The following is a 72,089-nucleotide window of genomic DNA, read 5'->3' as shown; positions in this document are numbered from 1 at the left end:
TAAGTACAAAAATTGTCCTATCTGGTAGGTGGTATGCTACATGGCCAATAAGAGAATCTTTATAAAATGAGGTTTTAAAAAAATGCAGAATGTCTGATAATTATCTCAAAGGCTAAAATGAGAAAAATGCCAAACACGGTCATTGGTTAACATGTGGCTTTGAGAAATGATTCTATTCCAAGAAATAAGCAATAATGATAAAAGATGTCAATAATATACTATATGCCTTTTTAGGCCAAAGCATACTTTTCACCTCAGGACAGTTTTGATTTTTACATTCTCACTTCCCTTCGTCCAGAACAGGACCCCATTCTAAGCCACTATTTGAATAGAGTTCATGAAGTATTGTCATTTTTCTCCATAGGATGTTTTCATTTCAGAACATTAGCTGCAAAATGGCAAATGACTAAGTCAACTATAAAGAATTTATAGCCTAATAAATGCCAATTTACAGTAACTGTCAACAGACTTTTACACCAAAATCTAAAAGTCGCTGCAGTAGAGGTCACAACTAACATGATTCTTACATGTGCTCAGACTTTGTTTACAACAAATTGCTGCCATAAAAACCAGAAAAGGGACCTTAGTGGGTCCTTTCAACACTAATCTTCCAAATTAGTCCTTTCAAGCATAGGACGTAGTCCCTTAGGTCCTTTCAAGCATAATTTTCCAAATGATGTTCCTCTCGTCACGGAGCCTTTCATTCCTTCAGTCCTTTTTTAGTCGTTTAGCTTTTGCAATATTTTCTTGATGTTTTTGTTTCTTCTTTTGCTCCTTTTCCCTGGCCTCAATCATCTTGGCCAATTTCCAGGACAGTATTGCACTTGCTAGAATAGAAACAATGAAGTAAGGGCCAGGATGACAGCTGTAAGGAAGCCATACGGGTCCTTTGCAGCCCATTCCACAACACAGTCAGCCCAAGCCTTGCTATCAAATCAAACATCTTTGCAGCCGTCTTAGGCTTGAGTACTTCTTTCCAACTTTGTCCTGGGACTATTAGCGAGCCAATTACAATTTCAGATGACCCTTGCTTGATTGTCTTCTTTTTTAGTTCTACCATACACTTGTGAGAGAAGGTTTAAATTCTATACATTCCACACTTGGAGGAATCAGTATTATTCTTCTTTCCATAAGGGGTTGACTGGGCTTGATCTCCAAACCAGACCTGCACTGCTCCTGAAGCTGCAGCTGACGGTACCTCACAGCCATCAGCACGTCCTGCCATAACTATTTTCTCCCTTGCTCATTCTTACTCTCCTATCCCATCCAGCCACCTGCCCCAGAGGGCCACGTTCAGGCGCCCCTTGGCCTTGGGTGGGCAATCGGAGAGCAGGTGGTTCCCGGGATTCCGGGCTTGGTCCCACCCCAACTTGGTCCCCTGGCTCCGCCGTAGCCACCTCCTCTGGGCAGGTGGGCAAAACCACCCCAGCGGCCGCCACCAGCCCACCCTACATCACAGCTGGAACCCATTTTGAGTGGATTCTTGTATATGGTGTAAGCTAACAGTCCAAGTTCATTCATTTGCATGTAGATATTGAGTTTTACCACACCGTTTATTAAAGAGACTATCCTATTCCTATTATGTATTTCCTCACCTTTGTTAAAAATTAATTGATCCTATATGGATGGGTATATTTCTGGACTCTATTCTGTTCATTGATCTATGTCTGTTTTTATGCCAATCCTAGTTTTTGATTACTGTAGCTTTGTAGTGTAGCTTGAAATCAGTAAGCGTGATGCCTCTGCCTTGTTCTTCTTTCCCAAGATTGCTTGGATATTTGGGGCCTTTTGTGTTTCCATACGAATTTTAGGATTTTTTCCCTATTTCTGTGAAAAATATCATTGGAACTTTGATAGGGATTGCACTCAATCTGCAGATCACTTTGGATACTACAGACATTTTAACAATATAAATTCTTATAATCCATAAGTAGGGAATGTTTATCCATTTATCTGTGTCTTCAACTTCTTTCATCAATGTTTCATAGTTTTCAGTGTACAGATATTTAATCTCCTTGGTTAAATTTATTCCTAAGTATTTTATTTTGATGCTATTGTACATGGGATTATTTTCTTAATTTCTCTTTCCAATAGTTCATTGTTAGTATATAGAAATGCAACTGATTTTTGTATATTAATTTTGTATCTTGCAACTTTACTGAATTTATTACTTCTAACTATAATATATATAACACTATAAGAATAGTGTTTTGGTGTAGTCTCCAGGGTTCTCAATTTATAACATCATGTCATCCGCAAATAGAAACAATTTTATTTCCTCCTTTCTGATTTGGGTTCCTTATTTCTTTTTCTTGCTGAATTGCCCTGACCAGCACTACAAGTGCTATTTTGAATAAAAGAAGGAAGAGTGGGCATGCTTCTCTTGTTCCTAATCTTGTTCCACTGAATATGAATGATGTTTAGCTCTGGGTTTGCCAGATATGGTCTTTTTACGTTGAGGTGTATTTCTTCTATACATTACTTGTTGAGAGTTTTTATCGTGAAAAGATGATGAATTTTATTAAAAGTTTTGACTACGTCTACTGAAATGATATAACAACATGGATTCACTTTGTTAATGTGGTATATCACACTTATTGAATGCACACATTGAAATATCTTTGCATCCCAAGGATAAATCCCACTTGATCATGGTGTTTGATCTTTATACTGTGTTGTCAAATTCAGTTTGCTAATATTTTGTTGAGGAATTTTGCATCTATATTCATCAGGGATATTGGGTCGTAATTTTCTTTTTTGGCGTATCTTTGTCTGGCTTCGGTATGAGGGCTCATACTGACTTTGGTATGGGCTCATAAAATGAGTTTGGGAGAGTATCATCCGTTTAATTTTTTTGTAGGAGTTTGAAAAGGATTGATATTAATTCTTCCTTAAATGTTTGGTAGAATTCACCCATGAAGCCATCTGGCCCTGGGCTTCCTTTTGTTGGGAGGTTTTTGATTACTTCAATTTCCTTACTCATTATTGTTCTGCTCAGATTTTCTATTTCTTCATGATTCATTCTTGGTAAGTTATATGTTCCCAGGAATGTGTTAATTTCTTCTGGGTTATCCTAGAAGAAATTTGTTGGTGCACAATTGTTCAAAACAGTTTCTTACAATTCTTAGTATATCTGTGGTATCAGTTGTAATGTGTCTTCTTTCATTTCTGATGTTATATTTCAGTCTTACTTCTTTTTCTCTTAATTTAGCTAACGTGTCAATTTTGTTTACCTTTTCAAAAAATCAGCTCTTAGTTTCATTGATCTTTTCTATTGTCCTTCTAGCCTATATTTTATTTATTTCCACTTTGTTTTGTTATTTCCTTCCTTATACTAACTTTAGGCTTAGTTATTCTTTTTCTAGTTCTTTAGCTGTAGTGTTAACTTTTTTTGAGATCTTTCTTTTTTCTTAATGTAGGCATTTATCGATATAAACTTCCGTCTTTGAACTACTTTTGCTGCATCTTTTAAGTTTTGGTATGTTTCCTCATAAGTTTGGTATTTTTTTTGGTTGTGTTTCCATTTTCATTTGCCTCAAAATATTTTTTTTATTTCCCATTTGATTTCTTCATTGGTTCATGGGCTGTTCAGGAGCGTGCTGTTTAATCTCCACGTGTGCATGAATTTTTCTTTCTTGTAACTGATTCTTTATTTCATGCCATTATGCTTGGAAAAAGTGCTAGATGTGATTCTGGCTTTCTTAAATTTATGAAGACTTTTTTCTTTAACATTTGACAATACAGTTACAGTATGTCTTGGCATGGGTCTCTTTTGGATTCATTTTCTTTGGTAATGCTTAAACTTCCTTCATCTGGATGTCTGTTTCTCTCCTAAGGTTTGGGAAGTCTTCAGCCATTGTTTCTTTGAGTTGTCTTCCTGTCCCTTTCTCTCTCTTCTCCTTCTCGGATACCTACAATGCATACATTGGCCCACTTGATGGTGTCCTATGAGTACCTTAAGCTCTCATTGGGTGATAGTCACTGTCTTCACTTTGAGTTCACTAATCCTTTCTTCCACTTGATCCAGTATATTGTTGAACCCCTCTATTGAATTCTTTACTTGAGTTATTGTATTCTTTAGCTCTATGATTTCTACTTGGTACTTTTTAATATTTTCCATCTCTTTGTTGAAATTCTCAGTTTATTCCTGCATTGCTCTCCTGATTGCCTTGAGCATTTTTATCATTATCTTGAAGTCTCTGTAAGGTGAATCACTTATCTCTATTTCATGAAGGTTGGTCTCTAAAAGTTTATCTTGTTCTTTTGTTTGGAACACATTTCCCTGTTTCTTCATTTTCCTTGGCTCTTTGCACTGTTTTCTATCCATTAGGTGAAACAGTCACCTCTCCCAGTCTTGACTGACTAGACTGGAGCCTCCTTGATCAGCCTAGCCTGAGGTCTTAGTTGCTTCTCAAACCTTTGTGATTATCCATTCTGCTGTCTTCGTTCTCATGGGCCCCAGTAGACTGGGGTGTGCCAAGACCCGTTAATGTCCCAAAGATGTGGGAATGCCCACATGCCTGTTCAGTTTCATGAATTCTAATTGTCTACTCCATCATCTCACCAATGCAGGCTAACTGGAAGCCTGACCTTCAGGCAGTAGCTGGAAAAGTCAGGATATCAGCTGTACAGTCCAGTCCCCATCAGGGAGAAACTGGGAGCCGGGCGGTTTTGCATACTCTGTTCCGAACCAGGGACAATAGTTACTGCAGGTGCTTGTGCATCCACATAGAGTCGTCTCTCGGTATCGTGTGGTCCTGGCGGATTCGTGAATGCTGAGCCCTGTCAGCACCAACTGCTGGGTGACTTGGGAGCCAGTCCCTTATGTGGCAGCTATAACATTTGGGGTGCTAGATGTGTGGACGTGCTTCTTCCAGGGAGAAGCTGGAGATTTGGTTTTACTGCTGGATGAGTTGTGGGGAGATGGTAGGGGACATGCCCACCAGCTCCTTCAGGCTCCTGAGAGGATCCCAGTCTGCTCCCTCATGCAGTCTAACTGGAAGCCAGAACCTCAAACAGCAGTTAGGAAAGTACACAGTCAAGTGCCTTCTAGGGAGAAACTGGGAGATGAGTGTTCTTGCCTCTTGCTTCTGTTCTGAGCTGAGAAGGAAGAGCTGCAAGAAGTGCTTGTGTGCCCATCTGGAAACTGCTTTTTTTGTTGTTGTTTAATGTGGTCCTATGGGACTTGTAGATGCCAAGCCCTGGTGGCTATTAGAGTTAGGTGACTTGGGAACCTGTTCCTTGAGTGGCAAAACTTGGAGCACTTTATGTGTGGACAATTTCCTTCCAGGAAAAAGCTGACAATTTGGATTTTTGTTGTTGTTGAAGTGAGCCAGGGAGAGAATATGGGACAAGTGCCCTCCAGCTTTTTAGTGCTCCTAGGAAGATCCTAGTCAGCACCCAGATGCAAACTCATTAGAAGCCAGACCCTCAGGCAACAGCTGGGAAATTCTGCACTCAAACGCCTTCCAGGAAAAGACTGGGAGATGGGCACCTTTGCCTGCTCCATTGGCACTGAGCCCTGGGGAAGAGCTGGGGGCGTGTTCATGCACCTGCTTGACAGTTGCTTCTTTGTTTGGTATGATCCCATGAGACTTGTGAATGCCAAACCCTGTTGGCTTTCTGAGCTAGGAGATTTGGGGACCCATCCCTCACATAGTAGCCTTAAAAGTTGAGCCCCAGATGTGTGGTCCAAACCCTTCACTCACAGGAAGAAGCTGGGAGTTGGGAGTTCCCTCCCAATTGTAAGGCACTGTGCCAGGGGTGGGGTTTATGGTGTGTGTCTCAGCGTTTCCTGCCCATTTCGATATGAGTGTCTTCTCAGTAGGCTAATGTGGAGGAGTTAGTTGGTTTTTAGATATCTTTCAGAGGGAAATGATCCATGTGTAGCTGTATATTTGGCAAATCTGGGAGGAGAGAAAGTCAGGACCCTCCTGTTTTGTCATTGTGATCGATCTAAAACATTGGCTTTCTAATACTGTATTCTCATTATTTCTTTCCTTTAATGATTCATGTCACTGTTCCACCAAGATTTCTCTGATGTTTATTCTGTTAAGAACAAAAGAGAGTGTCTGAATGTAAAGAAAAAATTCCTTTCGTTTCTCCAGGGCCAGCCTCATGGATGTGGGATCTGTTCAGTCACAAAGAGTCCCCACGGTCAGAGGGGCCCCATGCTCAGTTTAACGTTCTGTTGTCCCCCTCTTGAAATAGTAATTTTTAACCAGGAGCTTGACATTTTTATTTTGCAATGGGCCCCACAACTTATGTAGCTACTCATGGGCCCTTCTACTGAAGAAGTGGGCAGTATCTCTCCTGATCTAGAATCTACTAAGATATAATAGGGACAAGAAAATAATGTGGAGTGATAGGTAAGGGATGAGATAAGGATGGAACATGAGCTCCAACTTTGTTATCTTATAAGTGAAAAAATAAGTCCCCAAAGTGTAAACAACTTGCCTGAAACACAACTTGTTTGTGTCAGAGCTGAAGCCAAAAGCCAGATGATCAGACTCCCAGCCTCTTTTTCAGTCTGGTTTCTCTTCCACAGAATGGATATTGTAACATTTATAATTCACCCCCCCCAAACAGGTAGACATGAATTGTTAATTATTAATATACAAATATGAATTAAGAATGCCTATTAATTGGGGGCACCTGGGTGGCACAGCGGTTAAGCATCTGCCTTCGGCTCAGGGCGTGATCCTGGCATTATGGGATCGAGCCCCACATCAGGCTCCTCTGTTGTGAGCCTGCTTCTTCNCTGCTTCTTCCTCTCCCACTCCCCCTGCTTGTGTTCCCTCTCTCGCTGGCTGTCTCTATCTCTGTCAAATAAATAAATAAAATCTTTAAAAAAAAAAAAAAGAATGCCTATTAATTGATCTGAAAAATACTTGTTTGGGGATCAAAAAGATGTTTAGTTATATTTGATGCTATGTGGGAATACTAAAACCTCTCTTTTTTTAAATAAAAAGGCATTTCTATATTTTTATTCCTCTCTTTGAAGTCATTTGGATGAAACTACAACTTTTGTTACATAGTTTATCCTCCACTGACATATCATTGCCCACTGTTTGTTATATCATAATTGGTTGCTACGCAAAGGAGCTAAGTTAGTCACAGTACAATCATGACTTGAAGAAACTAAACATTTTGATAAGATAAAATCCTAAACATTACTCATAATTCTAGTTGAGAATTAGAAAATGGTCTGTGAGTGTACCACAAATACGAAAAGGTCAGAGGAAACATAGAATTACTGCTCCAGGATTTTTTTTCAAGTTGTTAAAAGAAATTATAGACCTCATCGTTTTTAGGAAGAATTTTGAATAATCACACCATTATTTGAGTTCAGAACCACTTTGGCAAATGCAGGGAAAAAGTATTAACCAAAAGACTGAATCCTCTAGCCATAAATGTTTTACCATTTACTTCTCAGATAGGCCAAGAAAGAGCTATTCATGGGTCAGCGGATTTGGGTTCTATAACTGGCACACTCCCTAAGATAGTGAGCCTAATACACGCTTAAAAAATCTGAGATTTCCAAGCTACCATTTTTCTTGGCATTTTTTCCTAATAAAAAGTGATTTTATCAAAAACTCTCAATGCCTAATTCTCCTGAATTCTTATGTTATCAGAGACTAGAGATGGAGCAAGCAGTAAGACACAGGCAGATAAAATGACTCTGTGTGGAGTGAAATTTACATTGTCAATGCCCAGGTAATAAGAGCATTTTTCATATCTGGGTACTGTGCTGTAAGTTCTAAGATTTGCTATCACTTGGTTGTATGAAATGTCCCCACCAAAGATATTTATGTATTTTGTATTTGAAATATGAAAAGAAAAAATTATATTAACATCCCTAGTTGTATCACCATGTTAATTTGTTTTTAAAGACCATTTATTTAGCTCATCCTATCTATACAACAAAGCACAATGATAGGCATTTTAGGGGACAGTATATTAAAAAATGAAAGACACTGCTCTGGCTCTTTTAACGTTTATTATCTTGTTGGATAGAGAAGACAAACGTAAGAAGCAAATAAAACACCAAAAGGAAAAGCTTTTGCACAGCAAAGAAAACCATCAACAAAACAAAAAGGCAACTACTGAATGCAAGGAGATATTTGAAAATGATATAACCAATAAGGAATTAACATCCAAAATATATAAATAACTTACACAACTCAACAACAAAAAATTCTGATTAAAAATGGGCAGAGGACCTGAATAGACATTTTTCCAAAGAAGACATACAGATGGACAAAAGACACACGAAAAAAAACTCAACATCACAAATCATCAGGGAAATGCAAATCAAAAACCACAATGAGATATCACCTCACACCTATTAGAATGGCTAGACCAAAAAGACAACAAATAACAAGTGTTGGCAAGGCCATGGAGAAAAGGGAACACTTGTGCAACTCTTAGTGGGCATGTAAATTGGTGCAGCCACTGTCGCAAACAGTATGGGATTTCCTTAAAAAGTTAAAAATAGAAATACCATATGATCCACTAATTTCATTACTGGATATTTACCCAAAGAAAATGAAAACACTAATCTGAGAAGAGATACACAGCCATGTGTTTGTTGCAGTATCATTTACGATAGCCAAGATATGGAGCAAACCAAGCATCCATCCATTCATGAATGGATAAAGGAGATGTGGTATATATAGACAACGGAATATTACTCGTCCTTAAAAAGGAACGAGATCTTGCCATTTGTGACAACATGGATGGACCTAAAGAGCATAAGTGAACTAAGTCACACAGAGGAAAACAGATATCCTATGATTTTACCTGCATTTGAAATCTAGAAAATAAAACAAAAAGCACAGCAGAATTAGGCCCATAAGTACAGAGAACAAACTGGTGGTTGCCAGAGAAGAGAGGGGTGGGGAGGATAAGCAAAATGGGTGAAGAAAAGTGGGAGATACAGACTTCCAGTTACGGAAGGATTAAGTCACAGGGATGAAAGGTAGAGCGCAGGGAATATAGTCAATGGTGTTGTGACACATGGCAGCTGTGCTGTGGTGTGTACAGTTGTTGAATCACTACGTTGTCCACCTGAAACCAGTGTGACATTGTAGTCAACTGTACTTCACCAACAACAACTAAAGAGGCAAACAGAGCCTATGGACAGATGACACTCTGAGTAGTAAAAAACCAATCAAAGGAGTACCCATTAAATGGAGTCCCACTGTGAAAGCTTTTGAAGAAGGTCGTTTGACTCAGATGTGAATCAAGGCAATCTATGCAGCATGACAAAGCAGGGGATTGGGATAACGGTCAGCGAAAACCAGGGTAGTCTAAGAGCTTTATGCTTAAGTTCAGGGTCCTGTAAGCTTTCCTCAGCCTGCCCAACCCATTCCCTACTTCCTCTGTACAAGGTCTGATGACGCCTTACCCATCTGTCTCCCTCCATCCCCTGCTCCGTGCCCATAAATCTAGTGCGTCTGCAAAGTCAAAAAAATAAAAACAGCAGCTACCCGGGAGGGCCCGACTATCTGAGGGTGGGGTAAGAAACACACACACATACGAAATACATCCCTGATCTGCAAACTGTGAATGATGGATGGTGGTAACCAGAATAAAAGTAAGTTACCTTTAGAGATGGGACAGAGAGGATGCTGACCTTGGACAGGATTCTGGCTGGGCTTGCTGAGCGGACGGGGCATCCTGGTCAGAAGGAATGGCACTGGAGTGGGGCGCCAGGTGGGCAAAAGGGTGTCATATGTGGGACGCTGACCCACTGAGAGATGAGGCAATCACACGGGTCTATTTGGATAATGACAAGAGTTCTCAATGCTGAGGGGATAGCTGCCTCATTGTCTCAGCCCTAGCCCACAGCAGAGCCTCCCTCAGTTCATGGGCACGTCCATGCTTTACATTCAGGCACAACCTCTCTATGGTTCAGATAAGTTCATATACCCACCTGCTTCTGGGGGCATGAAGTTTGGTGATGGGTTTACCGTTCTGTTTGTCCCAACTGCCTTCTATCGAAGTCCTTCTTGCAGACCAAGGAGGCTTCCTGAAAGTCCGGAACGTGGCAAGCCTGTTTTCAGATGGGACAGATAAGAATGCAAAACTTTTCTTTTCTCAGTAGTCTTAGGGAAATAGCGACAAAGACTGTACTTCTATGTAAAGTGCTCAGAATAGTACTTGGCACATATGAAGCACTATACAGGCAATGATTATGACTAATAACACTGACATTATAAATATGATAAACTATAATATCAATATAGTGGTATTGTTATGAGCAACTGTTACTGATTTCTGTTGTGTCGAGCACCTTGTTTGATACCACTCACTACTTTTTTAAAAAATCGTGGTAAAATACACATAAAAGAAAATGGTTGACGGGTACACCGTAGAAGGGCACAGCACAGCGGCATTGGGAGCGACCACAGGGCTGAGCCAGCCATCCCTACTGGGCATTGCGGCTCTATTCTCTGCAAGCCCGCGTTTCCCCAGTAGGTGGCGTCTGGTTCGACTGCCAGAGTTCTGCAAGTCTCACCCAAAGGTGGAGCCTTCATTATTATTATTGGGGCTAAAAGACTTGAACAGCTGGCACTGACTTTCTTCAGTGGGTTTAAGTGGACTCATTCTGTTTTCCTCAGGGTTAGGGACTATATAACATTCGTTTATGTCCGGAGTCCACAGAGCTAATATGGGATTCAGAAATTATTGTAAATTATCTAGAGACAAATTGGATAATTTTAAACGGAAGTTAAGTAAAAATTTTATGAGTGTACAGTTCATTGGTTGCCAATGATGGAGGCATGAAACAGGGAGATGTAAATCAGCTGCGCCAGAGACCAGACGAGGAAGAACGGTCACCATGCTATATTGTAGTCTGTACAGTGAAGACTGTACTTGTCTGCAGTGCGCCATAAAGGTCTTTACAAACTCTTGGCTGGTGAGGATAGTGTGGTTTGCTATCGGCCAGGCATCATAAAGAATCTTCTCTGCCCTCCTAGCAGCTACCCTCCTAAATCGAAAAGTCTCGTACTTCTTCCGAAGCAAAGTAATTGAGAGCACCACACTCTCAGCAAAAAAATAAACTCAAATGACACAATATAATTTTATGTATATATGAATGAATATATTTAGTTCTCAACCTGTTCCCCTAAAAGATTGAAGGTTGCTTATAAGAAAACAGAAACTACCCCTAGATAAGTTATGTTAGAAGTAGGAGAGGAAGCAAAAACAGAGGTGGGACCATAAACGGGACACAAGAAAGAGAAGGACGTGGGAATACCAACCAAAAACCCCTGCATCTTGCTTTGAGTGGGCTTGGGTTTAGCAGGAAGTTTTAAAATAGCAGATGCAAAAAGTCAAATCTTATCAGTTGTACAGTAGAGTGTCCCCCAAAAAATGTTCAAAGGAAGCACCTTTCTTGATCCTGAAATTAAAAATAAGTTTCTCCCAAAGGATCACAGAAAGAGGCCATCATGTAGTGTGCAGAGTATCTCTAAGCAGATATTTTCGGGCTGTTTCCTGTGCATGCCTCAGGAATGGCCGATGGGTCCCCACTGAAGCACAGGTCAGTGAAGGGTCAGTGCTACGTGATGCAAGTGCATGGCTCCCTGATGATCCAGCTTAAGCCAAACACAGATTTCACAGTCTCTAAAGGAAAATAGTCTTCCTTTAGACAACAGCTCATCTCATAAATAATGTTTTTCATAAGTCATTATTCTGATGGTCATTGGGTAGTAATGAGCTCCAGATTGTACATGAAAGTTTTGCAGAGTCCTTGCACCAGATTCTATTATAAGCAAATGGTAGTAGACACCCAATGTTTCAGAACAATTAATGAGAAAGAAAATGTAAACTGAGAAAAGTATTTCCATTAATCTAATTTTTGCCTGTAATCTTGGAATAGAGCACCATTCTGCTTTGGTAGTAAAACACCTTACTCCAGCTCACAGAAGGTTACCTGTGGTAAACACATCAACAATCAAACGTTATATGTATAGACATAATCTGATTCTTATTTTTAATTTCATTTAGTACAGGTTAATCATTCCTAATAATCACCTTTCCTGAAAATGAATATAACATTTTTGGCATTGCCAATTCCAATAAACAAATATTTATTGTTCATCATTTATAGAAAACAAAATTTTAGTTACTGCAGAAAAATGCCTAGCAGATGAACAGCCCTCAAGAAACTAACAGACTTGTTTATAAATTTCTAGCTATTAAAGTCTGGTTTGTGTAATCACATATTAATATTTTTCTTAGTAACTAACTTAATATTTTATGGTGTGTTGTCATATTCACACTCAGTCTAACACACCCTAAACAAATTGTTTCCCCCCAGAATTTGGAATCTATGGCCTAGATTTTGACAGAGCAATGTTAATGAGCTCCCTAGATTAGGTATTTGCTTTAAGAAGGTGCCATTTATCAAGATTAAAGCTTTGTAAATAAAACCAGGTTTATATTTAACTACCGTCCCCCACTCTTCCCCCCTCCCAACCCCCAGTGGTATTTCCCTAACACTTGACTCTGTACTTTCAGTGCTCACAAGATGCCACTTTCTCCTGCTTTCATGTAAAGAGAACTTCTTTCAAAGTAACCGTTTTTTATTGCCTAGTTTACCAAGGCATTTCTTGTCCTGTGTTTAACCCCCTTAAAGTACTGGCCTATATAAACCCAAGGCCACACTTCAAAAAACACCCTTTCTCATGCTGGGGGGCAGTTTCTTGCAACCTGTACCTGTATGGATATGGAGGGATGTTAGATTTCCTGATCCTTATTCCAACACTTTGTGTTCTGTCTCTGACCTTTGATCTGTCCCAGTCCTTGGACTATAAAGGATCTGTTAGAAAACATTAGTCGCTTGTTAATTTTTTCTTTCTTCTGTCTTTTTTCATTTTCTCTTTCCTCTTTCCAGAGAAAATGACCTGTTTTATCATGTCTTTTTCCTTTTTTGTCTGTACTGAAGCTTGTATTCCATTAAAACTTCACCTTATAGTCATGAACAAGTTTCTCTTAAGTCATTTCACTGATTGATTATTTTGCAAGTGCCAGGCACCTTTGTAAGTACTGAAGAGAACAAAGCAGACAAAATCCGTCATCTAAAGGCATTTACCCCCAAGTTGAAAAAGAAAGGCAATACACAATAAGGAAAGCATATAGGACATCAGACATTAGGTCCTAAGGCAAAAATAAACCAGAGAAGGAAACAAAGTGTTTGTGGAAGGAAGAAAGGCAATGTTAACTAGGATAGTCTGGGGGTAACATTTAAGCAAAGACCAGAAGGAGGTGCAATGGGGAAATAATCAACACAGATACATGGAAGAAAAAACTGGCTGTCAGAAAGAACAGTGAGTGCAAACATCCTGCAATAAACTCATGTTCCCTGGGGCTGATCCGGAAACAGCAAGGAGACCAAGGAGGCTGAAGCTGACTGACCCGGGAGCATGCAGAAGATGAGATCAGTCGAAGGTAAGATGGGGCAGTAAAGTGGGGGGAAGTGGGCAGAAGTGGCTTTTGCGGGGGGGGGGGGGTTTGGGGTGGGATGGCAGTGAGCTCTAGAAAGCCCTGGGGGTTTTGCTGAATGAGAATGGGAAGTACATTCAGCAGTTTTGAACAGAAAATTTATGACCTGAGTTATGCTTTCAATGACTCTTTCGGGCTGCTGTATGCTATAAAGGAGCAAGGATATTCACAGGATGACCAATTCAGATGCACTCGCAGATACCGCTGTGAGTGGGAAGCAGCAATAAAGGTAGAAAGGGTGGTGGGACTCTGAGCAGATTTTAAACCCCCGGGATTTGCTGATGCACTGGACAGTGTACAATGTAACAGCTGTCCTCCCACAGATTATGGGTAAACATCCACCCCAGTGAAACATTAGCACTGCTTTTAAAAAGCCTAGCGTTGGTCTAAACGATCCTTTGTGTTTTCTATCAATTGTGAACAGATCGCTTGGCCTTCCACTCTATTTCACCAGCCAATTCCTGTGAGCACCGCCTGAACCTCCTCGTCTCTCAAGATGAGTCCACGTGGGCCACGTGGAACCCAAGCAGCCTGAAACGCCTTGTGCATCTCCTCAACTTGGAGCCCGCCCACTTGTAGATTTCCCTCGCGTTCTCTCAGCCCCCGCGTCCCGTCCTGTGGGCTCCCGCCTGGCTTCAGTTCCTTCTCCAACATTCCTTACAGAACCCTCCTAATGCGCTTGTGTGTGTCCCTCTGTCCTTCCTCCCCGTGCCCCACAAGTCTCCAGCCTTGGGGGGGTCCAGCCCCCACATTCTGCCAGCCCACAGCCGGTCCGTGACCCACGATCCAGAGTGCTTACCTGGGCAACCACTCCGCACCTGCGTCGTAGTCTCTTCCACGTAAAGCTACTGTCCGCTTTCTGTGCGGCCTGGTAGCTCCTGTCCCATTGCTGTTTACCTTTTCCCAGCACGCACCTAGCTGCCTACCGCACCCGGCAAATCAACATTAGGAAATGCTTTCAGAGTCACTCCCACCTCTCCCCAGCGCTATTTCTCTACGTTTCCACCCACCTTACCTCCCTCCCTGCAGGGGGGAAAAAAGCCTTCTCTTTCTTAGGCCAAAGCTTACATTTCAGGTCTGAATCTCAGATTGGTCATTCTATGACTGTCTATATTTGTCATAGCTTATTGAACTATACATATTAAATGGATGATTTTTTTGGATAAAAATTATATCTCAACAAAATTAAAATTAAAAACCAACCTGGATCTCTTCTGTCCTTTTCTCCTCTGCTCATAAATATATTCTAGCCTTTCACAAAACAAACAAAAGTAAATTCGAAAAGGCAATCTGCATTTGCTGGCTGCACAAGCAATTAAAGAGCGCCAACTGTGTGCCAGTACTCTCCTAAGTACTTGGAAGCTGATTTACCATAGTTCTTAGCTAATAATAGATCTCGGTCTTTTAGATCAGTTTTGTGCCTGGCACTGTGCAAAGCATTTAATATACCTAACCATATTTAATCCTCGCAACTACCCTAAGTAGATATTATGATCTCCATTTTACGTAAGAAAGCTGAGACTTAGAAGGGGTTGGTAACTGGCTCGAGTTTGCTCCGGGGGGGCACAGTGGGCACTGGACCCCAAACCCAGGTCTGTCCAACATACCTCACCACCAAGCCCTTTGTGTGTGTGTGTATATATATATATATATATATATATATATATTAAAGATTTTATTTATTTGACAGAGAGAGAGAGACAGCCATTGAGAAAGGGAACACAGGCAGGGGGAGTGGGAGAGGAAGAAGCAGGCTCCCAGCGGAGGAACCTGATGTGGGGCTCGAGCCCAGGACTCTGGGATCACACCCTGAGCCGAAGGCAGACGCTTAACCGCTGTGCCACCCAGGCACCCCAAGCCCTTTGTATATTAAGCTGCGCGATGAGGTTTTAGGTTGGGTGGGAGCAGAGAGGTAAGAAATCTGAACAGTTGGCTGCTCCCAGGTTTCATACACTTCCCTATCCGTGTGAGCTCCCTGTCGTTATTGCTGGGGGCACATCTAAGTGCTACCAACCGAACTATCCTTGCTAGAATAAGGAACTGAGGCACAGAGGTTTGGGGGAACCATCAGACACAGGATCCTGAACCTGTAGGTCCTCTTTTATATTTCAAAGCAGGAGGAGCATCTGCCCTGGAACACGGGTGGAGAGCTAGAGAAAGTGAGATTAGAAATAAATCTGTATGCGTGACAGGCAAAAGCATGAATGAATAGCTCTCCTTAAAGGGTCTTCCTACTCTAATACAGAGATAGGCTTTTTCTCACCCTGTAGTTCTTCTTTTTTTTTCCCCCCTGTAGTTCTTAACATACTCTAAAGTTGGTTTCATCTTCATCTGAAGATCTTTACATCGCATTGGCCGGGGTGAGTGCGTGGAGTTTCAGATGCTTCTCGGTGTTCAATGCTAGCACCCTTACAGACTGGAGAAGCTCAATTTTCTTCCTATTTACTCTCAAGAGCAAGAAAAGTGCTGGGCTCCCACTTACTTTCTCCCTGCGGTGTTCCGGAGTTCTGCTCCACATCCACCAAACACCAGCGGCCCCCGCTTTGGTGCATCCATGGCGACAATGGTGCCCTTCCCGCCCCAGAGGTATCGTTACTTTTTAGTGCTAGACTTTGAGGTCACGTGTGACAAGCCACAGACGCATCCTCGGGAGGTCACTGAGTTCGCCATCCTGAAGCTCGGAAACCCCCGTTCCCTCACCAGAGTGTCCCGAGCCCGCCCTGTAGGCTTATGCCCTGGGTGAGGGCTTGGCCGCTTGGCCCCTCTGGAGCAGACACTTTGTGCCCTCCACCACAACCCCTCAGCCTCAGCCCAGTATTAGCCCCTCCTGTTGTGGGCCTGAGCTAGGCCTCCTCCCTGGTATGCAGGCTTCTGCTGGGGCCCCTGAGCTCCCCTGTGGCCCCCTCCATCTATAGCGCATGGCATTATAGGGCCCCAGGACAGATCAGGTCCCACCTCATGTCTACCTTCATCCCCGCTGTGAATGTATCACTGGATTAAGTCAGGGAAACGAGAAAACAATGCAAGAACCAGGCTATGAGCATAGAATATTTCATTACAGCTAAATGTGATGTCGTAATACTTGTAAATAAGCAGAGAAAAGGGATTAATGAAGTTGGAAGTGTAACGCATGAGGTGGGGGAAATGTGTGTACCCACAAACATTTACTGTTCCACACCCATGCTCAAAATGGCAGAGTAGACAGAGGGAATGCAAAAATAAAGACCACACTCTGTTTCTGATCACATAAAGGCCACAGTTAGTGGGAGAGAGGTTATGTATACAAACCTCAGAAATCACTTACAGGCACATGCAACAAGGACTCAGCACGTAAATGTGGCTTGAATAGTCACATCCCCCAATACCTGAATACCTTACTAAAAACTAGGGACAAATTCCAGCCGGGAACCCTCACTGTCAGAACTGGGAGGAGAGGAAAGCTGAACATCTGATGGGAGTTTGGATTATGAAAGTCTGGACGGGAGGTCCTGGATTAGAATTCGGATTAAGAGCTGAGAAGAGCATTTCCTTCATAATCTCTTCTCTCTGAGTGGACTTCACGTCAAATGTTTTCAACCTTCAATTTCAGAGGGTGTTTTAAGATACCTCACTAAATCACATGGTGAATACATAACTAAATGAGGGGAGAGGAAATGAGTGTGTGATTAAGCATTTGGATGTGTTTATGCATTGTTGAGAAGGAGGGGAGGACAGTGACACATCAGGAACATTTTAATAGAGCTGACTCTGTGGCCGTGAGCATCTTATAAAGCCCTTAATCTATTCCTTGTGTCAATTATGGTGCCACAAATGACTATTCGATGAGAGGAATCCGCATGCCCTATTTCAGTTCATTCAGGATTTCCTAATTTATGACTCATTTGCCTTTGACTGTGAGTGCTGTTTTTGGAGGTTGCCATAAAATGTTACACATGTTTATAAAACAGGGCAGTTTTCCAAAGAGTTACATGCATTCTTTAAAGAAGATAAAGTATGGACAGTCCCCAATTTATGATGGTTGGACTTAGGACTTTTCGACTTCATGGTGGTACGAAAGTGACACACGTAGAGTAGAAACTGTACTTTGAAATTTGAATTTGGATCTCTCCCCAGCTAGGCAAATGTGGGACAATCCTCTCTCGTGATGCTGAGCGGAGGAAGGGAGGCACAGCTCCCAGTCAGCCCTGTGATCCGGGGGGTAAACAATCGACACGCAGCCATTCTGTACACACACGACCATGCGTTCCTCACTTTTAGTGCAGTAGTCAACAAATTGCATGAGATACTCAACACTTGATTGTCAATCAGGCTTTGTGTGAGATGATTTTGCCCAACTGAAGTCTGATGTAAGTGCTCTGAGCATGCTTAACAGAGGCTAAGCTAAGTCATGATGTCCGATAGTATAGGCGTATTAAATATTTTCAATTTATGATGGTTTGTTGGGACATAACCCCGTCTTATGTAAAGGAACATCTGTGTATTAGGAAATAAATTATCTCACCACTTGGCTTGGCCGAATTATCTCGTCTGTTCTGGCCTCCGATGGAATTCATTCTGTGTGACTTGAGGAGGCTCAAAGCTGAGTCACAGACAGGACGTGGAGGACTGCAACGTCCCAAGTGACTGTCTGCTCCCAGTGCGCCTCTGACAAACTCCAGAACCTCCCAGGACCTGCGCAAGGGCACACCCTCATCCCTGGGCCATGCGCGGTCTAGTTCTCATGTGGTAGCTCAGAGAACGGGCGAAGGTGGTTGTGGTGGGGGAGGTCAGACTTCTGAACAGCATCTCGAGGAATTGGGGAGCAGCTTGTAGGTAAACATCATGAGCGTACAGGTGAGCAGTGGAGGTTGGGAATGGAGGGCTTAGCCAAAGTCAGAAGTAACAAGTTCTGGCTTTATTCCAGAAGCACCAAAATTCTTGTACAACCAGAAAGGACAAGGGTAATACTCAATGTTAGAAAGATTATTCAGGGGCGCCTGGGTGGCACAGTGGTTAAGCGTCTGCCTTCGGCTCAGGGCGTGATCCCGGCATTATGGGATCGAGCCCCACATCAGGCTCCTCCGCTATGAGCCTGCTTCTTCCTCTCCCACTCCCCCTGCTTGTGTTCCCTCTCTCACTGGCTGTCTCTATCTCTGTCGAATAAATAAATAAAAAATCTTAAAAAAAAAAAAAAGAAAGATTATTCAGACTGTAGTATGGAGGAAGACACTAGAGGCAAACAAGACAACAACAATCCTACAATTAATAAATGCAAGTCAGAGGATTAAGGTAATTGTTCATTGATACCTGAACTAAGATTAACAACAGGTTTGTTCGCATAGGGTGTGCTCCCTTTTCACACAGCATGGGATGTTTTAAGACTGGTGAGTGATGGTGGCATGCCAATTTAGATGTCAAAGGATGGCAGCAGGCTGGGAGAGGCAGGAGGGAGGAATGCTTCCACGAAGTGTGTACTGAGCAACCTCGGAGGCACTTTCCCAAAGGGCCCTGTTGGTGTGGCAATGCCTCGCCTGTCTGGAACAGCATTCCCAGCCCACACAGGCTGAGCAGGCCCTTTAGATGGGCTGCTTCGTGACTTGGCTCAGCTGTGGGATGAAGCCTTGATGACTACATATGAAATCTTGGACCAAGTATTTAAGAAACGGAGGAGAATTACTTGTGAACTGAGTTGGCGTTTTACTAGATAGCACAGCACAGTCATTTACTTGCTTCTGTGTGACAGAGGTCACCAGTTTTGGGGCCATTCAGGGGCACAGGGTTGTGTAGGATTTGGATGACTGATTCACCATTGATTCCTCATATGAGCAGCCCAAAGTTGGGGACAGTCTTGTCATTGTTTCTCAATGGCACCAAGTTCAATGCCTTGGACAACGGGCTCTCAATAAATTCTTGTTGAGGGAACAAAGGTGACCTCGATGGACTGAGATTTCCTGTCCCTCAGTCTCTATCCATAAACTGACAAAAATGTCTCTTTGTACCTATTTGCACTTACCATACTTCTGAGAATGAAGTAAAAATATAAGTTCTAGTAAATATATTTGGAAATCATTTCAGTACTCTGCTTTCCAGGATAACTGCTTTGTGGTATACATTATATTGAAAAGTAAAAAGAAAATGTAATAACTAGAAGAAAGCATAAAAGGCTGCATGGTATGGAGGGTTAGGCCTGGACTTCAAGTCTCTACAACCAAAGACTATTTTGAGTCGGCTTCTAACTCTTGGTGATCTTGGTAAATTGATTTACATTTCTTGGCCTTAGCTTCAATATTATTTTCAAAATTAATAGTATAGATTACAATTATGTTTTACTGAATTCCATCATTATTTCTACTGTAGAACAAAGCTCACACTGGGCCAACAGGCATGTTTCCAATTTCATCATATCACACCACATGTCCCTTAAATTCTCTGTCACTTAGAGTCTTCTTCTGGAAAGTGATGCAATAGACAAGCTGAGCTTAATTCTTACCTTTGCTCTAAAATTCTATATGCCACACAATGGGTGAGAATCAATGTTCCTTTCCTAACTGCACTACACCCTAGGTAAAAAAAGTGTTGGACTCCTGAATGCTCTGTAGGTCACTGCTTGCTGGTGCAGCTGTCCTTGAGGTTTTGTAATGGGTCATTTAAGGGATTAGAATCAGTGATCTATAGAGGGCCATTCATTCACCAAGATTCATTAAGTTCCTTCAACTTGCCAGCTACTATGCCAGAAGAACAAGAGATTAAGACAGGATCTCTGCTCTCCGATTCCTCAATAAGATAGATCAAGTAAATAAATATGATCATTTTATCATTCACTTTATATTACTTTGATTTTATTTTATATTAGTATGTTTCCATTCTTAAAGGATTTCCTTGTCTCCCGGAATATAGATGTAGTTTCTGAGATTGTTTTTGGAATATTAGTATCATTTAAATTTAAGTAATTTCCAAATCTAGAATTTGTTTTTATATATGGCATAAGATTTTTCCTAATTTAATTTCCTTTGTGTGGATCAACAGTTTTGCTGGTAACATTTATTAAATTATCCATCCTTTTTTCACTTAATTGAACAAAATAGTTGTCATTTATTAAATGTTCATAGATAGTGATTCTCTGGTCTATTTCACTTACATAGCTGTCTATTCCAGTAACATTACCAAATTTTTTTTTTATTCCAGCACCTTTAAAGTATGTTCTGATATCTAGTGATGTAAGTATATCTTGCTAGTCTTTCTTTGCAAAATTTTATTGGCCATTCTTGTACATTTAGTATTCTATAAAATTTTAAGATAATTTTGGAACCTTAAATGGATAGTGTTTATATTCCAGTTGGAACTGCATTAAAGTTATAAATTAACTTTGGGGAAAGGAACATTTTTAGGATGTTTTCCTATCTAAGGGCATAGTGTGTCTGACCATTTTTTCAAACTTTGTTTTATGTTCTTCAATAAGATTTGACTATTTGGCAAAAGATACTACAAATGAGTCAATCAAAAGTATATTTTAAAAAATTATATTTTCAATGAAGAGGACAAAGGGTTATAAAATATAAAATGTTCTTATTAGTTGATAATTTAGGGATAAACAACCAAAAGAAAAATGAGCAAAGGACAAGAATAGATAACATACAGGAAAGTAAATCCAAACAGCTTACAAACACATGGAAAGATGTTCAAACTCACCCATAAAGACTTTCAAACTGAAGATAAAAGGGGTAGCTCTTCATACCAGGGTTTCTCAACCTTGGCGCTGTTGGCATTTTGGCCTGGATAACTCTCTGTTGTGGGGGCTGCCGTATGGTAGGATGTTTGGCAGAATCCCTGGCTCTGCCCACTAGAAGCTGGTAGCACCTACCCCCAACCGTGACTAACAAGCATGACAATAAAAAATAGCTCCAGGCTTCGCCAAACGTCTCCGGGGGAGGGGAGGCAAAAATCATTACAAGTTGAGAACCACTGATTTTCCACCTACCCAGCTAACAAAAATTAAACAAACAAACAAAAAAACACAAAAAACTTGATTACACTTATTATTGGCAAGGATGCAGCATAAAACAAATACTGTCATGTTGCTGGTTTATGAAAAACAACTGAACAATGCCTATTAAAATAAAATAAATACATAAAATTAAAAAATGCTTAAACTCTTCAACCAGCTATCCCACTCCCAGAAATAAATTTCATAAAAATGAAGCAAACGATACATAGACATATATTGTACAAGGATGTTAATTGTAGCATTGTGGGCAGTGAATAAAAACCTAGAAACAGAGTTAGCGGCCGTAAATAAATTACAGTGCACCCACGCAACGGGACATTAGAGAGAATTAGAGCTTAATCTTATCACAGTGGACGGTTTTCTACAAATTAGTCCTGAGGAAAGCAAGATCTGAAAGTACATAATATAATTATTCTTGAAAAACACACATCCCCACATGCTTTTATATATTAATAGAGACAAAATTGTCCCTCAATAATTTATTTACACCTACCGAATAGGCAAAAATATTTGCATGTCATCTCTCTGACAAGGGTCTAATGTCCAGATTATATAAAGAATTCTTGCAACTTCACAACGAAAAGAAAAACAATCCAATCAAAAGAGGGCAAAAGAGGGCGCCTGGGTGGCACAGCGGTTAAGCGTCTTCCTTCGGCTCAGGGCGTGATCCCAGAGTCTTGGGATCTAGCCCCGCATCAGGCTCCTCTGCTGGGAGCCTGCTTCTTCCTCTCCCACTCCCCCTGCTTGTGTTCCCTCTCTCGCTGTCTCTCTCTCTCTGTCAAATAAATAAAAATAAAATCTTTAAAAAAAAAAAAAAGAGGGCAAAAGACCTGAATGGATATTTCTCCACAAAAGAGAACATACATGAGAAAGGTGCTCAACAGCATTAGTCATCAGGGAAATGCAAATGCAAATCACAATGGGATATCACTTCACACCCCTTAGGATAGATATTAAAAAAAGAAAAGAAAAGAAAACAACAAGTATTGGCAAGGATGTGGAGAAACTGGAGGTGGGAATGTTAACTGGTGCAGGCTCATGGAAAACAGTTCAGCAGTTCCTCAAACAGTTAGCCAGAATTATAAAGTGATCTGGCAATCCCACTCCTTCGTACCCAAAATAATTGAAAGCCAGTATTCAAACACTTGCACACTCATGTTCATAGCAGCACTACCCACAATAGCCAAAAAGTAGAAACAACCCAAAATGTCCACCAATTGAAGAATGGATCAACTGTGTTACACACATAAGGTGGGATATGTTTCAGCCATAAAAAGAAATGAAGTACTGATACATGCTACACTGTGGATGAACCTTAAAATTGTTATGCTAAATTAAAGAAACCAGATAGAAAATGTCACATACTGTATGATTCCTTTTGTAGGAAACATCCAGAGTAGGGGCACCTGAGTGGCTCAGTCGTTAAGCATCTGCTTTCAGCTCAGGGCCTGATCCCAGGGTGCTGGGATCGAGCCCTGCATTGAGCCCTGCATTGGGCTCCCTGTCCTGCTGGGAGCCTGCTTCTTCCTCTCCCACTCCCCCTGCTTGTGTTCCCTCTCTCTCTGGCTGTCTCTCTCTGTCAAAAAAATAAATAAAATCTTAAAAGAAAAGAAAAGAAAGAAACATCCAGAATAAGTAAGTCCATAGAAACAGAAAGCAAAGAAGAGTGAGACGGATTTGATGTGCTGCTGCTGGAGGGGGCTACGTGCTAAGGACGTGGGCTCCCCGTAGCCGTTGAGCCTGACTCTTGGTTGACAGCCAGCAAGAATTGGGGATTTCAGCCTCCATCAGTGCTCCCCCCGGGGCTGGGGGAAGGGAAGAAGAGAGAGCAATTTCTAAATGACTACAAGTTTCCTTTTGGAGTGGCGAAATGTCTTAGAAGTAGGTGGCAGTGCTGGTTGCACAACAATGCGAAATGTACTAATGCCACTGAGTTGTACATGCAGACAATGAATGGCAACCTTGTATTATGTGACTATTACCCCAATTAACAAATATATTCTATTTGCCTCTGTAGTCCTTTCCTATTGCTGCATGACAAATTACTGCAAATTTAGCAGCTTAAAAATTATAATTTTTATTTTTTTTTAAAGATTTTATTTATTTATTTGACAGACAAAGACAGCCAGCGAGAGAGGGAACACAAGCAGGGGGAGTGGGAGAGGAAGAAGCAGGCTCCCAGCAGAGGAGCCTGATGTGGGGCTCGATCCCAGAACGCTGGGATCACGCCCTGAGCCGAAGGCAGACGCCTAACGACTGCACGACCCAGGCGCCCCAGAAATTACAATTTTTAAAATTTTTATTATTTTCCAAAAACTACAACAATTTAGCTCATGGTTCTATACATCAGAAGTCCAGGTGGACTTGGGTGGGTTTCCTACCCAGAGTTTCACAGGCAGGAATGAAGGTGTTGGACAGGCTGTAGACTGGGCGGTAGAATCTATTTCCCAGCTCTTTTAGGTTGTTGGCAGAACTCAGGTACTTGCGATTGAAGGACTGAAATCCCCAATTCTTGCTGGCTGTCAACCAAGAGTCAGGCTCAACGGCTACGGGGAGCCCACGTCCTTGGCACGTAGACCCCTCCAGCAGCAGCACATCAAATCCTTCTCACTCTTCAAATATCTCTTTCTCTTCTGCTACCATCTGGAGAAAATTCTCTGCTTTGAAAGGGCTCTCGTGATTATATTGGGTCCACCTGGATAATCTCATGTTGCCGTCTAACGTATCACAGGTGCATTATCTCATCAAATTCACGGGTTCTACCCCACACTCAAAGGGGTGGGGATTACACGAGGGCAAGCGTCACTGGGGGTCATTCTTAGAATTCCGCCTAGTGTAACCTCTTAGAGAAAAATAATAAAAACATTTTCTGCCCAATTCAAGAAGAATTATTTGTTAATGCCCAACATTGCAAAGAGGATTTGAGGTGCCTAAGTGATTTATACCAGGGAAATTTTTCAGAACCGGTGATTTACAGATTAACATAGTTCAGGTCTCTAAGCCTCAGGGAAGGGACAGAAAGCTGTTGTTAACAGGTAGACTTCTCTTTCTGAGGCCTCTCCTGTGTTTCTTTCTCTTTCCTTCTTCTCTTCTGCTAAAGTACAGAATGTACAAAGCAATTGCCAAGAGGACCACTGATGTTCTCTCTGGAGTCATGATGAGAGGTAAATACTATGGCTATAGTTTAGGAACTAGATAATCGTATTATGTAGATTACATGTTCTTACTTTTTGGTCTCAAGATTCCTGTTATTTAGGATCCTAAAGACTTTTCGTTTCTGTGGCTTATTCCTCCTGATCGTTACCATATCAGAAATTAAATCTGAAAAGTTTATTTAACACAAAAACATACAAGTCCACATTCTCTTAGCCTTTAGAATGATGATGTTATCTGGATCACACTTTGAGGCCCACTGGTAGACGTAAATACCACCAACTGAATTTCTTTAGATTAATCAGCACACATATATTGGTGCATTCACTTGTGCAGCCTTAAAAACAAATCTTTTCCTTTACTAGCAGGTTGTTCCCTCCGGTAGACTCATTTTTGTGGCTGATGTATCTGCTTGCAAAAAAAAAAAAAATTACTTGCTGTCACAGGAGGAAAATTGAGCTAGATGTGTGGTAACATAGTAAAACAAAACAGAGAGTTCAAATGCGTGTTCTGTGAGCTTCTGACAGAATCTGCTACTTTGCAAATACTACACAGGGAAAAAAATTGCTTTAAATGGTGCAGCTCGGTCTGCAGTGGAATGATTGCGATAGAGTCAGGCTGAGTCAGGCAGAAAGAGGCTTAGAGAGATGAGAGAAAGCACTGGATATTCTTGTCATGCTTTGCCCTTGAAAACTATGCCAAGACCTCTTTGTTTTTAATAAAGAGATCAATATTTCTTGATTGCTTTAGTGACTCAGGATTTGCCACTTTCCTTTTAAACACAGGCTGTCGCTACCGTTATGTTTGCTTTCTTGGTATCCTGCTTGCAAAAAGTCACGACAGAAAGCTAAAGCCCTTTCATTCGGACTCCATTGCGCTCGTGCATTCTGTCCGTGTTTTATCCACTTTCTTCTGTTCAGGCCCTTGGTAAACGCCCCGGGTGCTTAGATCCCGGGCTTCTGGTGTCCTTCTATTGGCAAATGAATGCAACTTAAAACAGGACAGCTGCCGGAGGAAAGGTCTGGCATTCCCCCTGCCCCAAGGTTAAATCTTGGCCGGGCCTGGGCAGCCAAGTGTCTCGGGAGTAGTCTGAATCAACTCCGGGGGGATGTGACTAAGAGCGGGGGAGTGAGTGTGTAAACAGCGCGTTCTTTTCAGCGGGGACTAGGCCCTCAGGGAGGCACACCGAGGCGACCGCCAGCGGGGGCCGAGCGCGCTCCGCCTGACCAGCGCGCACCGCCGCGACAAACGCGCCTTCCGCGCCAGAGTCCTCCATGTCTCCCTGCCCAACCGCTGCAGTTCGGCGGGCGTCAGCCGACTCGCGCTCAGCCCGCGCGGATTCGCATCTTCGGAGTCAGCGACCAATGGGAGAGAAGGCAAATTCTAAGCGTCCGCTGCGATTGGCTGCGCGCTTGGGGGCGGTGGCGAGGGGGCGGCCCCGGAGGGCGGGTCTCGCATGCAGGCTCGGGCAGTAACATGTGAGGCGTCCGCAGCAGGGGAAGACTGGAGGGCTGCCCGTGGAGGCGGCGGTGAGCCCCGTGCGACCTGGCGCCGCCGCGAAGGGCGCAGCTCGCGAGTCCAGGTTTCCCCGCCGCGGCAGCGCTAGAGCCTCACTGCGGCTGGCGGAGGACGAGAGGGCGAAGAGAGGGGCCGGGCCGGGTCCCCGCCCTCCGCATCCCGAATGGATGTGCCCGGCCCGGTGTCCCGGCGGGCGGCGGCGGCGGCGGCCACGGTGCTCCTGCGCACGGCCCGCGTGCCCCGCGAGTGCTGGTTCCTGCCCACCGCGCTGCTTTGCGCCTACGGCTTCTTCGCCAGCCTCAGGCCGTCCGAGCCCTTCCTGACCCCCTACCTGCTGGGGCCCGACAAGAATCTGACCGAGAAGGAGGTAGGCGCGGCGGCGGACCGGGGGCCGGCGCGGCAGAGAGCGGGCGCTGGGGAGGCGGTTCGGGAGAGGAGGAGCGAGGGGAAAAGGCGCTGGAGCCTCCGGACGCTTTCTGGGCAAAGAGCTCTGCCTTTTCGCAGTCGGAAGCCGGCTCGGTGCTGGCGCTGCGCTACTCTGCAGTTTTTCGGGAGTCCTTCGGATTTATGGGGCACGTCTTCTGTGAAGGGGGGCTCGGAACTCGCGGCGGGAGCCCCAGCACGGGTGTGCTTCAGGCGGTGTGCCGATGCTGCCGCCCTACAGCGTGCTCACGTTGGTCCGGCAGTTCCTGCTGCGCGGCGGGAGGGGGCGCAGCGGGGGATGTGGAGAAAAAAGTGAAAACAGCAAGTTGTACTTGGGGCACCGGGAAGGTTTAGTAAATGTTTGTTGATTGAAAGCTGGGAGCCAAGTGCTAAGTAACCGATGCTTTTTGAAAGACTCTTCCCTCTCCCTGCTGCTCCCTCTTTTTTCCCCATACCTTACTTTGTTTGCCTTCGACAGGATGGATGTACTCAAATAAGGACAGAACAGAACAAACAAAAATCCATCATCTTAATTTGTTTTGATTATTAATTAGGTGAGGCTTTATTCAAGGACGTTCTGTGCCTTTTCATCCCCTACCTCCTGGGATAAAAGCAGATACTGAGATGGTATCACGTAATTGGCACTTAATTAGTTTTTCTTGCATGGTGAGTTGTTGGTTCACAGATGTTAGTTTTGGTTCTCCACTACAGGCGTGAAGGCCAAGGCCTGGTGTTCCTTTCTAGAACACTACAAAGGCTGAAAGCTGACTGGGCACATAATAGCTGTTTTTTCCTATGCCTACCTTTCCTCCCATCCCTTCCCTCCCATTTAAACTTTACTCTTCTTCCTGTGGTTAGTAATCACCTCTTTGAGGAGCAACTCACTATCCCTGCATAACAGGTCAGAGCAGGATCGAATTACTCACAGTCCAGTCTGCTGTTGCTTTGCCCCTAGGACACTTAGCACAGAACTGAAAGTCAGTGTTGAGTCCAAATTGAGGGCTGCATTTGAATTTCTTATGTTGTCTTACTTGAGCAAATATCATTGGCCTTTACCCAACTTCAGATCTTTTATTTCTCAGTCTTAAGGACCACCCCACAAAGGACTGTCACAGTTACTCGTTACCTATTTGAATTTTAACACTGGTTACATTTTAACATTGGGAACAGGATGCTTTTATAAGAAGACAATTACTGCAGTAAATATGAGAGAGTGATTCTGGAGACAGCTGCTGACTGAGGTGCAGTCACTGAAGCAGAAATGATACTTCTTGAGCTGCTTTCAATGAAAGTTTCATGGGAACTGCCATGTGATCTGCACAGTGAGTGCACCTTGCCTGAGAGAGGGGTACGGGGGTAGAAACATGCTCCGAACGTTGATATTTGAAACCCGATCTGTTTTGTCATGTGCCCTGGGCAGAGGAATTTCATGTCATGTGTCATCACGTGCCCTGTTTAATTGGAGAGCTTTCTAGGGTGAGTGAAATACGTTCAGTGGCATTGGAGTAAAAACAAGGGTGCTAGACCCGGTAAATATTTGCTGATTATGTAACAAACACGTAGCACAATTTCCGTTATTGCAAATTGGAGGAGGATGAGGGCAGAGTTTGGAAAGAAATCTAGTGGTCTAGAAAGGAGGTCGTTTGTCTAGGACGACGTTGGATCTTGGCTGATTTTGGTGTTCCTGTACAGTATGGCTCTGTTCACCCTCTCTCCAGAACCCTGGGTTTTTAAAATGTCTAATAAGTGAAATAAATAGAACAACTTGTTCTCCTTCCTGACCTAATGCTTGCTTTCACCAGTGGACAGTTAATAAAAAATATTACATGAGTTTTAGGCAAAGTGAACGTCAGGTCATGGTCAGTGATGTTTGTGTTGAAGTTTGTATTTACTTGTAGGACTTTAGAAGGGCCAACGTAGATCATCTTAAATGGAGCTGTTGTTAACCAAGTCCAAAGGCAGAAGAAGGAAAAGAAGGACAGAATTTCCTCTATCTTTGTACTCTCAAAGGATTTTTTTCCTTAGATTTCAGGAAAAATGTTTCCCTGTTTCAGGTACCACTTTCTAAGTTTTTTTTTTTGTTTGTTTGTTGTTTTTTTTTTTTTTAAGATTTTATTTACTTATTTGGGAGAGGGAGAGCACAAGCGGTCCGTGGATGGAGAGGGGCAAAGGGAGAGGGCAGACTCCCGCTGAGCAGCAAGCCCAATGTGGGGCTCATCCCAGGACCCTGAGATCATGACCTGAGCCGAAGGCAGATGCTTAACCAACTGAACCACCCAGGTGCCCCCCCCACACTTTCTAAATTTTAAGCAGGTTAAAAATGGACTATGTTCTGATAGATGAAGCCAAACTTTTAATAAAATAGAGCTCTATATCTCCAACAGTTTTTTATTCTTTCATCTTTTTTAGCATGTGATTTGACAGTCATTCACTACCTTTTTGATTAAAAAAAAAAAAACTGTCTACCGATTCTGTCTGATATTCTGAGTCCTACAGAATTTGGCTCTTGACCTCCTTAACAGCCTTATCTCCTGCTACATCTTTCCTCTCCTTGCCGCCTTCAACATGCCCTCATGCCATCCACATCAGTCTTCTGGTCATAAATCCAGCATATCCACAGCCTCTCACCTACCAGTCTGTACTTAAAGTTGTGATCTCTGCTTGGAATAAGCTTCCCATACTATCTGTGGATATCTTTCTGTTAGCCTCTAACTTTCTCCGCCCTCAAGGTCCACCTCAAAGAAGTAACCCCATACTTCCTATCTCCCTTATCAATAACGTATGAATATATATTGCTCATTAGGTTCAGAACTCCTGAAGAATTGAGGCTTTATTTTATTGTATTTTTTTATTTTATTTTTTGTAATCCACACAGCTTAAAGTGTTGTGCAAATAAGGGCTTATTAAGTAGTTGTTTAATAGAAACTGGATTCTAACATAAAGTCTAAATCTGAATTACAGCTTAAAATGAACATCTGTTTTCTCTTGACTTTTGTATCTCAGAAGAAAGCACAAACAAGCTCTGATCCAAAGAATGGTGAAAGACACCTTATGATAAAATCAATTCCCTTTGCTCACATGGCAGATTTTAGCTGGATAAGCAGGTATTATCCAGGGTATGGACAATAAGAGTCTGTAATTTGTACATTTTTGCATGTGGGAAGTTTCCCTTCAGGATTAAAAGTATCTATTGAAGAAACATTTTTTGTTGTCACAGTTTGTCCATGGTGGTGTTGAAAGAGAAAGGATCTTCTTCGGGGAGACCCAATGGCTAAGCTCTGGAGAATGCATAGTCTTTCTCTCTTTGTGACTGCCCTGTAAAAGCACCTTAATACAGGTTGAAAAAGCTGCTGCAGGCATTAGAAGAGCCCCAGAACATCGTAGACGATCAACAAAAGTTTCTGATTGGAGGAATGAGGCATTTTAGTGTGGTGGATTCAGACTGTCAAGATTCTGACCTCCCTCTGCCAATGCTAGCTGTGGTAACTTACTTTGGATAACTTATTTAACCTTTCTGTAAGGCCAGGTTTCCTCAGTTTGTGAAATAGAGCTAATAAAAACATTCACTTCTTAGGGTTGTTGTTTGGATTAAATGAAGTAAGGTAGGTAAAGGCAATTAGCATAGTTTGTGGCACATCAGTAGACATTTGCTAGTAAAATGCTGATAACACTGTGATAGGGACATTGATCTTGGGTTGATCTCTCGCATAGGAGAAAAGTCAGGTTTTTTAAATTTAGAATGAGTTAAAGAGAACCCATCTCTTCCCCCACCCCAGCCGCCTTTAATTTTATTCCTACTTGGCATTGCAGGCCTGGCCATGTTACTTTTCCTCATCTTCGTTATCTTAATTGTGGTTTTGTGTTTGAGTAGAATGAGACTCATAAATATAAGCATGTTAAGTTGATGATTAGAAGGATGAGATTTATGTAATGAAAACCTTAGCAGTTAATCATTTTGGGACAGCCGTTACTGAAAGGCATAGAACACACGTAGGTGTGCAGACAGTATTGCCGGAGTGAAGAAGTCAAAAGTCCTGAAGGGTGTGGCGGGAACAAGAGAACGCGGGGTATTGAAGGAAGGGATGGAGAGTATTTTTAAAGGGCATGACGGCTGATGGTTTGTGGTGTTGTGTTGGGAAAAACATGTTGGGGAAAATGTGATGGTGAAGAAACGTGTGGAGTCAGCCGAGACAGTCTCACACTTAAGAAAACTATAGGAGACTCTGGGTAAAAGCAGAGGCAAAAAAGGAGTGGGGAGTTGTTAATGGAACACCACTGTGAAAAGTCACAGCTTTTATCTCAAAGTTATCTGTCCCCCTCGGTGGTGCTGGCCAAGTGCCTTTCGTTCTGCAGTTGCTGAAAGTAACACACTTTGGAATAAGAATCATTTCTGCAGGTCATGATTATTCTTTTCACACCCATATTCAGGAGCAAGAAATTTCCTGATCGAGTGGAGATTGCTAAATGATTTATACAAAACAAATTAGGCTAAAAAATTCGTGAAGGTGAGACTATTAGACAAATTACTTTTGATATCTGGCTGGTCAAAAACAGAAATCAAGTTTGGAATATATTTCAGATTGTGTTTTACTTTTGTAGTTGGGCTCTGCACCAGCAAAAGATTTTACAGTAACTGTTTACTTTAATGTTCTTCTAAACCCTGAACACAGCCCATTTTACGTTTGGGTGAACTTGAGAGTTAAAAAGCAAGTCGCCCCTGGCCTTAGATTGTCAGAGTCTGGGATTAGATTGGTCCATGGCAAAGCCTTTAGCCTGTTACCAAGACTGCCTTTCAGAAGGCACTTAAAAATCTGGGCCACTGATCTAGACTTTGAAATGATCATTTAAAAAGCCAACTTACGTACATCCCCAGGACCTTGCTAGACACGGGTAGGTGTAAAAGAGGGGAGGGTCTCCTATAGTGATTGATATTAGAGGAATGGGGATGGCAGGTCAGTTGATTTACTTCATTCGTATTGTCCCAGAGGGTCTGTTTCAGCTTCAGTCCTCAAGTCTTGACCTCTAAATTAAGTGAGTGATCTGCGTATATCCTCTCATTTAATCCTTGCAACAAGCAACCCTGTGCTGTAGGGTTTATGCCTCTTTTACTGGTAATGGCGACGAAGGCTAAAGGGAACTAAACAAAAAACTTGGTGATGATCACAGCGAATGATGGGGGTGAAATCCCAGTAGGGTCTGTGTGGCAGAAAGCTTATTTTAGAGATTACTTCTACTTTATTCCAATTTTAAAAATCATTAAAGAGAAAACAAAAACATCTATCCTTTTCATATTATAGACAAGCAGAAAGAAGGACATCAGAGTTGCCTGTAATTCTATCTTCCACAGATAAGTATTCTGTCCAGACTAGGACAGAACTATCCTCTTTACCTCTTCCCCCAAGGCAATAAAACTTAAAATCAGAGAAACCTAATCAAACGGTAGGGTCAAGGCTCCCTGTTCTGTGGCTAGAAGGAAGAATCGATGACGATTCCCAAACACTAACCTGTTTCCAAAGCAGTTATTGAGCAAGTACCCTCCACACAGCAAGCTGGCTGCTAGGCCGTGCAGGTCAGCGTCGGACGGCGAGTCAGCCCTCAGAAGCCCACCCTCGAAGGCAGTGGTCCGCACCTCTGGCTCAGACACGCATCTGCTGGGAGCTTGTTGGCTAGGCATCCTCATCTTTTAAAGCCCTGTGGGAGACGAGCCACCGCGGTTAGAAGCAGTGCTGTGAGGGACCTGGGGAGACTGGCCCAGAGCAGTATCGCGGCAGCTCTGAGGGTTGTGCCACGAACACTGTCAGCTCTGGCCAAGTCTGCCAGGATGAGGACGGCTTTGAGCTAGGCCTTGATGAAGGGGGAGGATTTTAAGAAAAAAAATGATGGGGTGAAAATGGGGAAGGGTATTCCAAACAACTGTCAGAATTGTGGCTGCGATCTCTTTGGTTGATGAGGATGATTTATGAGAGGTATTGGTAGGTTGTTTTATAAGAATAAATTGTTACGAATATTCCAGGTCCGTTGATATCACTAATAGGTTTTTCATTGTCTTTTTCTGTCAGGTCTTCAATGAAATTTATCCAGTATGGACTTACTCTTACCTGGTGCTGCTGTTTCCTGTGTTCCTTGCCACAGACTACCTCCGTTACAAGCTTGTCATCCTGCTTCAGGGACTCAGCCTTATCGTTACGTGGTTCATGCTGCTCTACGCCCAGGGACTGCTGGCCATTCAGTTCTTGGAATTCTTCTATGGCGTCGCCACAGCCACTGAAATTGCCTATTACTCTTATATCTACAGCGTGGTGGACCTGAACATGTACCAGAAAGTCACAAGTTACTGTCGGAGTGCCACCTTGGTGGGCTTTACTGTGGGCTCTGTCCTGGGGCAAATCCTCGTCTCCATGGCAGGCTGGTCCCTGTTCAGTCTGAATGTCATCTCTCTTACGTGTGTTTCTGTGGCTTTTGCGGTGGCCTGGTTTCTGCCTATGCCGCAGAAGAGCCTTTTCTTTCACCACGTCCCTTCCATTTGCCAGAGAATGAACGGCATCAAGGCACAAAATGGCGGCATCATAACCCACACCTCAGCTTCTAACCACCTTCCTGGGTGGGAGGACATTGAGTCAAAAATCCCTCTAAATATGGAGGAGCCGGTAAGTTTAGCCTTAAACATCTCGTGGTTGCTAGAGCAGTGGCGACAAAGCAGACAGGAAACCCCCTCTTGCGAGACCTGGTACTCATGTGGATTCAGGTTTTTATCCTGAGTTGGTCCATTGGTTCAGTCATTCATTGAGTAGAGATAAAGTTGATTTATTTTAGGGATGACAAATATATTTTATCCTGGAGTGAATGGCCTGCAAAGCAGACTGTACACATTGTACTGCTTGTGTCAGAGATGTCTTGAGCCATGGTGGGAGCTATGTCGTCTCCATCTTTATCCCCAGTACTTGGTGAAGCACTCAGAACAGTTTGCTAGATGAATAGATGAAATGACTCCAATAAATGATGAATATCTACTTCCAGTTTCTGAATGGAAACCCAAAGGTTCCTCTTCTGTGCTGGAAGTCATATCTGTATTTTCAAGTGACCCTTTCCCAGAGGGGGGTAGTAATGAATAATGCAGAGGAAGATAATCACAAGAGGAAAATTTAAGGTGATGATGGAATACATATTAAAATTGTGACTGTGAAATTGTCTCTTAGGTATGGCATCAGAATAATCCATCCATACATTCTGGCTAGCCAGGAAGATTAATTGCTTCCCCCAATCATTCACCCTTCTTTATAAAAGCTTTTTATCTTCCCAACAGGTTATAAGCTGTGAGGGGCAAGGTTCATTCCAGCCATACTGAATTAGTCTTAGCTTTCTCGTGGGACATGTTTGGAAATAACCTGTTAACATTCTCACTTTGTGGGTGGGCTCTGTCAGTCATAAAACCGAGCTCCATAAGCCTTGTAGACTGAATGAGAGTAGAGAACCCATGTGAGTGAAGTCTTTGGCTCCCTGACCTGGAAGTAACTCAGATTGTTTCTGTGTGGCATCTAATTACTGTCCGATGCCTACCCCCGCTCTTCACTTGAGGTCACTAGTTGAAACTTAGGTTGTCATCCCAAAGAGCTTGAGCCTCGGTGACACTGGTCATGAAACTCAATTTGATTACTAGGGCACCTGTGGGCAGCATCCGTCAAAATACCCGGGATTAAGTAGGAATGCGATGCTGATTCCTTCGTAGTTTGGTAAGTGATGTTGGCAAGTCCACAAAGGGTTAATGGAGGAGGGAGAGGGTTATAATAATCTGATCTTATGTAGTAGAAAAAAAGAATAAGGACCCTTTAAAAATTCTGTTTCAAATGTGTTAAAATGGCTGTAGGTAAAATTAATATGTACATATCCGTAATACCTATATAAATATATCTTAAATATTAACATTGGCCATACTTCTAAAGATTTGTATAGACCAGTACGTTTTAAGCCATTTTGAACATGAGTAAGAAATGTGTTTTACATAGGAACAAGTTCCACTCGTAGGTGTGTACATATTTTCTATAAAACTGAAGCCGAGGTTTTACAGCACAATACTTTATTGATACATTCCATTCAGTTCATTTTTTTGATAAAAATTTTGCAGTTTTATTTTACTTTAAATTTAATGAATATGTAGTGTATTATTTGTTTCATTCATTTCATTTTTTACAATGCACATCACCGCCCACTGCATTGATTTTATTACCTGTTAATGAGTTGTAACCTACCATTTAAAAAACTTTGTCCTAGACCAAATTGACATTTGTTGTTTGTACATATGCAAAATGTCAGTACTTGACATGCTGAAGAATTGCAATATTTTAGAGTTGGAAGTGATTCTAACCACAGGCCGTAGGGACCATCAGAGTATGTTAAAGTTACAAGAGACTTTAGGTGTCGTCAACCCTGTCATTTTCAAGATAAGGATCGGGAACAGGGATTAGCGGCTTGTGCAGAATTGCACTGATAGACTCTGTAACATCATTAAAGAGCGTATATGAGATCCACTTTGATCTGTGCTTTGCTCCATAAAGGCTTTCACGGGGCGACAGCATGGTCAGAACCATCATGTTGGTACACTGGGGTAAAAGGTAGATTCAGTTCAGTTCCACTATATCCTTGGCTCTGCTGCTGGCGTGGAATAGGCGGTCAGGGCTGCTTGGCAGCTGTACTGGGCTGAAATAGTGCTGTGTCTCTTGACAAGCTTGCAGGAAAGTCAGCATAGGGAGACTGGGGATCACAGCGCCATTTTAAGTTGACAAAGCCCACAGCTGAACTGTAAATCATAATTGTGGGAAATACAGTGAAGAAGAGTAGGTAGATGGGTGGGTGGTTTGATCTTGACTTTATGCAAAGGGCAGATGAAGTAGGAGTCACAGCCCTGTCCACAAGTTACCGTACAGTATTGGTGAGTTCTTAGAACAAGCCTGTGCTGTGGGGCAGTGTGTCAGCATTCCAGCATAGCCAGTGATTCTCTTTCCTAAATAGGAAACAGGCCTATAGTTGGACCTGATTTAAATTGCTGAGCTATTAGAAATGGTGTAAATTAAGCCACTTCTTTAGCACAGGGCCTGACACATAATAAACAATACGTGTTAACACAACTATACTTTTGTTTGTAGACTGATATCCTTACTATGAATAGGCTTTGTGTGTGTGTGTGTGTGTGTGTGTGTGTGTGTGTGTGTTGGAGCTCTACGAAACACTGACAGTAGCAGCAGTAATGTTTCCACGTTGTACTTAATAGTTTCCAGCAGCACACAATAGTGGGTTTTGAAGAAGGTCAAACCAGGGTCTAGTACTTACCAGCAAGGTGATCTTGGGCAAGTTGCTTCATTCTTTGAAACTTAATTTCTTTCCTCATTCTTCTTTCGACCTCTCAGGGTTATTTCAGGTGTTAAATGTAGAGGTCATGGAAGGCTCTCAAATGAGTATTCGTAGTAGGTAGTCAATATATATTCATTTCTGTTACCGTCTTTGTCATTAGACACGAGTAATCAAGAACAGTTGTGTGCCTTCACTGTAAATCGTTATTGTGAGGCTGCAGATAATCTCTCACTTTGAGTTGGTTCCTCCTGGTCTTCTGAGTTTTATGAGAGGTGTCACTAGAATCTGGTACTAATTCCACCACTAATTCTTTAACCCAGGCTACTCTTAAATGTAGAATGTTAAACCAGATGATCAGTGAACTTTCCTGAGCTCTAGAATACTGAGTTTTATGAGCTGACTGATCTGAAGATGTACTTTTCTTCAGATTGCCAGGCAGGACACGAACACCTTTTCCTTCCCTGTCCAGTCCCCTGTAGAGTTAGGAATTATATAGAAGTGGTTTAATTGCAGTCACCTTCCCTTGACTCAAATTTTCATACTTTAGGCATTAAACCCTGCTTACCTTACCCCTCATCCCCATATATTTTCCTATTGTATGTAGAAGAAAATCCAAAACTCGCATTGTGGCCTGTGAGACCCCATCCAACCTGGCCTTACCTCCCGGCTGTGCTCCGCACGGCACTGGCCAAACCACGGCAGGCGTAGTCCCACTTGGGTACTTCAGCCCGGAGGTTCTCAGTCAGGACTGCCCTTGATTCCGATTTATATGGCTGGTTCCTTTATGTCACTCAGGTATCAACTCAGGCATGAGCTTTTCAGAAAGCCTTTCAACACTCTTATTGTCCGTCCCCTTCTCTACCACAGTCCCTTGCCAGCCCATGACCCTGTTTCTTTTCTTCCTACTGTCATTCCTACTGTAAGCTCTCGTGTGTGTGTTTATCGTCTGTCTCCCTTACCAAAATGTCAGTTTAATGAGGGCAGGAACTTTAATGCTGTATTCCCAGAATCTAGAACATCACCAGACATGCCGTATGGGCACTCATACTTGTTTATTGTATCAATGAGTCATGATGGAGTAAAAAAGAAACCAGCATTTATCAAGCACTTGCTACACAGAGAGTAACACCCATTTAGTTCTTCCAAAAGCCTGATGAAATAAACATTCATTTCCATTTTATAATTAAAAGGGTTAGATTTAGAATTTTTTCCCATCTGCCTGTAGGCAGGTGTGCTTCTGCTATTCTTTTTTTTATCATCATTATTGCCCCAGCTCCCATTTATTTTGACCTGGGTACTGGACGCTGTGCTAAGAATCTTAGATTCATTAACTCGTTTAAGCCTTATGAGAACTCTGTGTGTAGGTATCACTGTCCCCCTTGTACAGTTGAGGGAATGGAAGCTTCCATCAGATAACTTACCAAAGGCACATAGAAAATAGCGCGGTCAAAATTCCAACCCAGATCTAGTTGACTTCAAAAACCACTGTATTAGAGACTTCTATTCCTCGGTGAAGAGAAATAATTTCTCGAGGGTTTGTTTTGTTTTTTTGTTTTTAACACCACGTCAGAACCCTTTCTTGAAGTGAAATCTGAAACTAGATGCCCATTGTGATAAATGAGTAGGAGTTGAGTTTAGGGGGGGTGTGAGTAGGCATAACTATGGAACATTGCTTGGTTCTCATTCCTCTGAGATTATCCTCGCATTTTAGGGAGAAAATGGCCTTTATTTACTCAATTTCAAGTGTCACTATAAATACAGTTTATAGCAAATATAAATATATCATCTTAATAGGAAAAAAATCTGATTTTATAAACATTCATACTTCCTTTTTTAATAAACAGTAAAAGAAAACTGCATAAAAAGAAGTCAGAATCATCTGATCTGCTACCGCCACAATAGTAAATTTCCACTATTAATAGTTTAGTGACCTTCCTAAACATCTTTTCATATATTACATAAGTATGTATTCATAGGTGTACGTTTTATAGCACATGAAATTACAGTGTTCGTGGAGTTTGTAACTGCATGGATTTTTTTGCTCCGTGGTGTGTGATACTTATCTTCCTATGTCTTTTCATGTCAGAAGAGCTTTTAGAATCTAAAGGAATGAAATTGTAAAGGTGACAGTGGTGGGAGGTTTGTGTTGGGACAGTAGTCCCCCTTTCCCTCCAGGCTGGTCCCGAGCACAAAGCCAGAATTGTGTAGAGACTTACATGAAGGGTATAGTCTGCCTTTAGACCCTCCTTTTCTCCTTGTGGTCACAAACCCTTCCCTCTGGTTATCTCCAGTCAGACCCCGGCCTGTGGATGTGTCTGAGTTGGGATGGAGGGGAGAGTGTGTGTAGCCATACGTGGTTGCACCCTTCCCTGTTACAGCTTCATGCCCTTGAACTTCAGATAAGTGTCATCTCCCCTGAAACAGTAGCCAAAGACAGGTCAACTCTTAATCGGTTGTTAATACCCTACTTTCCGGTTTAGGAATGAGGGCTCAGTGAGATACCAGGCCAAAACAGGAATGATTGTTTTGGGAGCAGAGTAAGTGCACAGCAGGCTGGAGCCGGAGAGAGAGTGTTCTAGAAGCTTTTTATGTTTGGTGAGAACTTCTCTGTTGCTAAATTGTAAACCTACCTCAACAGCACCTGTGCTTCCTTGATCCGTATTTTTTTTTTTTCTGAAACCAAATGTACATTATTCGTTCCTATCGGTTACGGCTCACTCCGTGTGTTTTTACTGTGTTTCGGATAATGGAATATCAACAGCTGAGGAGACAACGATAGTCTCCTTTTCATCATGAAAATATTTGTTGTTCATAGCAAGAGTTAGTATTGGGATTGTGTCCTTCAAAAGCATTTAATAAAAGAAGCAAAGTTACGCTCGGAAATTTCCATCCTAGCCATTGTTTTGGATACAGACTAAGTCTCCCTCTGTGCACAACAGGGCTGAGAAATGAGTGGTATTGCAAACCTGGCCTTGCAAACAGCCAACTGTACCTACTCAAAGGTTCTGGAGGTTCTGAGTGCCTTCCAAGACATGCTGTTTGAGATAGACTTTGGGAGACAATAAGATTTGAATAGAAAAATAATGAAGAACATTCTAGGCAAAGGAAATAAGAATAAAAGCATAGCAGAAGGTGCTGTTGGAGGCCAATATAGGGTTATTTTTTTTTTTTTAAGATTTTATTTATTTATTCGACAGAGATAGAGACAGCCAGCGAGAGAGAACACAAGCAGGGGGAGTGGGAGAGGAAGAAGCAGGCTCATAGCGGAAGAGCCTGATGTGGGGCTCGATCCCATAACGCCAGGATCACGCCCTGAGCCGAAGGCAGACGCTTAACCGCTGTGCCACCCAGGCGCCCCATCCAATATAGGGTTATTAACTGACCTAATCTCAATGCTGCCGTGCCTCAGGGAATAGGGAGGCCTGAAGAAAGGGAAATAGAGGGAGAATGGCCAGTCAGTGGGGCAGTCAGAACACACACAACATTTACTGATTAAGTTGGCCGTCTTAAATGGGTATGGCTCATGGCACCCCAAAACAATGATAGTAGTAACATCAAAGACTACTGATCACAGATCACTATAAAAAATATATAATGAAAAAGTTTGAAATATTGTGAGAATTACCAAACTGTGACACAAAGACACAAAGTGACAAATACTGTGGGAAACCTGGCTCTGATAGACTTGCTCAATAGGGTGGCCGTAAACCTTCCATTAGTTCACACATATTTGCAAAGTGCAGTAAAGGGAAGCACGATACAATGAGCCATGCCTCTGTACCGTGTGTATGCATGAAAATAAGCCGTTGGTTTTCACAAGGAAAAAGAAAAATGTCTGTCAAATAGAAAATGAAGTCTGTAACAGTTGTTTCCTGTGGGTGCCTTCCTAGTATTTGAGCTTTCTTCCCCTTCTCCTGTGTAGGAACCCGAGCCAGACCGTCTCCTTGTGCTGAAGGTCCTGTGGAATGACTTCTTGATGTGCTATTCCTCTCGCCCTCTGCTCTGCTGGTCTGTGTGGTGGGCCCTCTCCACCTGTGGCTATTTCCAGGTGGTGAACTACACACAGGGCCTGTGGGAGAAGGTGATGCCCTCTCGCAGTGCTGCTATCTACAACGGCGGCGTGGAGGCCGTGTCCACCCTCCTGGGTAAGTGTGATGGGGCGGGCGAGTCCTCCAGTGGTTAGCTCATCCCCATTCCGATTGCTTCTCCCCTCCTAAGTTTGAAGTGATCCCAAGGAATGATTTCTTTTGGGTTCTGATTTTGTAATTTCGGAAGAAATTTAGCAGTGCTGAAAGTCGTGGATGACCATGGTTAACAAACTTGAATTCTTTATATCCTTTACGGAAACCTAATGTAATGATTTTCAAAATTGTCTTCTTATCCAGGTTTCCATTATCTGTATTTATTGGGTGCTTTTGTCACTTGATATGAAACTTTGAATGGTAATACACAGTTTATAGCAATAACTAATGTTGAGTGTTAATATGCAATAAATGCTATTCTAAGGACTTATGTATGTTAATTCAGTCCTCACAAAATGCCCGAGACAGGTGCCGTTAGTATCTCTATTTTACAGTTAAGGAAACACAGACAGGTGGATAACCTGCCCAAGATCAGATAGCTGGTAAGTAGTAAAGACAGGATTTGAACTCAGAGCCTGTGTCCTTGACCATTGTATTCTGTCATCCTTTGTAATTTGTTGACCTACCTGCTAAGGTTTTTAGACGACATCCCATGATTTCTGTAAACACTTACAATTGTGCCTGGCACTTAGAAAGCACTCTGCACATTTTCACTATCATTATCAGCCTCATCATGTTGCCAAAGAGCAGAGATGCCCTTTTGCTGTGTTCTGACTGGCTCCTCAGTTAGGAGAGGAGAGGATTGCTCCCGCCACATCGAGCTGGAAGCACTGGCTCTTTCTTTTTTTCCTAGTTCTTATGTTCCATAGATGAGAGAAATCATATGATAATTGTCTTTCTCTGCTTGACTTATTTCACTTAGCATTATCTCCTCCAGTGCCGTCCATGTTGCAGCAAATGTTGAGAATTCGTTCTTTCTGATAGCTGAGTAATATTCCATTGTATATATGGACCACAGCTTCTTAATCCAGTCATCTGTTGAAGGGCATCTCGGCTCCTTCCATGATTTGGCTATTGTGGACAATGCAGCTATGAACATTGGGGTGCATATGGCCCTTCTCTTTACTACGTCTGTATCTTTGGGGTAAACACCCAGTAGTGCAATGGCTGGGTCATAGGGTAGTTCAATTTTTAACTTTTTAAGGGACCTCCACACTGTTTTCCAGAGTGGCTGTACCAACTTGCATTCCCACCAACAATGTAGGAGGGATCCCCTTTCTCCACATCCTCTCCAACAATTGTTGTTTCTTGCCTTGTCTATCTTTGCCATTCTAACTGGCGTAAGGTGGTATCTCAGTGTGGTTTTGATTTGAATTTCCCTGATGGCTAATGATTTTGAACATTTTTTCATGTGTCTGTTAGCCATTTGTATGTCTTCATTGGAAAAGTGTCTGTTCATATCTTCTGCCCATTTTATGATTTGTTTATTTGTTTCTCGTGTATTGAGTTTGAGAAGTTCTCGCTCTTTCTGACTCCTGCCTCGGCGCCAGCCTCGGTCGCTTTTCCTCAGCAGCATGCCTGGGTCTGTGTCCTCTTTTTGCATTCATTGCCAGCTGCTCTTATTCAGTCTCTCGTCTCTCAGTGGCTCCATGTTCTTTATTCCACCAAGTCCAGAATTCTCTGCCTGACTCTCAAGGCCCTCCGTAATCTGAGCTGCCCTCTAGGTAGTGTAGTGTAGTGTAATGTAATGTCCCCTATAGGTAGTGTAAGGTAAGTGGCAAGGTTTTAACATTTAATGATCTAAGCTGAATTTGTAATTCATTGAAAGAGCATTTGTTTACCAAAATAACTAGATCGGTTTTCTCTGTTTCGTTTTGTAGGTGCTGTTGCCGTGTTTGCCGTGGGTTACATAAAAATATCCTGGTCAACGTGGGGGGAGATGACGCTGTGTCTGTGTTCCCTGCTCATTGCTGCCTCTGTGTATGTCATGGACACCGTGAGCAACATCTGGGTGTGCTACACGTCCTACGTCGTCTTCAGAATCATTTACATGTTACTCATCACTATAGCAACGTATGTATTTTGAGTCAAAGAAGCATTTGGAAAAGTTGTGGCAGGATACACTTTTTTGGTTTCTTCACGAACAAATGAAAATTTCTAGTTAAAAGAGGCAACCGGGAGGAAGCATTGCATTGTATGTTTTTCTCCTGAGGAGGCACTTAGGTGAGGTTCATTTATTTCCTTGTTCGTAGATTCCTGCTCTGTTCAGATGTTTGCATGAAGTTTACACCGCTTAGCAATGACATGGCTTTTCACCTGGTTGGGAAGGGAGATGACAGTAGAAAGAAGGGGCTGCTTCTCCACAATTGAAGTAAAAATCATAACTAGCTCGGAAGTGATTCTTACCTATTCATTCTTTTGCGGATTGATTTTTTAAGTTTTCAGATTGCTGCTAACCTCAGCATGGAGCGCTACGCCCTGGTGTTTGGCGTGAACACCTTCATTGCTCTGGCCCTGCAGACACTGCTCACTGTCATCGTGGTGGATTCCAGTGGCCTTGGCTTAGAAATTACCACTCAGGTAAGATTTCTCTTTTGACACTCAAGATGTTATCACTCGAGCAGCGTGACAAAGTGGAGCTTAAATCCGAACAGTGTAGACAGATATAAAATAAAAAGTAGAGGTGTTCCCTCCTTCCTTTAGTCAATGCCCATCCTTAGTTCTTTTCTCCCTGGAGGATGTTGGGACCATCATCTTTTTGATGAGGATCTAGAACGTTTCTGAGTGTAACTGAACAGCCTGGTAGAGCCGAGAAGGAATGTTGGTTCCTTCTAGGCCGAGCTTTTCTGCTGCTTCTTCCAGTATTTCCCTCCATTTTTAATCCTGTGCGTGGAACACGGTATCCTGTGTTTGAGATGCCCTGCTTCATTGCACAGTTCTGTACGGCCCCTCACTTCTTTAGCCAAGACACCACTCACCCAAATACCAGGGTAGTGACTTGCTGTTGATGAATAGCATGGAGATTCTTAACAAGTGACTCATCGAGGAAACAGCTGCACACACACCCAGAGACAGTATGGACACTTGGATTCATTCAGGAAGTGTGTAGTCGTATACACCTTTGTGCGTTGTGAGTTCGTAAGTGGGGCTTGTTCTGTACTGTGGCAAAAGGAGCGATTGAATCAAAAAGTGCCTTTACCCCGCCCCATCCCAGCCCAGATGACTCCCTCCGTACTTAGATAATAGTTTTCTTACTACGCAAAGGCCCAACATGTTAGCGGTAATTAACTTTGTTTTTGCCAAACAGATCTAACAGAGATGATGATAATAGTAGGTGATGTGCACTGAGTGCTTTCTACGTGCCAGGTACTCCGTATAGAGTTTTGCAGGGTGGTTGTCAGGATTGGACATCGAGAGAATGAGTCCGAGAGATGTTATGTAATGTTAAGTTGTAGTGTAAGGTCGCATGGTCAGTAATGTAGCAAAGCTGGGATTTAAACCAGCTTCTAACTCTAAAGCCTAATCATCCCTCACTGGATCCTACTGCCTCAGGAAGAAGGCCGGGGCGAGCAGAGGAGTGGGAGCTTACTACTTTCTGTGTGTTTCCCAATTACTACCAGCAGTGCAAACCTTGAGGAGACCTCTCAAGGTTTAGGTGCTTAGATTTGGAATGGAGGGTGGGAGAGAAACTAAGTGCTTGTCATCTTGCTATAGAAATTCTCAGATTGTGTAGGCTGTGCTGAAACTCTTTAACTGCCATAATTGATCAACAGGTTTCCTATAGGAAAATGTACCCAAATTTTAAAGAACCTGGCTCGAAGACTTAGAGTGGCACCCGTACTGCACTCATGAGCCAGCTGAGAGTTATTTCATAAGTTCTTTTAAGAAGATGATGATGATGATGTGGATAAACTATATAGTCACATTAAAATACTAGCCTAGAGAACGTCCTGTGAAAAGTGAAAAGTAATCCCGTAATGGAATATAGTTGACTTTCTACTGCCCTCTGCTGGGGAAGAACAGAAGTTCTTTCTCTGCAGAATTGGGCCTGCTGGTCACACTCAACCTACCAGCTGGGGGGTAGAGACTATGATTCCGTTATAACAGCAGCAGCAACAAAAATAAAAGCCTTAGCGTTGTGTGCTGATAAATACCTACGTACATGGTCTCATCCCATCCCAGCAGCCCTGTAGACTAGGGACTAGTGTGAATTCTATCTTGTAAGTAAAGTCAAGGCTCAGAGATGAGGTGGTTCAGCCAGGGTCACACAGCTAGGAAGGCGTGGAGTCAGGAGCGGCACGGAGGCGGTCAGGCTGTGGTCCCACCGTGCCGTGCTACCCCGTTTTATTGTCCGTGCCTGGCAGGTTGTGTAAGCACACGGTGTTTTGTGAAGGCTTACTGAGAAACAATGTATGCAACAATATTGGGGATATCATAGGATATGTTCACATATATAAAAGAAAACATCTCCTCTTCCAATTGATAACTCTGGACATTTCTTCCTTCCCATCCCCGTTAGTTCCTGATCTATGCTGGTTATTTTGCACTCATCGCTGTGGTTTTCCTGGCTAATGGTACAGTTAGTATTATGAAGAAATACAGAAAGCAAGAAGATGCAGAGGCGAGTTCTCAAGGAACCACGTCATGACACGTTGCTGCGAAGCTGCTTCTTGGAGCGCAAACTGCACAGCACCTGTGCTTCGATGTAGTTAACAGTTTAATATGTAGACGTATATTTATGAATGTGCTTTTTAAGGCTTCAAAGCAGCCAACTGACTGTACCATGTGTTCCTAGAGTAACAGTACTGTTTAGATGAGCCAGAGGTGAAGTTTATTTCGTGGATTATTTATGAAAGCTAATTTAAGGATTACTTTCTTTTGATTCAAAAGTGAACTTGATTTTGAAAACCAAGTAATCAGAGCACTCAAGCACCCCATGGCGTTTATACTTGATAGCAAGTGAGTTCGGTGTTTTGTAGGTCAAGTTACTTCTCTGTCTGACCAGCCAGAGGCTTGGCCTGGTGGGACCAGGCTTCCCCGGGGGCCACGGGATATTACAGGTCAGAATAGAAATAGGTTCCCACAGCACCTGCCTCTGTTCAGCTGAATTCTTATTTCTGTGTACTCACGTGCATTTGTGTTTCTACAGATGAAAGTTGTTCTCATCACTGGCAATATTTGCTCTGGTTTGGTGTTTTGTCGTATTAGGAATGTGTGTCATTTCTAATTTTATTTTAAAAAAATTCATTGTATGAATGTTCTGTTTCCATCTTGACAATTTTGTATTTGTGTAGATTGTCTTTAGAGATACACTTTGGCGTTATTCACATGCTTCCCAGAGAAGCTCATTTAGTTAGAAAATAAGGCAAGTTTTGAGGCCTGCTAATAATCTAAATGAAGAGACCTGATCAGAAAACTTAAGGTATGACTGCCTGTCTTTTGGTCTTCAGTAGGAAGGACTTTTAATACTATGATGAAGAGTTAACATATGGGCTAAAGATACAACTAGCCCATTTTGTATTCGCATTCCCTTTTATTTCCAAAATAAAATGAAAAGTCTTTTTTTTTAATATCTTCATCCCTATTTATAGCTTTTATATTATTTGTCCTTCTTATCAAAGATACAGATGTCATTAGGAGTTAGATTTGTTAGATTATTATAAGGCCTTTTCACAAACTGAGCCTCTTTTTAATGATTTCAGTGGGACAGGAACTAGGATAGACTTGATTCCTGCATTTTGTAAATTAAATCTGCCTTTGTTTCTAAGGGTGGATCGTCTTGGAATATCTGCTTAAAATAATAATTGCTAGCAATTTCATTTCCAAGGAAAAATGTTATTATGTGCATATCGAATTCTGTAATTAGTCGACCGAGGGACTGCTAGTGTATGTGAGACATGAAAACCATTTTAAAGCTAACTTTGTTGCCTTATCTTGAAAAAAAATCTAGGTTAACTTATTTAGAATAACACAGGTAAGCAGTGTGAATAATAGTATCAAGATTCCAAAGTTGACGTATTCATTTAGTATAAGTGGGAACTCTAGAAGTAAATGAATGAAGGTAAGTAGAGGCCATTTTCCATTCACTTTCCTTTCTCATCAAGGGCAGAGCAGAAGGGAAGTAAGGGAAGGGGAAGCGAGGTCGTAAAAGGACAGCCTCTAATTTTATATTGCATCTTTTGTTTTGCTATGTAGGGAATTGTTTATTCAGAAACAGGTAGAAAAGTGGTGTTCGAGGGATTTTATTTAATGTTTTTTTTTTAATAAAATGCACTGTGGTACAATCAAATTATCCATGTTACCAAAGCAATATTTCCCTGGAATTTAATTCACAGTGTGTGGTACACAACCGGAGCCTTTACTTATTTAAGACAATAATAAGTTCATATCCTGGTGTGTGACCATATTTATAGAATGCTGAGCCCAACTTGCAAGTTGTACTGGATGCAATTTTGCAAAGAAGTGAAAATAATTTGTTGTACTTTTTATTCAATTCTGTGTGGATTATAAAATTATTTTTATTAAATAAATATTTTACATTATATTTTTCCTTTTTAATCACAATTATTTTAAATTTGTTTTTTAATTCAGTAGGAGCTTTCGGTTATATATTTAAACCTTCTAATAATTTCTTCTGGGACAAATTTCATATCAAGTCTTCCCTCACCTGACCTTCCTTCCAAGGTTAAACAACCTCGTCATCCTGTGACTTCTTCCCATTGCTTTGTGATCGCTACCTTTGACTCTTCCCCTTTGTTTCTGTCATTTTCCCTGTTATTTTTAGCACCAAACTGCACTGTTTTATTTTTCTCGGTCTTCATTTTGGGACCTCTTATCTCTTTTTAAAGCATTCTTCCTTTTAGAAGCCAAAAAGACCCACATTCCCTTCAGTGTTAACTGAATTTTACAAATAAAGGAAACTCAGTCAAATCAAGGGCTCAAGGTACCATCTTGTTTTGAAACTTCATAGCCACTTTGTTCTAGCCCAATATTCTGATATCTAAGGAAGCATCTTCTTGCCATCAGCTGAGAATGACTTGTTCATTACGTCCCAGAAACCAAATCACTTGTTTCTCACGGTATGCAAAGGAATACCTTCCCTTTTAATACCTATTCCAAAACCTGTTTCATTAAGGCATTTCATTGATGATCACCAAAGACTCATTTTTCGTGCCAAAATTCTTTTAAAGATAAAGTTTTCTGTCCCTATAGTTATCCCCTGTATCTTAATGCCTTTCAGACTGTAAGCCTTATGAACAGGGGGGCCATGTCTTATTTTTGTCTTTTGTTGTAAAACACATCCTAGTGCCATATGAGTATTAAATTACATAAAGGATATATAACATATTCAGTACCTGCCAGTATAAATAACTAAATGTTATTACTTTTTTAAAAAATAAAGATTATTTATTTGACAGAGTGAACACAAGCAGGGGGAGGGCCTAGCAGGGACCCGATGCGGGCCGAACCCAGGGTCCCGGGATCATGACCTGAGCGGAAGGCAGACCCCCAGTGGACTGAGCCATGAAGGCACCCTGTCATTACTTTTTTAAAGATTTATTTATTTATTTTAGAGAGTGCAAGTGGGGGTTGGGGCAGAGAGGGAGACAGACAAGCAGACTCCTCGCTGAGCAGGGAGCCCAATTCAGGGCTCCATCTCAGGACCCTGCAGTGGTGACCTGAGCCAAAACCAAGAGTGGGACCCTCAACCAACTGTGCCACCCAGGCATCCCTACCATTGCTTTTTAAAAAGTACATTCACATGAAATGTTAAGATTAAAATGCCTGTCGATGACCTGCATTCCATGGGGACGGTTTATTCAAGGCATTCTGCTCCAAATGATAGAGATTGGATACCCATTTGTTCTACTTATTAGGACATCCTCCTTGTAATTAGTACCTTACCTTTGAGTCGTAACATGTTCTAGTTTGGAAAAGGCATTTGTGAACATCATCTCCTTTGATTCTGGAAAAGGGTCTTGTAGTAGTACTAATTACTTTTTCAATAAGTAATGCTGATAACAATAGAAGGGAGTTCAAGATGCAAGGTTTGCCACTCAGAGCTCTGCTGTGTCAGCGAAGTCACTCTGTTGCGCTTCAGCTTTCTCATGGGTTAGTGGGGTTAACACTGACCTGACAGGATTGTTGTGAAGAAATGAAAGAACATAGGGGCGCCTGGGTGGCTCAGTCGGTTAAGCGTCTGCCTTCAGCTCAGGTCATGATCCCAGGGTCCTGGGATCTAGTCCGCGTTTGAATAAAATCTTCAAAAAAGAAATGAAAGAACACCTATGAAAGCACCTGTCACATTGGAGACAGAGTAGGGGACTGAGAAATCAGTTCCTTAATCCTTCTATTTACAATTGACCTGTAGCTATGAATCTCAAAATTGCACTCTCAAGGGAACTTTTTTTTTAAATGTTTAAGTTGTTGAAAACAATCATGGGCTTTTTAAACATCTCCTCCCTTTATTTTACTTTATACTTTGGAAAGCCCTTCTGGGGATACAAGAATGAAAAAGTCGTAATTCCTGCTCTGTAGGTAGAAAGGATAACATAGATGCCCAACTGTATTACAAGATAGTGTCAGCTACCATTAACCATTTTCCATTAAGAATTAAAAAGCCTTGTCTCGAAGAGAGCCAAGGACATTGGGAAAATCCTAAGTGGCTTCCTGAAGGAGATCGCTTTTGAGTTCGCTATGCAGGATCGGTAGGATTTTAACAGAAATTTAGAAAGGGAAACTAGTGGGAAAAGAGGCATAAATAAAGTTAGGAGAGTCCAAATGTGTACCATCCGCAAGGACTATAGACAGGAGTAGGGTGGGGACAAAGTTTGGAAAGACTGAAGTCATTTTCTAATGTGTATTAATCTGGCAGCAGAGTATAGGATGGATTTTACAGGAAGATAACCACCTAAAATTTCTAGTTGATTGGCCATTTCAATTGGCTAGGTGTAGGTGAGGAAGGCCTTTTTGACTTGTGGCAGAAGAAGAAACAGGTTACTAAATTAACATTTTAAAATGTGTGTCCGTATTTCAAAGGTGGCTTAAAAAGTGTAAATAACCACCCAACGTCACGCATCTGTAAAGTGGAGAAGTCGCTTTGGGATTCTGAATCCCACCCTACATTGCAAATTGATGGTCGCTTCGCCCCCATACCCCCAGCACGTCTGCAGGAGGAGACCGCAGTGACAAGAGGAGCGGGAGGGACCGACTCAGAAAACCGAGCTCCGGAGAGGAAATGCCAGGCAGGGCACCAGCAGCTGCCGGATGGATGCGGTGGGGGCTGAGTGCCGGGAGAGAGGAGCCCTGGGGGCAAGTTGTGGGTGCAGGGCGAGGCAAAGCTGCCGAAAACCAGAAGCCCGATCTCCTGGACCTCCCTCAGGGCGGGAGGCTCCAGATCAAAAGCTGACCCGCGGACCTGCGGTACAAAAGCTTGCAGCTTCTCCATCCCGACTCCGTCCCGCCCCCTGCCCGCGCCCTGCCCGCGCCTGCGCAGTGCAGCAGGCCCGCGGCGAGGCGGGCGGGCGTGTTGGCCCCGGGTTCCCGCGGCTGCAGCGAGGGGGAGGGGAGTGGGGCTTTGGGAGGCTGGGCAGTGTGCGGCCAAAAACCACACCCCACCCCAGCGTGTGGGAAACGCTCGGTGAAGGTCATGTGCGGTGAAGCGCCTCCACTGCTGTCTAGGACGTTTAAAACGTCTGAGAGCATCTTCTTTTAAAATAAGTAGAGGGGGCAATAGCTTTTTCCAGAGGAAAACCTTACACTCCAGAAGAATCGCGGTTAAGAAAACGCAAACTCCTGCCCCAAATGCTGAAATGTTAACAAAAACTACTTAATACTTAAAATATTTAAACCCCTGAGCATATTCATCTGTTTGATACAGTTCTGTTTTCTCCTACTCAGACCCCCTCCTCCCTTTTTTTAAATATCAAACTGCATGACTTGACCATCATTCCCCGCAGGATGCCAAAAATCCGGAGGACCGACCTGCAGTATTCCGGGAGTGTGGACAAGACTGGACCTTGAACTCTAGGTCACTGCTTACAGACTTGAGCACTTGAACAGGAACAGCTACCTAGAAATTCTTGCCCCGTCTTGTGCATGACTAAGAGGCCATGGGCCAGGGACTGAGTCCATAGTGGGAAATGATCCAAGTGGGCTTAAAGATCTGTTCTTATCTCCAACTCTTGTAATTAACTCCCAGTTACAGCTTTTGATCCTCTCTTCCCCACCCTGACTTTTTCTTTTCGTGTTTGTCTCCTTTCCTTAGGTATAAGCCATTGCATACCCAAAGTCGTTCCTCCATATCCACTTCAAAAGATCTGGATATGCCTAGTGGGCAGAAAAGACTTCAGCCTAAACCAGGGATTCTAAGTGGGAGCTAAAGTAGTCCCAGATGAGTAGAAACGCCCGGCTTATGGTAGAAGCAGTTTTTAAAAAATTATCTCTAGGGACGGCTGGGAGGCTCAGTGGGTTGTGTCTGCCTTCGGCTCAGGTCATGATCCCAGGGTCCTAGGATGGAGTCTGGCATCTCATGGGGCTCCCTGCTCAGCGGGGAGTGTGCTTCGCCCTCTCCCTCTGCCACTCCCCCTACTTGTGCTCTTTTGCTCTGTCAAATAAATAAATAAAATCTTTTTTAAAAAATTTAAAAAATAAAAAATTATCTCTAGGGAAAAGCATTCCCTGTTAAGCCCTTGCACTATACACAGTGTGGAATGGAAAATCACAGACAAAAGGACACGTTAATCTTCAATAAGTAGCCTTTTAAGAAGTGACCTGAAATCCCACCTCGCAATGCACAATAAAATTTTACTAATTGAGTTTTCTTGTGGTTGGCAAATATTTTGTTTCCATTGTTGTTACCGTTATTTCGTGGTTTTAAAAGCATTATGTGTTTACGGTAGGAAATTTAAGAAATACAGATACGGTGGTTCGCAGGCTCCACAGGAGCTTCCCAGGTGCAATGTGGAACTGGCCTTCTTAGGGGCCACTCCAGATTGGTAGGTGGCGGGTTTAATAAGCAAAGGGAACTTACATACAGGGCTTATCTTGGGCTGCTGTGAGATGAGCAGATCCTGCAGCCACCCATGATATCTTGTACATTTACACAGAGGTCTTGGCTGGGTTCAGTCACCTTTACTGTCCCGATCATCTCCACACCACATCACTATTTCAAGGCTGTGTCCTGGGCGGGCAAGGCAAGCAGAATGAATGCACATTCCAAGGACAGGGGAGGGGGTGTGGAGCCTCCAGTTGGCAGGGTCCTGCTCACTGTTCAAGCACTAGTCATGTCCTCTCAATGACCTCCCTCAACAAAAAAGCATACGAATAATTATTATGGTTTATATTTGTCAACTCTAATGCCATATACATAATCTTGATCCCCTAATGGACCCAGGAAGCCACAGCAGAGCAGAAGCAGTTAATAGAACACTTGGTGACGGATCACTCTCAGATCAAAGATATAAAATATCACAGTTGGAAATTAATAAATTATTACAAGTTAAATACATTATTTAAAAAAAATCACTGAAGACATAAAGCAACCACGAGTGAGAGTCAGCAGAAACAACAAGCAACAGATTAAGAGTCCTAATGATTTCAGATATTGGAATTAACAGATACAGACTAGAAAATGAATATGCATAAAATTTTAAATATAAAAGAAATCACGAAAAAGAGCAAGTAACAAGTAACAAAAATGAAAAGACTGATGTGAAAAAGAACATAAAGATAAAACTTAGAAATTAAAAACAGAAATGTTTAAGTTAAAATTCAATAGATAATGCCTCATAAATTTCTGGTGGCAGTGAAAATTGGGACAACCCCCTTGAATAGCATGTTTTGGCGTTGTCCTTTAAAGTCAAAGATATGCACACGCTATGACCCAGCAATTCCACTCCTAGGTATACACCGTAGAGCTGCATTTTCCAATTTGGCAATTGCTAGACACGTGACTATTGAGCACTAGACATGTAACTATACAGGAATGAAAATGAATAAACCAGAGCCACAAGTGACAATTTCAATGACTCTTAGGAACATAATTTTGAGTAAAAGAACTAAGACACACAAAAATATACCGATACAATCCTATCTGTTCAAAAGCAGACAAACGATATTTAAGTCTATATACATAAGTAGTAAAAGTATAAATGAGAAATGATTATTACTATAAAAGTCAAGTATTCTAAGGAGTGGAGGAGGGGTATGATTCCTTCCAAACTATTACAATCAAAGAACCTTCTTCACATTACTTAAAGAGGGTAAATGAGTGATGGTATTTTCATTCTTTGGAGTAACAGAGATAAAAAAAAAATCCATTCCTCCTGTGTTACCTATACTGGACTCCAATAGTGTTGAAATACAGATTTCATTTTTTCCTGATGAAAAACATTATAAAGTGAAAAAAACACGTCTAAAAAAAGAGGTTATGCTTTTGTCTGTCTGACTACTGTAAAAATGGCTGTTATATAACGACAATAACGAAAAGACATTGTGAAAATGGAAACGTCAGCTGTGGGTTTGAAACCGTTTCAAGAATGTTATCTATTGGATCCTAAAAAAGAAAGAGATATCAAAAGCAACAACATGGGTAAGGCTATGGAGAATCCACGTGTGTCATACAGAGGGAGAAGTCTGGTGTCCCTGCGGAAAAGCAGCCCACCACTGCCCGGTTAATTTCAAAATTCATTTAACAGGGATTCATCAGCTATGCAGGTGTTTTAGTGTCTTGCTCTTACATGGCAATCACGATTCTAAGAATGCATTTTCTCACTGATGCCCACTTGGAGAAAGGGGCCTTCACTTTATGCTCTTCTAAATTACTGTCAAAAAAGGGGAGGGGTGGGAATTACCTGCTGAAAACAAAAGGTGAGAACCAGGGGAATGAGGAAGAGAAAAAATAGAGTGAGTTGGGGAACGGTGCCTGTAAGGTTCGAGGCGCTGTTTCATGCTTGGAGTCTTAGAAGCTTTTTGCTATAATGTTGGTGCAGAGCAAACAACAAAAATATGGGTTTCCTGTGAAAGTGGCAGATTCTGTGTCCCCCGTGTTCTTCTAGGAGAGGCCGAATGACCATGTATCTGTATGTTACACTAGGAAAGGGTTGTATACAAATCCAGCAGTTTATAAAAAGTCATTTATAGATCTCTGGAAATAAACAGAAGTTTCATGTTTATTACTATTCAGCATGTATCAAGTCACAGTTCAACTGTAGCCTGTTTTATAATAAAGTGTCAACTACCTCATGTGATTGATTGAATGCCATACGGAAAGTGAGAAACAGAATGGCTGTGTGGGTACGGAATGACTTAAGTGTGTTGGTGGTTTATCGTAAGGATTGCAGGACTGACTGGGCGCTACGTCCCCTGCCACCGTTCAGCATCACAAGAGAGGAGAATTGTACTGCTATCGCTAGCCTGGGAGTCATAGGCCACCTTTTAAAACAAAGTCAATGATTTATAAGAAACCATGACTATAACACGTGACTAGCTGATGGAAATCTAATAGAGGTATAATAACAATAAATCTGAAGTGTTCTTGAACAAAATATGTAAAGAGAAGATTATCAAAGTCTAAAAAAGTGAGCCTTCATAGATGATCGGACAAATTATCTATCATACAGTATTTAAAATTTCCATTACTATATTTTTAAGAATAATATTTTAAAAAATAAATACACAGTTACAAACATATGTTGCATATTTAACACCTTTTAAACTAATCATAAATGACAAATACAGTACCTGTGAACCCATTAATATCCTCATAAAATTTAGAATTTGATTACTATTAAAAGGAAGATTTAAGTCTTTTGATAAAGTAGTGATCGCTGGATGATAACAAAAATTTGAGAACCATTCCCTCAGGTGACCTAGCAATGTTGGAAGCAGTGAGATGGTCAACAGACCTCTAGAGGACGGTATTAAAGGTTCTTTACAGCCTTGCCCTACCCGATTTTCCAGCTTTGTCTCACTATACCATCCCACACTATTCCAGAACACGTCTGTGCTGTTGACATTCTCAGCCTCAGCTTCTATGTATTTGCACAGTCCCTGCGCCTAGAACACTCTCACCCCCATTTCTGCCTCTGATATTCAACTTATTCATCAAGATTAGTTCAAGTGCTACTTTTTGTAGGCAGCCTTCCCTACTCTTTCTACACGACCACATATACACTCAGGTATGTATGGTGGTCATTTGTATGTATATATATACTTTTATCTCTTCGAAGGCCGGAACATGTTTTGTCCATTGTTTGTCTCTTAGTACCTAGCACAATACCCCATAAAAGTTCACTGAATTGTTTAAAATGGAGGTTTCTAAGGTATCTTTAGTGATAGGAACCCATGGAAGAAGTATCTTTGGGAGATATGGTTTAGACTGCATGTATTTCAAAGCTACTGACTAAAGAAAACTCTGGCTTTATTATTGATAAACCTGTGATCTACAGGAATAAAACATATACTGGTGAAGCTCTTAACATACATCAACTCTTCACTGCTGGTTTGATTTCATAGTCTGCTAAATTGCCTGCTACGTACAAATATCAACACTTTAGAAAAGAACCCTGTGTCAGGTTGTACCAGGTACTGCTGGAAGAAGGGCAACAGAGACTGCCTCTAGAGGTAGGAGTTGCTGGGTTTCAGTTCTCTCTTGGAAGTTTCCTCAGTAAGTCAGAGGTAATGATGATTTACAAACCAACTGAAGGCTGAGCTTGTAGGTGGATTAATGAAGAAAAACAAAGCAAAAGCCTAGAACCAAAAGTGAGATTACATAAGCCACAGACAGGGAAAAAATATTTACAAATCATATATTTGATAAAAGACTTGTTCCTAGAATACATAAAGAATCCTTACAACTCAATAATAAAACAAATAACCCAATTTAAAAATGGGCCAAATTCTTGATTAGACATTTCGCCAAAGAAGACATACTAATGGTGAATAGATACATGAAACGTGCCTAATATCATTAGTCATTAGGGAAATGAAAATTAATACCAAGTGAGATATCACTATATACCCTTGAGGAAGTCATAATGTTAAAAAGCAGAAAATACCAAGTATTGGCAAGGGTGTGGATGAATTGAATTCTCATATGTTACTGGTAGGAATGTAACATAGTATAGCCACTTTTGAAAACAGATTGGTAGTTTCTTAAAAATTACATACAACCCAACAAGTCCACTTAGAAATCTAACCAAGAAAATGAAAAAGTGTCCACACAAAGACTTGAGCAAACATTTTCATAGCAACATTATGACAGTCAAAAGTAGAAACAACACAAACGTTCATCAACTGGGAAGTGGATAAACAAAATCTGGTATTATCCATACAATGGATACTATTTTGTGATTAAAAAGGAACAAAATAGGGGTGCCTGGGTGGCTCAGTCAGTTAAGCGTCTGACTTGATTTCCACTATTGTCTCAGGGTGGTGAGATCAAGCCCCACTTCAGGCTCTGTGTTGGGCGTGGAGCCTGCCTGGGGTTCTCTCTCTCCCTTTCCCTCTGCCCCTCCTGCTCAGGCTCGCAGGCTCGCATGCAATCTCTCTCTCTCTCTCCCTCTCTCTCTCTCTAAAAACAAAACAAACAAACAAAAAAAGGAACAAAGTACTGATGCATATACTATGCAATGGATGAACTTCAAAAACATTATGCCAAGTGATAGTGGCCAGATACAAAAGACTACTTATTGTCAGAAAGTAGAATGGTGGTTGCCAGGGGCTGGAGAGAAGGGAAAATATGGAGTTAATGTTTAATGTTTAATGTTTAATGAATACAAAGTTTCAGTGTAGGAAGATGGAAAAATTCTGTACATAGTGGGGGAAAGTACCTACTGTGAAATGTGCCTACAGCCTACAGCCTTTTCCAAAACAATGCCTACTCTTGAGGGGGGGGTAGACAATAGCAGACAATAGCAGAGCCTTATCTTATGTGGGGGATGTGCATTTCCTCCACTTTAGCTCCCTCTAGGCTTGCTTTTTCACCTAAATTCAATGAAGGAGGAGGCTAACAAACACTTGTGAAGGTCACAGATCAGGGACAGAGGCCTACTAAGAGATTGAGATTTAATCATAAGATTATACAATGACTCTCTCCTTCCATACCTTACCACCATACCAATAGGTCTCTAATATAATAACATGGAATTACCGCTGAAGGAGTGGCAAGACACAGAGTCTCTCTGAAAAGAAGTTCTTATGGAAGCCCAAAGTCTAGAGAGAGAAAACGAACACTAGAGCAATGTGAACTGTATGGCACCTGCAGCTACAGAAAACATTCAATGCAGTGCATCTCCCAGCCAGATTAACATAAAGTCTCACACGGAAGTCCTATTTACCTCATGATACTTCATATCCAGCTTTCAACAACAACAAAAAAGTTTACAAATCATGCTAAAAGGCAAGAAAAAACACGGTCTAAAGAGACAAATCATTGCAAACAGAGTCAGGCGGACACAAATGTCAGATGATCAGAATGGGAATTTAACTATGGTCAATATGCTTAAGGGCTCTTGTGGAAAGCTTAAGACAACATGCATGAACAGAGATATGGAAACTCTAAGAAATAATCAAAAGGAAATGCTAGAGGTCAAAGGTACTGTATCGGAAATGAAGAGTGCCTTTGGTGGAATCATCAGTACACCTGACATGGCAGAAGAAAGAACTGGTAGTCTTGAATACCAGTCAACGGAAACTTCCAGAAATGAAATGGAAAAAGAAAAAAGACTTTAAAAAAGAACAGAACATCCAAGAACTGTGAGACAAAGGGTGTAACATACATATAATTGGAATACCAAAAGGAAAAGAAGGAGATAATGGAGGAGAAGAAATACTTAAAGTAATAATATCCCAGGAACTTTCCAAAATTAATGACTGACAGCAAACCACAAATCCAGAGAGCTCAGAGAATATCAAGCAGGATAAATGCCAAAAAAAAATAACTACTTAGCATGTCATATTGAAATTCCAGGAAACCAGAAACAAACTTTAAAATCTTGAAAGAAGCCAGAGATGGGAAAAACTTAACCTATAGAGGAACAAGGAGAACAATTACAGAGACTTTTGTCAGAAACCATGCAAACAAAGGAGAGTGGAGTGAAATGTTTAAAAGTATTGAAAGGGGGCGCCTGGGTGGCACAGCGGTTTAGGCGTCTGCCTTCGGCTCAGGGCGTGATCCCGGAGTCCTGGGATTGAGCCCCACATCAGGCTCCTCCGCTATGAGCCTGCTTCTTCCTCTCCCTCTCCCCCTGCTTGTGTTCCCTCTCTCACTGGCTGTCTCTATCTCTGTCAAATAAATAAATAAAATCTTAAAAAAAAAAAAGTATTGAAAGAAAAAACCCACCAACTTAGAATTCTATGTTCAGCAAAATTATCCTTCACAAGTTAAAGGATAAAGACTTTCTCAGAAAAAGAAAACCTGAGAGAATTCACTGCAACCAAGAAATGTTACAATGTTCTGCCTTGCAAGAAGTATTGAAAGAAGTTCTTCAGGGAGAAGGAAAATGATACGGTCCAGAAACTTGGATCTATATAAGGGAAGAGTGTCAGAGAAGGAATAAATGAATTAAAATAAAAACTTCTGTTCTTATTCTTAATTTATTAAAAACTAAACTTTAGACTGTATAAGGTAATAATAGAAACAACATATTGGGTGATTATAGCATATGTTTAAGTGAAATTAATGAAAGTGATGTCAGAAGGGTCAGGAGGAAAGACCCAGGAATATTATATTACAAGGTACCTGCACTATATGAAATTAGCTTTAGATTAGTTAAAAATATACATTGTAAACTCTAGGGCAACCACTAACATTTTTTATTAAAGAAATATGATGATTGCTATCCTAAGAGAGGAGATAAAATAGGTAATATAAAATTATCACTAAAATCAGAGAAGGCAGAAAAAGAGGGAGAAGAAAGTAAGGAAGAATAAATGCAATGATTGAAAACAGTTAAAAATATGGTAGATATTAATCTAATTATATCAATCACTTTCAATGTAAGTGTTCTAAATACAACAATTAAAATACAGAGATTGTCAGAGTGAATAAAAACAAGACCCAACTATGTGTCATTTATAAGAAACCACTTTAATTATAAAAACACATACAGAGGATACCTGGGTGGCTCAGTTGGTTAAGTGTCTGCCTTTGGCTCAGGTCATGGTCTCAGGGACCTGGGATCAAACCCCATGTTGGACTCCCCACTCAGCAGAGAGTCTGCTTCTCCCTCTCCCTTTGCCCCTCCCCCCTGCTTGTGTTTGTTCTCTCCCTCTCAAATAAATAAATAAATAAATCTTTAAAAACACACATATAGATTAGGGGCGCCTGGGGGGCTCAGTCAGTTGAGCATTGGACTCTTGATTTTGGCTTAGGTCATGATCTCAGGGTCATGAGATGGACCCCCACGTCGGGCTCCATGGTCAGCAGGGAGTCTGCTTCTCTCTTTCTCTCCGTTTCCTTCTGCTCCTCATCCACTCATGCTGTCTCTCTAAAATAAATAAATATTTTTTTAAAAACCACATATTGATTAAAAGCAAAGGTTAGAGAAAGATACGCTAAAAGAAAGCTGAAGTAGCAATATGATTTTAAAGAAGAATCAGAATAAGAACAATTATCAGAGATGAAGAGGGCATTACAAAGATAAAGGGTCCATTTTCCAAGAAGACATAACAGTTCTTACTATGTATGCATTTAACAGAGAGCATCACAATACATGAGACAAAAACTGGAACTAAAAGGAGAAACAGAAAAATCCATTGTTATAGTTAAAGACTTCAGTACGCTCTTTTAGTAGTTAATAGATCAAAACGGCAGAAGATCAGAAGGATACAATCAACCTGGAAAACATTATCAATTAACTTAATCTAATTGACATTTATAGACTGCTCCATCCAGTAACAGCAGAATACACATTCTTTTTAAATTTGAATAAACAATCACCAAAATAGGCCAAATTCTGGATTATAAAACACACCTTTACAAATCTGAAAGTGTAGCAGTCATACCAATTATATTTTCAGACTACAATACAATTAAACTAGAAATAAGTTACTGAAAGATAACTATAAAACCTCCAAATATTTGGAGATTGAACAACACACTTCTCAATAACATATGTCAAAAACTAAATCTCAAGAGAAATGTGAAAGTATTTTGAAATAAATGAAAATACAGCTTATCAAAATTCATGGGATGAGCAAAAGCTGTTTAGAAGGAAGTTTATAACATTAAATACGTGTATTAGAAAAGAAGATCTAAAATCAATAATCTAAGCTTCCACTTTAGGAAACTAAAGAAGGGTAATTTAAACCTCAGGCAAGCAGAAGAAAAGAAATAATAAAAATTAGAACTGAAATAAATGGAATTGAAAAGAAAGAAGTAAAGAAAATCAATGGAATTTAAATGTATTTCTTTAAAGAAATCAATAAAATCAATAAACCTCTAGCCAGGCTAATTGAGAAAAAAAGAGAAAAGATACAAATGACCAGTATCAATAATGAAAGAGGGATCTACTTGATCCCATGGACACTTAACAATAATAAAAAAGTAGTATGAAAAGCTCTGGGTCTACAAATTTGATAGCTTAGATGGAATGGACAAATAACTGAAAAACAATCTGAATAGCCCACGCTATTAAAGAAATTGAACCACTAATCAACTGTCCAGAAAAGAAAGCACTGGGACAGGATGGTTTCAGTGGTAAAGTCTACCAAATATTTCAGGAGGAAGGGACACCAATTCTCCCCAATCTCTTCCGGAAAACAGAAACAGAGGAAGCACGTCCTAACTCGCTCTGTGAGCTTAACGTTACCGTAATGCCCACAACAAATGAAGACAGTAGAGAAAGAAAACTACAGAGCAAGATCCGTCATGAACATAGATTCAGAAACCTTCAACAAAATATTAGTGAACTGAATTTAACAATGTATAAAGAGAATTATACACCACAACCAAGTGAGCTTTATTCAGATGTACAGGGTGGCTCAACATTTAAAAATCAATCAACAGAATATATACAAATATAAAATCATTATGTTATACAACTGGAATTAATATCATATATGTCAACTATACTTTAATAAAAAAATAAAAAGGAATCTCTGACTTGGAAAAAAAAATCAATGTAATCCATCCCATCAGTAGTCTAAAGAAAAATAATGTGATCTTATCAATTGATGCCAAAAAAAAAAGCATGTGACACAATTCAGTAGCCATTCATGACAAAAACTCTCTGTAAACTTAGAGGGGAATGTTCCCAACTTGATAAAGAACATTGACAAAAAACCTATCCCTAATATCATATTTAATGGTGAGAAATTAGGCATTTTCCTCCTAAGATAAGGAACAAGGAAGGCATGAATGATGGGGAGGAGTCAGCAATGCATAGATCTGGGGAAGAACATTCCAGATAGAGGCACTTGCAAAGATGGGAAAGAGCCTGACATGCTTGTGGAACAGGGAGGAGTTTAGTTAGAGTGCTTTGAGTATCATGCATTAGCAAGAAAGTGGTAGGAGGTAAGATTACAGGCATAAGAAGAGGCTCAATTATGCAGAACCTTGAAATTAAGGTAAGGAGTTTGGATTTTATTATAATAGTGGAAAGTTAGAGAGGGGTATGGTGTGAGTTAAATTTTTAAGACTTTTTTGCTTGCTGACATGAACTGTGGTGATCTATGTTCTTGGGAAGTGTTCACTCTGCATCTGGATTCAGAAGAGAAGATGAATCCATTATCAGCTAATGCTATATGTACTCTCGCATAGTTTTGTAAGGAGCTTTAACAAAATTGCCAACCCCAGAGAAGAAAGGTATGCAGCCACCACTGCTTTTGGATTGGCATTATAAGGCAGGAGGCATTGACAAGGCAGACGCAAAGAGAAGAAAGTTGGAGAAGGTCAAAGCCAATTTTTTAAAGTATGTGATTTTAAATGTAGTTTTTCTACATTCGTATTCTCAAGAAAATGTGAACAGACACAAGGAACCTGTCTACGTCTTTGCTGTAAAAATGTTATTGAAAGTCAGTTTTCTCACATCACTTACTTCCTACTCGAATCCCTACCTAAGAAATTATTTTAAAAATTAATGGCCAGGACAACATGTTTTTCCTGAGGAATGCGTGTGATTTATTTCTTTCTGGTAAGAACTAGATAAAATATACTTTATTTCCCTTCTTACACCGGCTGCTTAAAATTCAAAGTTTAATCTCAGCTGCAGAAACTGACTCTTAGTGTTAGCACATTGGCATTCTTTTTTTTTTATTTTAATGTTTTTTTATTATATTATGTTAGTCACCATACAGTACATCCCCGGTTTCCGATGTAAAGTTCAATGATTCATTAGTTGTGTATAACACCCAGCGCACCATGCAATGATTTCTCTCATCTATGGAACATAAGAACTAGGAAGATCGGTAGGGGAAGAAAGGGATAAAGAAAGGGGGGGTAATCAGAAGGGGGAATGAAGCATGAGAGACTATGGCCTCTGAGCACATTGGCATTCTTATCTCTACCACCGACCGTTTGTGCTGGGGACGTTACCGAAAGCAGCTTCAAATCTGGTGCGGGTGACGCTAACAGTGAAGAATATAAGTGAATACAGAGGACTCTGGAGACTTAAAAGCATTTTTATGACAACCGAGTGACGTGCTTTTCCTCACGTATATGAATCACTGGTTCGTTGCTGTAGCACAGAAGCAGAAGACGGGCTCATTGTTCTCACTACTCATCAACACGGTGTGCATACCTTAAACAGAGCCTTTGCAGTTTAGCTTCCTTATTTTTATTATTTTTTGCTTTTCATGTTAAGTATGTATGTCTGGGAGTCAAGGAAGTGAAGCTTCTATAATACTGCACTGAAACGAGCGAGACTTAGAGCATACTTAGCGCATGACACTTACGTTCAAACATGGATGGGTAGACAGTTTTCAAAGAGCAATCGTTTTCAGGCAATGAAACACCACTTAAGCAGAAGGTTTTCCTGTTAGTGATTTGAAAAAGTAAATTCTATTTGTTGCTATCCTCAAAGGCCAACCTCTGATTCATTTCCTTTTCCATGATAATTTATTGCTGTCAAATCCTTCTGCAGTTCAGGGTTGATGACAGCATTCCAAATCACATACTGAGTCAGCCGAGCCTCACAACAGGAGATCCCTTGAAACTTTTGCCTTATGGGGTTGGGCATACATCAAAAGTGCTAAACGCATGAAACAAGTGCTGAACCAAGCTGCTGAGCAAATAAAAATAATGACAGTGTAAATAATTTTTTTTAAATTAAGAGTGTTTTAAGGAATGTATTGCTGGTTTACAAGCTAAAAGTGGGTTTGTCCTGCTGCTAAAGGTCACAAGCAAACTTAGGCCCTCCAGTTTTGAATGTGACACACTCATAATAGTAAATTACAGAAAGAAAGTCTTGATTTTGGGGGAAAGTTGTTATACTTTCATTATAACTATATCTAGATAAGAGATATATCTCATATGTAATATATATGATATGTAATATATATGTCAAATTCATATATAATTCTAATAGAATTCTCAAGTGTTATATCAGTAAGGCTTACTTGACTACTTTATGCAAAATTTCAACCCCACTTCAGAACCCACCCCCACACTTCTGATCCCCTCTTGCTTGCTCTATGTTTGTATCATTTATCACCTTCTAATACACAATAAGAATTACTTATTTAGTATGTTTCTTATTGTCTTCTCTCTATTGGAAGGTGAGCTCCACGAAGACAGTGAATCTCTAAAGAAAATATTCCCTACATTATCAATAGTTTTTAACTTAAAAAAGATCTAGATGTTAATGTATCGATTTCAAATACATGTATGTTAAACATTACAATTATAAGATGTTCTGCAAATGAATAACATTAAAGATGGAATGTAAAGGTATAAAATTCAGAAAAATATCCCACTTACGTATCTCTCCTCTTTGCCTTCTTTTCAACCGACCACATTCTAATTTCTGGGCTGGGAACTCAGAGATCTGAGCTGAGAAAGCAATAAGGCAAAGAACCAGGAGAGATTCTCCTAGAAACCACTCACACTGAGCTTACAAAATTTGTAGTAGCTTTATATTTTTGCTTTCAAGCTTTTTGCACTTTTTATTTTTTGCAACTGGGTTCTAGATGGTTGAGGTAGTTGAAACTCTGATTTCCAGGGAATGCAATAGTTCATTGCTATATTCCAAGTATCTAGAACAGTGTCTGGCACGTAAGTGCTCAGTAATAATTTGTTGAATATTATGACTACACAGAATCTGAATATTGTCTGTAGAGTATACTACCTGGAGCAGTTTTATAGGAGACTTGTACGGTCGTGTCTTCTTAATTCTTGACCCTTATTTAATCTCTTCTCTTTGGCTACTTAAGTTAAAGATGGGCTTGTCTAAGTCAAAGCCCTCCTTCAAAATGTTCATTTATTTAAAGAGAGTTGTTCAACCTGATGCTACTGTCTTGACCATGGTGTGTGCTTACCTACTTCTATGGGTTGTATCACGATGAATCACAGAAAGCTGGAGGAGTGCTATCCATTTCTGGGAACTTTTTTCAGAATGCACATTTAAAATGTAAAGTTATAACTATAGCGAATTAAAAATGGAAAGGGAAAACATATGGCACCAGTCACATACACAGCGATCTTGCATTTGTAGAATCCCATAGTCTTTAATGAGTCAGTAATTCCTTACACACTTCTACCTACAACTAAAATACAGTTTTCATTGATATTGAACATTTTCAGACTTTAAGAAGCATAAAGCGCAGTTAAATGAAAGGCCCTGGATAGCAGGCAACTTCTTTTCTCTATCTACCTGGCTCTTCCTAAATCATCCTGTTCCTACATTTCCTTAATTCTTCTCTCTTGGGCAGTCATCCACAGCTTGAGGGCACTTACATCAGAGGGGAGAGGGAAGAGGATTTTACTTATTTTTCCAGCTGTATTGAGGTATAATTGACAAAAATTGTACATATTTAGGTTTCCTGACATGATTTTTAAGGTGTATAATGTGATGATTTGAGAGAGAGAGAGAGAGAGAGAGGGAGAGAAATGATTGCCTCAAGTTAAAAACATCCATCACTTCATATAGTTAGTTACCTTTTTTTTTTTTGGTGACCATACCTAAAATCTACTCTCTTAGCAAATTTCAAGTATATGATACAGTATTATTACCTACAGTTATCATGTCATACAGATTCCAAGAACTTACTCATCTTATAACTGAAAGTTTGTGCCCTTTGACCAATATCTCCCATTTCCCCCTCACCCTCCAGCCCCTGGCAACCACTGTTCTACTATCTGGTTCCATGAGTTCAACTTAGTCAGATTCCACATATAAGTGAGATCATACAAAATTTACCTTTCTGTGTCTAGCTTATTTCACTCAGCATAATATCCTCCAGATTCATCCATGTTGTCATAAATGGCAGAATTTCCTTCTTTTTGTGGCTGAATAATATTCTTATCATATATGTGTGATATATATATATATATATATAGAGAGAGAGAGAGAGAGAGAGAGAGAGAGAATTTTCCTTATTCTTTCACCCATTGATGAACTCTTAGATCTGTGTCTTGGCTATTATGAATAATGCTGCAGTGAACATAGAAGTGCAGATATCTTTTTGAGATACTAATTTCACTTCCTTTGGGTATATTCCTATACACGGTTTTGATGGATTATATGATAGTTCTATTTTTAATTTTTTTGAGGAGCCTGAATACTGTTTTCCAGAGTGGCTGCATCCGTTTGCATTTCCACCAACAGTGTACAAGGATTTCTTTTTTCTCCACATCTTCACCAACACTATAATCTCTTGCCTTTTTGATAATAACAATTCTAACAGATGTGAGGTTTTTATTTGCATTGATGATTAGTGATGTTGAGTACCATTTCATACCTATTGACCACTGCATGTCTTCTTTGGAATAATGTCTATTTTGGTCCTTTGCTGATTTTTAAATTGGATTATTTATTATTATCTTTGCTTTTGAGTTGTATGACTTCCTTTTCTATTTTGGGTGTTAGCCTCTTATGTGGTTGGCAGATCTTTTCTTCCATTCCAGAGGTTACCTTTTCATTTTGTTGATGGTTTCCTTTGCTGTGCAGAAGTTTTTAGTTTAATGTAGTCTCACTTTTTAATTTCTGCTTACATTGCCTATGCTTTTGGTGTAATACCCCAAAAATCATTGCTAAGACCAATCTCAAAGAGCTTATCCACTATGTTTTCTTCCAGGAATTTTACAGCTTTAGGTCTTACACTTAAATTTTCAATCCACTTCAAGTTAATTTTTGTAGATGATGTAAGATGGGGGTCCAATTTTATTCTTTTGCATGTAGACATCCAGTTTACCCAAAGACTTTTATTGAAGAGACAATCCTTTCCCCATTGTGTATTCTTGGCATCATGGTCAAAGATTGGTTGACCATGTAGCATGGATTTATATCTGGGCTCTCTATTCTGTTCCTTTGATGTATGTGTCTGTTTTTGTGGCAGTACTATACTGTTTCAATTACTATAGCTTTTTAAATTATTATTAAATTCACTTAGCCAACTTGTAGTACATCACTAGTTTCAGATATAGTGTTCAATAATTTATCGGTTCCATATAACACCCAGTGCTCATCACATCACGTGCCCTCCTTAATGCCCGTCACTCAATTACCCAATAGCCTCCCATCTACCTCCCCTCCAGCAACCCTCAGTTTGTTTCCTATACTTAGGAGTCTCTGATAGCTTGTCTCCCTCTCTGATGACTTGCATTCTGTTTTTCCTCCCTTCTCCTATGGTCCTCTGCCCTGTTTCTTATTCCACATATGAGTGAAACCATATGACAATTATCTTTCTCTGATTGACTTATTTCACTCAGCATAATACCTCCCAGTTCCATCCATGTCAATGTAAATGGTAAGTATGCATCCTTTCTGATGGCTGAGTAATATTCCATTTTATATCTATCTATCTATCTATCTATCTATCTATCTATCTATCTATCTATCTCACATCTTTATCCATTCATCTGTCCATGGACATCTCGGCTCTTTCCACAGTTTGGCGATTGTGGACATTGTTGTTATGAACATTGGGGTAAAGGTGCCCCTTCGGATTACTACATTTGTTTGGGGTAAATAGCCGGTAGTGAAATTCCTAGGTCATAGGGTAGCTCTATTTTTAACTTCTTGAGGAACCTCCATACTGCTTTTGCAGAGTGGCTGTACAGCTTGCATTCCCACCAACAGCGTAAGATGGTTTCCCTTTCTCCACATCCCCACCAACATTTGTTGTTTCCTGACTTGTTAATTTTAGCCATTCTGACTGGTATGAGGTGGTATCTCATTGTAGTTTTTATTTGTACTTCCCTGATGCCAAGTGATGTGGAACATTTTTGCATTTGTCCGTTGGCCATTTGTATGTCTTCTTTGGAGAAATGTCTGTTCACATCTGTTGCCCATTTCTTGACTGGATTATTTGTTTTTTGGGTGTTGAGTTTGTAAGTTCTTTATAGATCTTGAATATTAGCCCTTTATCTGATATGTCATTTGCAAACATCTTCTCCCATTGCGAGGGTTGCCTTTTAGTTTTGTTGACTGTTTCCTTTGCTATGCAGAAGGTTTTATCTTGATGAAGTCCCAATAGTTCATCTTTGCTTTTGTTTCCCTTGCCTTTGGAGACGCGTCTGGCAAGAAGTTGCTGTGGTTGAGGTCGAAGAGGTTGCTGCCTATGTTCCCTAGGATTTTGATGGATTTCTGTCTCACATTTAGGTCTTTCATCCATCTTGAGTTTATCTTTGTGTATGGTGTAAGAAAACAGTCCAGTTTCATTCTTCTACGTGTGGCTGGCCAATGTTCCCATCACCATTTATTGAAGAGACTGTCCTTTTTCCATTGGATATTCTTTCCTGCTTTGTCAAAGATTAGTTGACCATAGATTTGAGAGTGCATTTCTGGGTTCTCTATTCTGTTCCACTGATCTATGTGTCTTTTTTTTGGTGCCAGTACCATCCTGTCTTGATGATTACAGCTTTGTAATATAGCTTGAAGTCAGGCATTGTGATGCCCCTTGCTTTGGTTTTCTTTTTCAACATTCCCCTGGCTATGCAGGGTCTTTTCTGGTGCCATACAAATTTTAGGGTTGTTTTTTATAGCTTTGTGGAAAATGTTGATGGTATTTCGATAGGGATTGCATTGAATGTGTAGATTTCTCAGGGTAGCATAGACATTTTAACAATACTTATTCTTCCAATCCATGAGCATGGAATGTTTTTCCATTTCTTTGTGTCTTCCTCAGTTTCTTTCATAAGCATTCTGTAGTTTTCGGAGTACAGATCCTTTACTTCTTTGGTTAGATTCATTCCTAGGTATCTTATGGTTTTTGGTGAGATTGTAAATGGGATCAATTCCTTAGTTTCTCTTTCTTCTGTCTCATTGTTAGTGTATAGAAATGCAACTGATTTCTGTGGATTAATTTTATATCCTGCCACTTTGCTGAATTCTTGTATGAGTTCTAGCAATTTTGGGGTGTAGTCTTTTGGATTTTCCATATAAAGTATCATGTCATCTACAAAGAGTGAGAGTTTGACTTCTTTGCTGATCTGAATGCCTTTTATTTCTTTTTGTTGTCTGATTGCTGAGGCTACAACCTCTAGTACTATGTTGAACAACAGTGGTGAGAGTGGGCATCCCTGTCGTGTTCCTGACCTCAGGGGAACCGTTCTCAGTTTTTCCCCATTGAGAATGATATTCATGTGGGCTTTTCGTATGTGGTTTTTACGACATTGAGGTATGTGCCCTCTATCCTTTTGATGTTGAGAGTTTTAATCAAGAAAGTATGCTGTTTTTGTCAGATGCTTTTTCTGCTTCAGTTTAGAGGATCATATGGTTCTTGTCCCTTCTTTAATTAATATGATGTATCACGTTGATTCTTTTTTTAATTTTGAACTATCCTTGCAGCCCAGGAATAAATCCCCCTAGGTCAAGGTGAATAATCCTTTTAATGAACTGTTAGATCTTATTGGCTAATATCTTGGTAAGAATTTTGGTATCCATGTTCATCAGGGATATTGGTCTGTAATTCTCCTTTTTGATGGGAGTCTTTGTCTGGTTTGAGGATCAACTCAATTACCATAGCTTTGTAATATAATTTGAGATCAGAAGTGTGATGCCCTTAGTTTTGTTCTTTCTCAAAATTATTTTGGTTATTTGGGGTCTTTTGTGGTTTCATGTGAATTTTAGGGTTTTTTTTTTTCTATTTCTGCAAAAATCCTATTGGAATTTTGATAGGGATTGTATTGAATCTGTAGATTGGTTTGGGCAGTATGAACGTGTTAGCAATATTCTTCTAATTCATGAACATGCAGATCCTTCCATCATTCATGTTTTCTTCAGTTTCTGCCATTAATATCTTATTGTTTTCAGTGTACAGATCTTTCACTTCCTTGGTAACTTAATTCTTAAGTGTTTCATTCTTTCTGATGCTAGAGTAAATGGGGTTGTTTAAATGGTATGTGTAAGAAGAGGGAGAGAGTACAGTGATCTGCTGAACTCTATAAAATTGCCAAATACGTCATTAGAATTCTCCTATCATTTCTTCCTCACTTGCAGCCAGTTTTGTGCTCTCATGGTCTCATGGTACCTCTGATTATCCTAATTTACCAAAGTTCTGCACTTTTTTTTTTTAAGATTTTATTTATTTATTTGACACAGAGAGACAGCCAGCGAGAGAGGGAACACAGGCAGGGGGAGTGGGAGAGGAAGAAGCAGGCTCTCAGCGGAGGAGCCTGATGTGGGGCTCTATCCCAGAACACCGAGATCACGCCCTGAGCCGAAGGCAGATGCTTAATGACTGCGCCACCCAGGCGCCCCAGTTCTGCACTTTCTAAAATGCCCCATTTTAGGGATGCCTGGGTGACTCAGTTGGTTAAACCTCTGCCTTCAGCTCAGGTCGTGATCTCAGGACCCTGGGGGCCAGCCCAGCACTTTGTTGTTGGGCTCTTCACTCAGCAGGGTGTCTCTGGAGGATTCTCTCTCCCTTTCCCTCTGCCCCTCCCCCTGCTTGTGCTCTCTTTCTCTCTCAAATAAATAAATAAAATCTTTAAAAAAATAAAAAATAAAACGCCCCACTTTAGAAATGTATTATTCTCTCCTCCCTGATCATCAAAACACTAATTCCTTCAATAGCTTCTGATCAGATAAAGTATTAGGAGGAAATTATAAATTTAATTATATAAAGTACATGATTAAGGTTATTCACAATAAAATTAGTTCATTTATTCAGTTATGTCAACTCAATAAATATTTACCAGACATTTAAATGCCAGTTCTGCTAAGTATACAAAGATATCTAAAATTCAGTCTCTTCTTTAAGGAACTCACAGTTTAGAAGAAATAAAGGATACACTTAAGTTTCCCAAGGATGCTATCCATTTTAATGGAAACATTGTTTCACAATGTCCTCTAGTGGAAACTGCAGTTGTTTTCACAATATGCTTAAAATATCTCAGAGACTGTCATAGGCAATGAAGGACAGATTTCATCTTATGCCACGCCCCATGTTGAGTCAAACCAGCAATTCTGAATTACATAAAGATCCCAGAATAAACTAGTTAGTGCCTCCACGCCCTTGAAAATGCTAACATCTCTGTATAATGCCCCACCCTTGTGCAATTCTTTTCATCAAAAGTCAGCTCTAATGTCAACACTTCGCAAAGGACTTTTAATTGTACCCTCTTCCTAATTAAGCTCCATTTTTGAGCTACAGCTGCACCTGTGTGTCACACTGTGTTCCCTTTAAGTTTATCTCCTCTTTAAATCTGTGAGCTCCTTCATGCATAGATTGGGAATTATTCACCTCTCAGGCAGACCCATAAATAAGGAACTCAACAGGAAAAATTGAAATAAGGTATTGAAAACCTAATAGTTCTCTGCTTTCTTAAATAGATGACAGTGAATAAATCTTTTTTTTAGTAGCTCAGGTTTATCACCAGAGATTGTGAATTATTATTGTACAATGCTGCTGTTTATTGTTTATCTTTGCTCTGCCTTAAAAAAGATGATCAAAGATTTTGGTTTTATTCTAGGTAGTCTCTGCTTTCAATTCTTTTTATTTTTCTCCCTGCATGTCAGTCAGCCACCTCTTTCTAGTTGTTTCCAGTGCCAGTGTACCTGCTTTCAACAGCTCACCTCTTCTCTTTCCCTTCCGTTCAAATGATCACATTCTAATTTCTAGGCTGGGAACTCAGAGCCCCAAGTTTATTAGAATAAAGGAAGGGACTGTGACGACTCTTCTACAAACGGCTCAGGCTTAGCCCACAAACTTTGTAATAACTTTTTATTACTATTTTCAAGCTTTTTATACTTGTTTTGTGTGCAACTGGATCCTAACTGGTTGCGGTAACTGGAATTCTGACTTCCATTTAAGTGTGATGTGTTTCTGAAGTTTTACAGCTGTCCATCCCACTTTTATTTATTTATGTATTTATTTATTTATCTATCTATTTTAATTTTTTTTTAAAGTAGGCTCCACGCCTAGCATGGAGCCCAACGTGGGGCTTGAACCCACAACCCTGAGATCAGGACCTGAGTGCAAGACCTGAACTGAGATCAAGAGTCGGATGCTTAACCTACTGAGCCACCCAAGCATCCCATTTTTTTTTAAAGTTTATTTACTTTTTTAGTAAAATCTTCATCCAATGTGGGGCTTGAACTCACAAGAGTCATATGCCCTTCCAACTGAGCCAGTGCCCCCATCCATCCCACTTTTTTTTAAATTAAAGATTTTATGTATTTAGAGAGAGAGAGTGCAGGAAGGGCAGAGGGAGAGAGAGAGAGAGAGAATCTCTAGCAGACTCTGCGCTGAGCACAGAGCCGGATGGGGGGCTCTTTCTCACAGCCCTGAGATCACAAACTGAGCTGAAACCAAGAGTCGGATGCTCAACCGCCTGAGCCACCAAGGCACCCCTCCATCCCACTTTTAAATCTCATTCAGGTACATAACACAAGAGTTCTATAACTGTCATTTTTTTTTTTTTTTAAAGATTTTATTTATTTAACAGAGATAGAGACAGCCAGCGAGAGAGGGTACACAAGCAGGGGGAGTGGGAGAGGAAGAGGCAGGCTCATAGCAGAAGAGCCTGATGTGGGGGCTCGATCCCACAACGCCGGGATCACGCCCTGAGCCGAAGGCAGACGCTTAACCACTGTGCCACCCAGGCGCCCCTATAACTGTCATGTTTAACATACATTTCTTTGAAATTGATATATTAACATCTGGATCTTTTGTAAAATAAAAAATTGACAATGTAGGGAGACTTTTAGAATAGAATTCCACACATAATTTAAAATCTCTCTTATTTGTGTTGTGGACATTTAAGGATATTTTAGAACCTACTTGCATCATTTTGGATTAATGTTGCAATGATAATAAGTAATATGTAAGGATAATAGGCACAGTTTATTGACCACTTTGTATACATCAGGCATTGTGTTAAACACACAGATTACCTCATTTAATCTATATAATCCTAAAGGCAAATGTTACTATCTCTATTCTATAAAAGGGACAACTAGATTTAGAAATTAAAATCTATCAGCTATTTAAGCACAGGAGACAGAATCTATATACTAATCAATCTTGAAAACTCATTTAAAAATATTTTCATCTCTCTAGTTATGGTTTGCCCACTATTCCAATAATATTTGGGGGGGCACCTTTATTGTTAACATATTATTCATTATTCGTATGCTATTCATACAATTCAACCTTAAGCAGTCACTCACCCATTTTCTCCCCAATGGCAGGCCAATCCCATCACTAGGCAACCACTAATATACTTTCTGTCTTTATAAATTTGCTTCTCCTGGACCTTTCATATAAATGGAATCGTATAATATGTGGTCTTTTCCTTCTAGCTTCTTTCATTTAACATAATGTTTAGGTTTGCAAGGTTCATCCCTGTTGTAGTATTTATCAGTACTTCATTCATTTTTATTGCTGAAAATATTCCATTGTATGGATATACCATATTTTATTTATGCTTTCATCATTTGATGGACATTTGGATTGTTTCCACT

The 72,089-nt window shown here is 40.9% G+C and overlaps 2 protein-coding genes and 1 pseudogene across 3 annotated transcripts in view; 2 read left to right on the top strand and 1 right to left on the bottom strand.

The window, feature by feature from the left end:
• LOC100471353 overlaps window positions 1–1,225 on the bottom strand; it is a 1,240-nt pseudogene extending 15 nt beyond the window's left edge.
• A 24,928-nt stretch (window positions 1,226–26,153) lies between these two features.
• On the top strand, window positions 26,154–46,562 carry SLC19A2 (solute carrier family 19 member 2). 2 transcript variants are annotated; one of them, XM_002918570.4, is made up of 6 exons: window positions 26,154–26,537; window positions 32,653–33,240; window positions 39,861–40,083; window positions 41,901–42,093; window positions 42,459–42,600; window positions 44,540–46,562. In XM_002918570.4, exons 1-6 carry the CDS (start codon window positions 26,334–26,336, stop codon window positions 44,666–44,668), a joined length of 1,479 nt encoding a protein of 492 aa, XP_002918616.2. In that variant the 5' UTR covers window positions 26,154–26,333; the 3' UTR covers window positions 44,669–46,562. The 2 variants fall into 2 exon arrangements, with proteins under 2 accessions (XP_002918616.2, XP_034522595.1); XM_034666704.1 differs by lacking the exon at window positions 26,154–26,537 and adding an exon at window positions 29,897–30,075.
• Window positions 46,563–60,467: 13,905 nt separating this feature from the next.
• The window catches only part of CCDC181 (coiled-coil domain containing 181), a 49,684-nt gene continuing 38,062 nt past the window's right edge, over window positions 60,468–72,089 (top strand). The window contains exon 1 of the mRNA XM_034666699.1: window positions 60,468–60,591. The gene's annotated coding sequence lies outside the window, so the exon portion shown is untranslated. The remainder of the gene's footprint in view (window positions 60,592–72,089) is intronic.

This window comes from Ailuropoda melanoleuca, chromosome 8 (assembly GCF_002007445.2).
Source record: "Ailuropoda melanoleuca isolate Jingjing chromosome 8, ASM200744v2, whole genome shotgun sequence".
Taxonomy (NCBI): domain Eukaryota; kingdom Metazoa; phylum Chordata; class Mammalia; order Carnivora; family Ursidae; genus Ailuropoda; species Ailuropoda melanoleuca.
Note: the sequence above shows the minus strand (reverse complement) of the source record. Positions and strands in the feature narration are given on the sequence as shown.

What these genes read in the sequence shown, in the direction of transcription:
- SLC19A2 (XM_002918570.4), top strand. Translation starts at nt 26,334, where the DNA reads ATGGATGTGCCCGGCCCGGTGTCCCGGCGGGCGGCGGCGGCGGCGGCC. An exon ending in TTACTCATCACTATAGCAAC is followed by an intron (nt 42,094 to 42,458) that starts GTATGTATTTTG and finishes TGATTTTTTAAG; the next exon opens with TTTTCAGATTGCTGCTAACC. An exon ending in GCTTAGAAATTACCACTCAG is followed by an intron (nt 42,601 to 44,539) that starts GTAAGATTTCTC and finishes CATCCCCGTTAG; the next exon opens with TTCCTGATCTATGCTGGTTA.